This window comes from Crocodylus siamensis, chromosome 8 (genome assembly GCF_052110815.1).
Source record: "Crocodylus siamensis isolate JL-2025a chromosome 8, ASM5211081v1, whole genome shotgun sequence".
NCBI lineage: Eukaryota > Metazoa > Chordata > Crocodylia > Crocodylidae > Crocodylus > Crocodylus siamensis.
Genome location: NC_143402.1, coordinates 33,928,512 through 34,000,600, shown reverse-complemented (window position 1 = coordinate 34,000,600; position 72,089 = coordinate 33,928,512).

Here is a 72,089-nt window from a genome sequence, read left to right as displayed (position 1 = left end):
GTTATTTTGAATAGGTTAGCACAACTCTATTGACTCTGTTTTTCTTCTAAAATACAATTGTTCTTTATAGTGACACATCAAAAAAACTCTAACTAGTTCAAAAGACTTGGATTATAGAAAGGAAGTGGATCAATTTTAAATTTAAATACTATGATAGATTTTATTTTTGTGTATTTCAGTGAAAGTAGAGTAATTAGATTTTCTGTTTCTAATCTGAAAGGAATTTAACAACAATGTATAGCCTTGAACTCCTCCCGATCTCCACACTGTAGCTGCATACAAATCAACAACATATATCACATGAAGGAGTTTATGTCCTTGTCAGCTACAAAATTCTGGTTTCCTCAGGACTGTCTTCCTGAAGGTTAACTTTGCAAATCCTCTGTTAGACTTGCCAAACACTTGTAGAGGAGAAAGATGATAGAAAGGACTGACTAAAGAGTTGCATGTTATTTTCCAGGGAAAAAAATTAGCAGTTTTCATTACATTTTATTTTTTTTCTAGTCCCTTTTCCCTAATCCTTCTCGCTAATATCCAATTCAATAAAGTGTTTGAGGCCTTGTTATACCTTACGCTATGAGGCACACAACCGTTGATTGGTGTTAGTGCTAGTACAAGTTGTGGCAGAAGGCCACTGCTGTTTTTCCTACAAAATTCTGCTTTGTGACAATTTGGTTAGGATCTCTTTAGATAACCTGAGCTGGCTACATTCCTGAGGGAGGGGGGAAACCTGCTTCCTCTGCCTACGTGACTGGTATCACATACCTAGGTGAGGGTCTCGCTCCCTGGGGAGCTAGGAACTGCCAGTCTGCCCAGCAACTAGTGATGCATTTCAAATTGGTTGGCTTACAGCCAACAGGTGCTGGCCTTCATTGGACGAGGTAAATGAGGTCACAAGGGCTATATAAGTTAAGGACTGCCCAGGAGGAGGGGGCAGCAGCCATGAGGAAGACTCGGGGAGAGAGAAGAGCTAAACCATTTGAAACTTGCTCTCTCTCTTAAAAATCATGATCAAGGACCTGCCTGCCTCCAGAGGGAATCTCAGCCTGCCTCTGGATGATACTTATGAGTAAGCTAACTAGATATATGGCTTGCAGTAATTCAGATGTGTGATCAAAGGCTACCCAGCCATGGGAGTTTGCTCTATCTAGGCCACAAGATCACCTCCACCCATCAATCAGAACCCACCAGGGGCCCCAAGGGGCTGTCTTCTGAGTGGGACTTCCAGAAATTCCAGCTGCAGCTAGAAGCTGAGGAGTGAGAGCGCAAGTTCAGGCATGAGCTGGAGTTGAAAAGGATGGAGCTGGAGGCCCAGCACTGGTGTGAGGAGCTGGAGGCCCAACGCTAGCACAAGAGGGAACAGTGTGAGCGTGAGACTAGAGAAGCCCAGCGCCAGCATGAGGCAGAGGCCAAAGAGGCAAGGCTTAAGCGTAAGCACAAGTTTGCAGTACTCCACATGCAGACAAATGCTGAAACCATGGGCACCCAGCCAGCACTAGCTGCATCCCCCAGACTGAACACCACAGTCTTCTCTCACTACAAAGACAGGGATGATCCAGAAGTGTTCCTAAGCAACTTCAAAAACCAAGCGCGCCAATGGAAGTTGCCAAAGGAAGAGTTCATGAAACACATGGCTGCTCTGGTTGAGGGCGACATGTCTGTGGTCCTGAACAGCCTGCCCTCGGAATCAGCAGATAACTATGATGCCTTTAAAAATGCTATGTGTTCAAGGTTCGGATTAGGACTGGATTATTTCTGGGAAAAAATTCCAGAATACCATCCCACAACCGGGGAAGACAATGGCCGAGTTTGCAGCCCTGGTGTGGGGCTCACTCTTTAAATGGGCAGATGGAGCCAAGGCTGACAAGACAGAGAAGGCCACAGACCTCATAGCACTGGACTAATTTTATCACTGCTGTCCGAAGGGGATTAAACCCCTAATTAAAGACAGGGCCTCCCAAACCATCCAAGAGGCTGTTGAAATTGCAGACCAGCTGTTGCTAAATTGTGAGGGGCTGGACAATAAGCCTCTCTACTCTCAAAGGAACAGAAAGGGTTCCAAAGAGGGGGGAAGGAAGGGCCAGGCCCAAAAGGGGAAAGGGGGCTGAGCACAAGGCAACCCCAGATTTGGAGAAACCACCCAATTCAGAAAAGAAGAGGTGCTATAACTGCGGGGAGCCAGGCCACATCAGGCCCAACTGCGCAAAGCTAAGCAAAAAACCCAAGCCAGTCAGACATGCAACAGCTGTACGCAGGGAGGAGGGAGACCCGAGCCACTCTGAGGGATGTACCTGTTGCGACAGGATTACAAATCCAGAGGAGGTGACTGCCATTCACTAGACTAATATAACAGTAAATGGGAGAACGCTTGTTGGGGAACTGGACACAGGGGCCAGTGCATCATTAATCAATGCCAATCTTGTTTCACCTGCAGATATAGTCCCAGGGAGGACCCTTACCATTCAAGGGGTGGGGCCCCAACCATTTGAGGTACCAGTAACCCATCTCCCCATCAAGTGGAGAGGCTGCAGGATGTGCATAGAACTAGTAGTGCTGGAAGGGGCTCTTGTTCCCATCCTGGTGGGATGTGATGGTTTGGAACTAGAATACCTGTAAAAGGAAGAGGACCACCTCCTAAAGCCCTACCGTACTAATGTGGTGACTCGTCAACAGAGCAGACAGGCTAAGGCAGGAGGAGTGGAAACTTCCCAGGCCCTGGTCACCCAATTGGCTACTGAGAAGGGAGAGACTCAGACTCCCTCTAACAGCAACCAGCCATTGAGGAAACTAGCGACCTCAAGGTTGGGTTAAGTGACAGTCCCAGAGAGGAGTCTGGTCAGTCAGTGGCAGAGGAAACTGAGACTCTGGGGAGAAGTTAAAGGACATCCCCGAGGGTGAAAGTGCACTCCTTACAGGAGCACCAGAACTCCCTGCTGATTGCTTAGCTAGGCAAGAGAAGCTCAAGCAGGAGGTTCTAGAGGACCCCAGCTTGGAGGAAGTCTGGCAGATGGCTCAGGAGCAAGAGACAGAATTCACCCCAGCTAAGAGGGAACAGGTGGTCTGGGATAAGGGACTCCTCTATCGGTTGTGGGTACCAAAGAACCATGCCAACTCATAGTACCTTGTAATCTCAGATAACAGTTGCTTTCCATGGCTCATGATTTACCTTGTTCTGGTCACATAGGCAAGGAATGGACATGCCAGCAGCTGCAGGCAAACTTTTATTAGCCCAGAATTACCCAGAATGTGACCGACTACTGCCGATCTTGCGAGACGTGCCAGAGGGTGGGCAAAAGTAGGGATAAGAGAAAGGCTCCCCTACAGCCCCTCCCTATCACTGATCAACCCTTTTAAAGAGTGGGTATAGACATTGTGGGCCCTTTGAGGCGTAAGATTTGTAGAAGGAAGAAATATATCCTGACTCTAGTGGATTTCACAACTCGGTACCCAGAAGCAATTGCCTTGACCTCCACCAAGGCACCTGCAGTTGCTGAAGCCCTAACCAAGATCTTCTTTCAGCTGGGTTTTCCCTCCGAGGTCCTGACTGACAGGGGTTGGAACTTCCTGGAGGAAGTAATGAAGTGCCTGTGGTGTGAAACACCTCAAGACCAGAGCCTACCACCTCAGACAAATGGGTTTGTAGAAAGGTTCAATGGGACCTTGAAAGGTATGCTAAGGGCCTATGTGGACTCTAACCTCAATAACTGGGATAAGAAACTTCCACATTTGCTTTTTGCCTACTGGGAGATGCCCCAGGAGTCCACTGGTCTCACCTTTCAAGTTGATGTTTGGAAAGCAAGTTAGGGGTCCTCTCGATTTGGTAAGAGAAGAGTAGGAAGGGAAAATCTCTTCCACCAAGGCCTCCATGGTAGAATACGTGCTCAGCTTTTAGCAGAAACTAACTGACATGATGAAGGTGGTACAAGACTCCCTGGCCCAGGCCCAAGAGAAGCAAAGTGCCTGGTATGATGAAAGGCTCACTTATCACCTCATTCAAAAGGACATAAGGTCATGGTTTTCCTGCCACTAAAGACAGACAAGCTACAAGCAGCTTGGGAAGGTTCCCATGTCATCCTGGACAGGCTGAATGATGCAACCTATGTAGTGATCAAGAATGGGAAAAAGCAAGAGATCACAGAGGTGAAATGGTTAGGGGTAATCCGGCCTTCAATGAGTCCTTGGGCCAACCTGGTGGTACTCGTCCAAAAGCAGGATAGGTCCATCCAGTTCTGTGTGGACTACTGGAAGCTGAATGCTATTACCACTCCTGATGCTTACCCTATGACCAGGACGAACTCTTTACTTGATCACCTGGGCCCAGCCAAGGTCATCTCTATTCTCGATCTGTCCAAAGGATTCTGGCAAATGGCACTGGATCCAGATGCCATAGCCAAGTCTGCCTTTACCACACCTGTGGGTCTATATGAGTTTACAGTTTTACCTTTCGGTATGCGCAACTCTCCCAAATCTTTTCAAAGACTGATTAATAACCTGTTAGAAGGATGTGAGCAGTTTGCCATGGCTTACATTAATGACATTGCCATCTTCAGTCAGGACTTTGAATCGTACCTGATTCATCTGACCACTGAGTTAGGCAAAATCAAGCAAGCTGGTCTTACTGTGAAAGCCAAAAAGTGCCAGTGGGCACTATCTGAAGTGGTATATTTAGGATAGTGTGTGGGTGAAGGTCATATTGCTTCCTTGTGGGACAAGATTGAAGCCATTAGAGACTGGCCGCCCCCACAAACCAAGAAGCAAGTCAGAGCCTTCCTTGGCCTGGCTGGATATTACAGGTGGTTTGTCCCTAGATTTGGAGCGATGGCAGCTCCCCTACATGAGCTGACCAAGAAGGGCAGCCCCGATCCGGTGGTCTGGAAGCAGGGGTGCCAGGAAGTATTTGACACTCTAAAGGCTGCCCTGATCAAACAACGGATTCTGAAGGCACCAGTCCATGATAAACCCTTCTACGTAGCCACTGATGCCTCCGACTCAGGACTAGGAGCTGTACTCTTACAAGAGCACCAAGAGACACGGCACCCCGTGGTATACTTAAGCTGGAAGTTAATCCCTTGGGAGCGGAACCTGTCATCTATTGAGAAGGAGTGTTTGGCAATCATCTGGGTGCTAAACAAGCTAAGGCCCTATTTGTGGGGGCAGCAGTTCACCATCCTATCTGACCATGCCCCATTGCAATGCTTGCAGACAACGAAAAACACCAATACCAAGCTTCAATGACGGGCCTGGCAGCTTCAGAAGTTCAACTTCACCGTCGAACACATCAAGGGAAGCCAGAATGTGATAGCAAATGCTCTGTCACAAAAGGATTCTGGGTAGTGGGTTGGATGGACTCAGGCCCACTTGAGAGAGCTCTGGCATGGGAGCTCCCCAATGTGCTTCGATGTTCTATGTGTATTATTGTTAAGACCAGTTTTATGTGTTGTGTAATCTCGCTTTAGGTGTGAAAGGTGACCCTTCCAAATGAAACACGCTTGTACCCATAGCTCTGTAAAGCCATGTGTCCAAGCTTTTAAAGGAGGGGGAGGGGAAGTATGGCAGAAGGCCACCTCTGTTTCTCCCCAAAAACTCTGCTTTGTGACAATTTGGGGGGGCCAGTGGACCTGATCTGTGCCAGTGGGGGAAGGGATCCTGGTGGGATGTTTACACTGAGGTATATCCTAAAGTGGCTACACCTTAGTGTAACACTAGCTGGGTACCACAGATCAGAGATAATCCTGCTGTGAAGTTTCAGGTGTTAATATGGAAGACAATCCAAGTGTTAAGAGCTCCAGGAGCCACCTAAAATTACCATGTAACAAGGTTCTTAAAATGTGAGTCTTGTCTGAGGAAAAACTATAGGATATACCTGCAAGAGCATAAACAGTAAAACAGCTTTGAAGTATACTGCACCAGGTCCTAGTAATTCTAATATTCCATTCTGTGATCTTGTTGAGGTAGAGAAAGTGTGGGAAAGAAATTATATGTGATAACCTAATTAATGAGTATGCTAATATATCTGCAAAGGAGACCAAATTAAGGGTTACATGAGCAACATTATTTCAGAATGTCTTTTTTAGTGCGTCTCTTTACAGCCCAACTGTAGGACTTTTTCTTTTCTTTCTTTTTTTTACAATTACCTACATACCTTAATTAAATGAAACAGTATAGACACATAATATATAGGCAGGTGAAAGACATATAGGCTTAGCATAAACCTAACAGTTAAGCTAAAAGAATACATGATTATAGTTAAAGCTTTCTGATTCCACCCCCACTCTCCTGCATCACCAGCAAAGGGTATTTTCTAGGAAAATGTGGTTTTGTGATTTTAATTTTTTTTTAGCTAATTCATAGTGAATTTGTGAATGTTTTGAGCTGCAGAAAAAAATTGGGCTGATTCACAAATCTGGAGGGAAAAACGCAACGTTCCTCTTTTTTTCCTACTTACTTAAAAGTTACAGTAGTCATTCACAATACTGCCTGTTGTTTGGACCCACTCCTTTCCACCAATTGATGGCAAGGGGTGGAGCTTCATGATAGACAGCCAGCCAGTCAGTGGTGAAGAGTAGAGCCATATGACAGGTAGCCCTCAAATATAATTGGTGCGGTGAGGCCATCAGTGCCCTCAGTCAATTGGTGGGGAAGGGGAGGCTCACCATGCTCTATTTATGAAATGGCTTCTGGGCCCGTATTCTGCCCGTGAAATCAGGGGGCAAATGTCTCAAATTCAGTAGGTTCCTAATGATGAGGAAACAGAAACTCTGCCTCACATTTAAACTTGCAGCTTTATTAGTGCCTAGGGCTATGGAATATTCTGAGATAGAGCATACTCATTCTCCCCTGTTACCATTGTTCTTCTTTGTACAAAGTGCTTAAAGAATCACTGATGCAGAGAGCAAGAACAACTCTCTATCTTGGAGGTAACATACTTGTCTGGAAAGTTAGGCAGTTATTCTCATAAATGGTTAGCTCTTTAAACCAAGTGGAAGAGTGTCATCAGGAAAAGTTCTTAGCAAGCTTTTGGGTGCAGTCACTCAGTTGGTCTAATAAAAAACATCACATCTACTCAAAGAACCTTGCCTGCCTATGTTCCTTAGACCAACACTACTATAACCAAAACACAAGGCATCAGGAAAAGTGAGAGAGCAAAATCCACTGAGTAACCTAGAACTTGTGTTGGTGCTGGCACTGTGATAAATGATGGGAGGCTTTGGTTCAAATCCCTGGGCTGAATTAAGAAAACAGCAGATATGAAGATGGGTCTTCTATCTCTTAGGTGAGTCTGCTAACTAGCAGACTAGACAGTTAGTCCCTGATGACTAATTATGTTTATAAAAAGCTATCAGGAGAAAAGGATATTCACCTCAGAACCTTTTATTACATAGTGATTGGGGCATTAAATTGTAGGTATACTCCAATCCTTAAATAGAAAATGGAATAAATATTGACATGCTGCATTCTAAGCATGTGTTTTAAAGACTCTAAAATAAAATTAAAAAGACAGTAGGGAGAAATGATGGCAACTACTCTTTAGAGTCTAGTCTTCCAGTTTGTCTTCTAAATATGTAAAATATTGTATTTTGTAAAAATATTAGTAAATAGAATAGTTCAGTTTTTAACATGGGCAAGATTTCATAGGCTTCATAGACATTAGAGCTGGAAGGGACCTCACAAGATCATTCAGTCCAGCCCTCTGCCCATGGGTCAGGAAGTCAGCTGGGGTCAGATCACTCCACTCCAGCAAGATAAGCATCCAAGCATTTCTTAAAGATATCCAGAGCAGGTGCTTGCACTGTTGCCCTGAGGGGTCAGGCCAATGCTCAGGATCTAAATATTGCGCTGTTAGACAGGAGGGGGTGGTGTACAACTGAACATGCACACATAAAAATCAATTAAGCACACACACACTAGATGCATACACCCCTATTAGGCATACACACTCAAACTACCAGCTCAGGCACATATACTACACACCAGAAAAGTTAGACACAGATAACTAATTCGTATATCATGCACACAAACCCATTCGCACACACATACACACTAGCAACTCAGATACACACACGTTCAAAATAACTAGTCTAGGTTCATGCACACCTATCACTAGTTTAAGCCCATACATGCTACACACACCAAATTTAGACAGAATCAGTTACCAACACCTACACATCCAATACTCATGTAGATTACTAATTCATATACCACACACATACTCAAAGATATATATGTGTGTATTCACTAATTTACACACATACCACCCACCTACACATACACATGGGTGAATTCCTAAGTTGGGTGTTGTGATGTGAATGTACGTATGTGCTTGGTGTACTTGGGATACCTGGGGAAAGGTTAAGGTAAGAAAGTAAAAGTGTAGGGGGTTAAAGTTACCAGGACTGGGATTAGAACTGGTAGACTACAGGAGCTGGGATGAAGAACTGAGGTTCCGGGGTAACTTTAGGTTAATTGATCTTAATTGATTAAAAGACAACACCCAAAGCCTGCAGAACAGGGAAGCATGCTGGCACAGTCTGGGACTGGAGCCAGAGCTACGGGGGAGCTGAAAAGGTAGGTGGGGAGGGGGGGAAATGGGACTACAAGAAAGTGTAGGTGTTAAAGAGGGGCTCTGGGTGTGGGGAGCCAGAGGATGGCTCTGAGGCAGCTAGAGAAGTTGCAGGGAGCGGCAGCAGGTGCTGGAAGCTGAGCGGGGCCTGAAAACAGAGAGAGAGGCAGCAGAAAAATCACAGGAAAAGCAGCAGGCAGCAGGAAAACAAGGAGAGGCTGAGAGGTGGCAGAAAAGGGGAGATGGAATTGGGAGGAGATGGGGAATCTAGCAGAGAGGGTGGGAACTGGAGCTTAGAGAGAATGAGGCTGGAATTTAAGATAGGAAAGGGACTGGGATTCAGTAAGACATGACCCAACTTGGGGTTGCAAATGACAGTGGTTTTATTGAACAGGGCAGATGGTGACACAATGTCTTATTGGTTCCATTGCACACACCTACACCCACAATGGCAGCAGGGGTTTGAGAAGCTTGGAGCAGGAGCTGAAGTCCAGGGAGAGAGAGAGAGTCCAAATTGTAGGAGGAGGTGTGCAGGTAATATATACATATGCGGGCTGGAAAGGGATCGTTGTCCAATAGATGTTGTCCAGAGTGGGGTCGCTGGAAGGGCCTCTGAGTGGAGAGATGTTGTGGCAAGGTGGTAGTTTAGATGGAGAGGGAGTCCCACTGGGTCTGTCTTTACTGCCCCTTTTTATAGGGACAGACCTTGTGTGACAGTGTCACGGAGTCACGTAGGTGCCCCGTGACTGTGAGGGTGATTGGCAGAGCTGCCAATCACCCAGGCAGCTCAGGTGCCGGTTACCAGGGCAACCAGGTGGGTCACATGGCCAGAAGGGGGCAGGGCCAGGCCTTTATAAACAGCTTAGGCCGGAACCTGACTCACAGTTCCCTTCTGGCTGCTGCAGGAGTAGGAGCTCTGCAGCTGAGCTGAGTGGCCTGAGTTAGTGGTCGCAGCCTTACCATACTAACCGGCTGCAATGATGCGGGGAACAAGATCGCCCTGAAGGGAGGTAGGACTGAGAGCCCTGGCGGGGCTTGGAGTTATGGTTAGGCATATGGAGCCTCTGTGTTTATGTTGCAGCCAGATGGCTTGAGTTTAAGTTACAGTTTGCGCTGGAGGACCAGGTGAGGCTGTAGGGGAGCGAGGAGGCCTCAGCAGGGCTCCCCAGCAGCTTGGGGGCTCCGGGTGCCCAGTAGGGGCACAGTGACGGCAGGGCACTACTGCCGGTGCTGAAGAGGCACCGTATTGTGCCAGGGAGGCGCGGTGTACAAGGTTGCAGACCCCAGCCCATAAGGGTGGGGTGTTGCCTAGTGGAGCAACTAGACCCAGATAAGGGTCAAGGAGATAGGCCCAGCGGCGAGCGCCTGTGCCCCTAGCGCGCGGCGCGCGGTGTCGGCCCTAGAGAGGGCAAGGCCCAGCGGCGAGCGCCTGTGCCCCTAGCGCGCGGCGCGCGGTGTCGGCCCTAGAGAGGGCAAGGCCCAGCGGCGAGCGCCTGTGCCCCTAGCGCGCGGCGCGCGGTGTCGGCCCTAGAGAGGGCAAGGCCCAGCGGCGAGCGCCTGTGCCCCTAGCGCGCGGCGCGCGGTGTCGGCCCTAGAGAGGGCAAGGCCCAGCGGCGAGCGCCTGTGCCCCTAGCGCGCGGCGCGCGGTGTCGGCCCTAGAGAGGGCAAGGCCCAGCGGCGAGCGCCTGTGCCCCTAGCGCGCGGCGCGCGGTGTCGGCCCTAGAGAGGGCAAGGCCCAGCGGCGAGCGCCTGTGCCCCTAGCGCGCGGCGCGCGGTGTCGGCCCTAGAGAGGGCAAGGCCCAGCGGCGAGCGCCTGTGCCCCTAGCGCGCGGCGCGCGGTGTCGGCCCTAGAGAGGGCAAGGCCCAGCGGCGAGCGCCTGTGCCCCTAGCGCGCGGCGCGCGGGTGTCGGCCCTAGAGAGGGCAAGGCCCAGCGGCGAGCGCCTGTGCCCCTAGCGCGCGGCGCGCGGTGTCGGCCCTAGAGAGGGCAAGGCCCAGCGGCGAGCGCCTGTGCCCCTAGCGCGCGGCGCGCGGTGTCGGCCCTAGAGAGGGCAAGGCCCAGCGGCGAGCGCCTGTGCCCCTAGCGCGCGGCGCGCGGTGTCGGCCCTAGAGAGGGCAAGGCCCAGCGGCGAGCGCGGCGCGTCGGCCCCAGAGGGGGCGAGGCCCCAGAGGGGGCGAGGCGCAGAGGGCACGGTACAGGCCCCAGAGGGGGCGAGGCCCCAGAGCGGGGCAGAATAAGCGGCGATAGCGCCGGCCCAATGGCGCCAAGACTAGGGCGGCGAAAGCGGAGCCGGCCCCAGGGTGCTGGTAGAGGGGGCGGCAGTAACGCTCTAGACCCAAGCGGGAGCCGGCGATTAGATGGACGCCGGCGAGAACCCGGCCCAGGGGGGCGCCGGTATTAGGCGGCGCTAGCAAGCCGGACCCAGGGGGCGCCAGTGATTAGCTGGAGGCCAGTGAGACAGGCCCAGGGAGCGGGCTGGAGATAAGAGCCCGACCCAAGGGGGCGCCAGGTGGGCGAGGGGCCCAGGGGCCCGAGAGAGAGAGAACGAGGGCACCCGAGGGGCGAGAGACCATACAAACGTCCCCCAGAACAGCTGCGAGGCTTGGGGCGTGCTGAAGGGGAGGTTTGGAGGCACGCATAGCCCTTAAGGCGGGACGCATATAGATACCCCATTCTGGATTAGGGACAGGAACACCAGTACCGTCCACTAGGGAAACAGGCAGCCTCCATACTATATATTAGTCATCCAAGTCGTGGCGGGCAAGATTCTGAGGGTGCTACGTTCACCCTAACGTGACGGTAGGGGGCGCTAGGGAGTTCACGGCCGCCCCTAGGCCCCAGCTCCCTCACAGACAGGAAGTATGCCCAGGCAAGGGTCAGCCCCTGGTGTACTGAGCATGTGTGCTTCATGCAGGGATGTGCAGTTTTGAGTGTCTGTAATGGTGAGAATTGCTGATTCTGCAGGGTCTTTGTCTTTCAAATACTGAGTTCTTGTTTCTGTTCCTGGGCAAGGTCCATGGTTCTTGGATAAATCAATGCAAGGTGATGACCCAGTCATTACAGGCCATTCAGTAGGGGTCTGCTACCACTGTTTTTCAATAATTCCCAATTATTCTCATTCATTGGGGAACGAATTTACTTGGGAGGGGTACAATGAATCATATTGTTTCAACATGGGATGCCAGGCAGAGGACACAAGATGGAGGCTTGACATACAAAATGGAAATCTGACATGACTTTGGTTCACTTACAAACACAGGCCTAAACCATACAATATCCATATGAAACCATACAAAAAATGATGATAATACAATATACAACAGTAAAAATTGATAACAAATATGATCATTATACAATATAAAACAGTGGATATCCAAAACCAAAAACTTGCTACCAAAATAAAAATGTTTAAAGCTTATCCTAAGTTTGAGCTCACTTATACTTATCTATAGGGAATAGAGAGGGAAAGGAAAAAGTCAGAATACATTGAGGAAGGGGAGGGAATGTAATAAATAAAAAAAGAAAAAAGAAACTGAGGGTTTTGCTATAGCACGACTTCTGGAGGGAGACTGTTCCAGACTCTGGAGACTTGGATGCTAAAGAAATTGTTCTTTATATCCAATCTAAAACAGTTTCCCAGTGGTTTGTAACTATTAGACCCTGTCTTGCTGTAAGTGCCCTGGTGAACAGACATTCTCCCAGTTCCTTATGAACACACCTTATATACTTATAGGCCACTACCAGGTCACCCCTGAGCTTTTGCTTCTCTAGTCCCATGCCTCTCAGCCTCTCCTCATAAGGCCTGTTGTCTTGACCTCTGGACACTTAGAGTTAAACAATAAATTCCATTTAATTCAAAACAACACAAAGTTTAAGGCAAAACAATAAACTGTTGTTTTGTGAACTGGCTACTGGAAGAAAAATAAAGGAACTTCCTTTTGCAACAGGGATTAATACCTGTTTGCTAGACAGCAAAGGAATATTGAGGTTGGAATTCTTGTTCAATTTCTGGTGGTGGAGGGAAGGATGTGTTTAGAGGTTGAGTCATCTGTCCCTATTCCCTTTTGGCCCCTCTTGCACCCACACTACTGTCTTGCTTCCATCCTCAGTCTTCCCCCTTTCAGCTTTGTGTGGGGCAGTTTCCCTTTTCTCTGCTGCCTGGTATGAGGTGCTGAGCAGAGAAGTCAGTCTGTTCTGTGTTCTCTGTTTTGGTGCTTACTGCTACTGAAGCTCCAGCAGGCAAAGAAAATAAGGGATGCTCAGCCTTTGCAAGCTTCAGATGTAGCATGCTCAATTCATCTGTGGACACTGGGTTTGCCTTAGGAGTACAGCTATGCCCCTAAAAGGCAAATTCTGGTTTTGGATCACAAACAGGTGGCTGCCAGCAGCAGCATTTTTTTTTGTCTTCTTTCCCTCCCCTTCCCTCAAGTCAGTGCCCCAGGCAGTTGCCCTTATCGCTTCCCTCCTCCAACCCATAGTTATGTCATTGGGAGGTGACACTTTTCACAACCTAGTTGGGTTTGACTGCAAGAAAGATGCTCTATCCCCACGGCTTTCAAAAAATGATTCTGATAGACTCTAACAAGCCAGAAAGGGTGTGAGAGTTTTTTGTTTCCCACCATTCCCCAGAGGTTTAGTAGGATGTTCAGTGAAATGATGATAAGCACATCTCTGTCACTAGGGTAAAAGATACTACCACTTTACATGACATGGCTCTAAGAATGTTTTACCATCTGTAAAGCAATTAGTGTTTCCCCAACCCTCTTCTAGGAAACATTTGACATGTATTTACAGAAATTTTCAAGGGCAGGTAAAGAAAAATTTCAGCCTGAGGCAGACATCTGGTATGGGAAAATTTACCCCAAAAGGTTTAAAGCTTGACAAAAGGTAGAAGTAAACATTGTGTCAGGTAGCCTGAACTGAGTACTGTTAGTGAGCACTGTCAGAACTGCCTAAGGTAATGTAACCCATAAGGATCAACCAAAAACATGGTGCTTCACCTGATCATATAAATAACTGAAAAAACTCTAGAGCTTTCATTTGCTGTCTTGTGTCCCACCGTATCTCCCCACTGGAATATCAGAGGATGGCTGAAGCTTACACTTATTTCAGGAAGCACTTCAAAGATGCTCATCATTTTGCTCCAGCTATTTTGGAAGGACTTCTTGAGCTGTACACATCTCTGCTCTAGCTGTTGGGAGGGCTTCAGGAAGCAATCTATCCCTGATCTTACTTTCTGAAATAAAATGCACCCCTTGAAACAGTATGGCAAGTAAAATACAAACCCAGAAAAATCCCACACTTCTGTTCACTTCAGGGTATTAGAAGATCCACATGGGATAGACTTGTGCAATGGCTGACTTTGGTAGATATAAATAATGCAAAGGAGAAGTTCTAGGTAGTTAGGAAGCAAATAAAATACCATGCCACACACAAGCATTAAAATGAGTTAATATACGGTGAACAGTGAATTATAAATGCTCTCTTGTTCACGCAAATGCTTTTCACAAGCAAATATGAGTATTAGATCAAACATGATTCCCTTAAATATTAATGAGAACAAAACCTATTCCTGCTAACATGATGAATAAAAATGGTCAAACAACCAGCTGCTTGGAATTTGAACTCATGTTTAAAAACCCTTGTTTTGAGCTATTCAACATATTTCTTTAAAATCAGGATATAAAAAAAAAAAGATTCCTAGAGTCCAAGACAAAGTAGTTTCACTGTAAGGGTTGCTAGGCAACAGAACAGGGAATGATTTGAAATAATGTTTCTAGTGATTGTTTCCATTTTTCTGTTTGCAAACACATTACAAACAACAATTTTCATGATTTTGTCTGTTTTTGCAGATCCTCCGAGTTAGTTTACAATGCTTTTTGCACAGAAAATGTTTGTGTCACGGAGCTGATCCACTGGAGTGCTGAGCACCTCCCGCAAGGTGCTAAGCATTCACAAGTGGTGCTGGTTTTTCAATGAGAAAACAAGATATTCAGTACCATATGACATCATAGACCTTCTGTCTTGCTTTTATTTGCTTGGGTTTTTTTCCTTAACACAAAACTATGTTAAAGGAGAAATATTAATGAAAAGTGATGCATTCAAAAGCTAGGAAGTGTCAGAATTAAGTTTGCCAGTGCAAAACCTTACTTTACTCTTCGTGTATATATGAATGATGATACTGCTATTGCAGGATAAGAGTATCTTTTGTTTTTCTGTATGATATCCACTTCACTCTGTGTGGGATAGACTTTTTCTCTGATGAATCAGAATTGTGTAGTAAAGTAGACAATCCATGTGACCCCTATTTGATGCTTTCCAATATCTGCAGCAAGGCAGAAGACTGGGGACTGCAAGGGGGAGAAAAGGATGGTCATACAGTTCTAGCAGCTCAAAAATGTCCTGGAGAACTGGTTTTCTTCCTTGCCCTTGCCACAGAATTCCTATGTGATGTTGGTCAAGTCACTTTAACTAGATTTTTTGGAGACACTAACTGTTCTTTACTTGGCACCAGATACAGGGACAATGGTGGGTTCTGCTTGCTGCCTCAATACTGGTGCGATTTTGCATCTAGGGCAGCAGCCAGTTTATTTCCATTCCCCCAAGTTGAACCCAGGGTGACTGTCCCAGTCACCTAGGTGTAGTTATACCGCTTGGGCTGAGCATTCATAGCTGCAAATGCAGTGAACGGAAACTGTGCTAGAACGTAGAAAGTGCTATGTATAGTACAACATCTGAAAAATCATGTCCTGGGCATCTGAAATTATCAGATACTATGGGTTTTAATCTATCTATGCATCAATTCCTTATGTGTAATATGAGTATAACAACACTTCTTCATCTCCCAGGAATTTTGTGAAAATGAATTTATTAATATTTGTTCAACCCTAATTAGAGTGATGTTACACATTATACCATACTAAATCTGTTGACTATTAAGTGATGTTAAAGTTAGAACATGTAGTGAGCAGTCGCACATTAAGGATTAATACCATTTCTTGCCTGCACAGCTCTGCCATCCCACTATGGCTAGGGACAGACATTATGCATATACAGGTTTAAGTGATCAGAAATTCTTCTAAATCTGTAACAGAAGAGACATTCAGTGCACATAAACCACTTTCAAAAAGGTTTGAGATAAACCTGGTTGACTATAACATCAGACTTAACTGATTTTTCTCAAATCGGTTTATGCAATATCTGTCCCAGACCCCTTCTTGGTTTAACTTAAACCAGAGTCCTCCCACATCCTGGCATGCTCAGTGGGCTGGGCTCTCTGATCCAGTGGAATGGGGCTGGCCCTGCCCCTCTGTTTCAAAGCTGGAGCAAGGACAGAAAGAGACAGGTAGGGGCAGGGGTCTGCCTAGACAGGAGTTTAATTCCCCTCTCCCTGTTCCACTAGCAGGGACTCATGCTGGGTCTGCTGGGCAGTCCCTCCTCACTACTGCAGCAGCAGGCCACCATGGCCCCTGAGGAAGAGGAGGTACAGAGGGGGTTGCTCCCCCCACTGCTTCCAGGGTCTGCCTGCCCTGACTACCACCACACTCAATCCCAGCTTGGGGCAAGGGGTGTAATAAGCCCCATCCTGTCCACTCTATTGGACATCAAAGGGAGGGGCAATAACATCCATTTCCCCCTTCCTTCTGGGGCCCTGCTGTCAGGCACCTGGTTGTCCCCAGCCCAGCCACTGCAGCTGGAGGGGTCAGGGCCTTTGATGGGGGCAGCAGCCCCTGTCATAGTGCTGGGGAGTGTAAGCCCCTTTGTGGTGGTGAGGGCTGCACTGCAGGGCAGGTAGAGCTGCAGTGGACTGTGTGAGGCAACACTGGTGGTTGGAGAGGACCAGAGCTCTCCAAGCTATCCCCAATGCCATGGTCCATAGCAGCTTTATCCACCCCCCAGAGTACCCCACCACAGGGTAGGAAGGGGCTCATGCCCTGGGAAACCATGACAAGTGCTGTTGCCCCCACCACAGCCATTCCTCTCTCACTGTTCCAGTGGCCAAATGGGGGTGGGGGATGGCAGGGCCCCTTGCAGGGGGGTAAGGAATAGGCTTATTCTCTTCTCTGTCCCCAGGGCACCACAGTGGGGTCTGCCTTCCATGGCCACAGCTGACACTCACTCTGTGCCCGGGCCAGTGACAGAATAAGCCCACTCCAGTGGACACCAGAGGGAGGGGTGTAGGAGAAAGCTTATTTCACCACTTGTCCTAAGGACACGGCAAATGGAGGTAGTGGCCAGGGTAGGTAGACCCCTCTGCAGTGACCCAGGGGTAGAGGGAGGTATAACCCCACTAGGAGTGACACTAGCAACAGCCCCTGTCATGGTTTCCCACAGCACAAGCCCCTTCCTGGCAGGGGGCTGCACTGCAAGGTGGAGAAAGCTGCTATGGACCATGGCCCTGGGGGCATGGAGAGGTCTCTCCATGCAGATCTGCCTGCCCCACAGTGCTCCCTTCCCTCCTGGGAAGGGGCTCATGCCCCCCCTGACACCAGGATGGGGGCTTCTGCCCCCATCAAAGGCCCTGTTCCCTCCAGCTGCAGCAGGGATTAGTCCCCCTTCCTCCAGCATCTGGCAGAGGGGACAGGAGGGGGCTTATTCCACTGCCTTCCCCAAGCAAGGATCAAGCATGACAGCAGCTGCAGTTGGGGCAGGCAGACCCGGCTGCAGTCCCCCAGGAGCAGTGGGAGTAGAAGGGGGAGTAACTACTCTCTCTGCTCCTCTGCTTCACAGGCCATGGCAGCCCACTGCTGCAGCAGCGAGTTGGGGGGGGTACCTGGCAGACCCAGCTTGAGTACTTGCTGGTGGGACAGGCAGGGGGGAATTAAACCCCTCTCTGGCCATTTCAGCCTGGACTGGACACAGCTCCCCAGTACAGCTTCCCTGCAGCTAATGACATATTTTAGCTCCCCCTGGCTCCTGGCCTGCAGAACTGCAGGTACGTGCCCACATTGCCTCAGTCTAGATGGAATGTCTGTCCTATTACAAACCAGTTCAACCTAGGCAGGTCAGACTAACCTACAAATGTTAAATCAATTTAGGCTGCAGCTTTTTAAATGTCTGTCCCTAGTTTAGAGGGCTAGTGAGTAAGGCCATGTCTAGGAGCTAGGACACCTCAGTGATATCCCTGTTGTAGGTGGGGAAGGAGCTGGAAGCAGTGCATCTTGGGATGCTGGAGGACTGCAAATCATTTGTTGCATCTCTGTGGAGCAGACTGAAGTTACCCTAACAAAGGTTTAAAAAAGCACCGCCCAAAATTAACCTTCACCTGAAGTACCATAACTTGTTGATGCTCAGAGGACATTTAACATGAGTTAATTAATTTAACATGAAGGTGCTTATGTTTTATTTGCCCTTAATATGGTATAAGTTTAATGTGTAACTTCACCCTAACATGCTATAACAATGAATGCTATAAAATATCACAAATAAATCCATAGTTCTATCTTCAAAAAAGTTTTGAATAGTGTGAATTAAACATGGGGTCCTACCTGGAACAGTGAGGAAAATACAAAAATATTGACTCATTAATTGTGTGCTGAATGAGGCAAGGTTCAGGTTTGTAGGGGAAAATAGTTTTGGATCATATAATCAACTATTGTAATTATAGTTTATTGTAATGTATATGCAACATGGTGGTGCATTGGTACATTTAATTCTGGTATTTTCTAACTATGTGTGTTTTGACCTAATTTCTCTTAACATAATTTTATTTGTGGGCAATAGTCTAAGATTTTTTTAAAAGAGTCATTAAAAAATAAAAATCCTTAATGCATCAAAGTATTGGTTGGAACCTACACTGAGAGAACCTGCTACAAAAGTAGGTATATGTTGTTGTTGTCATTATACGTGACCAGCAGTAGGAGGAAGGGCAACCCATTTGCTAGTTGGTTTCACGGGTATTTGTTGACAGCTCAAGATAAGGAGTCCAGGGAATCCTTGAAGTCCATTACAGGCTCTGTTGGGAAAAGTACTCTACCAGGACAGACTCTCTTCTATTATGAGCCCTCTGACTTATCCTGACATAGCGGGCATCCTTACATGTGTTCCCAGCTGGAGGGAGGGATGCTTTAATTAGAGTGGCTCTTGGGAGCCACTCTAATTAAAGTGCCTGCAGCATCTAATGCATTCAGCATCCTGCGCTTCCAAATGTCAATGGGGGCACTTTAACTGAAGCTTGAGCTTTAGTTAAAGTGCCCCCATTGGCATTTTGGAGTGCAGGGATGCTGAATACACATGACAGAGAGGCTGCCTTGATTAATTGAGTCTGCTCCAATGTGTGCTAATTAGCATGTGCTGGGCACCATGTAGGTGCTTGGCGATTCTCACCTCTGGTTCATCATCCCAATACTATTTGTGTTATCCCCGGCCTCTCCCATTTCTCATTGTGCTTCCATATGAATTTTCTTCTTCTCTTCTTCCCCCAGACCCCTCATCTGGTCAATCTATTGTCTTGTCAGCCCCTGCCCCCTTTCCTGATTTTTCACTGGGCCAAGAAATGGGGACAATCTCTGTTTTCTCCTCAGCTTCTGCATCTCCCAACCCTTGTTCTCCCTCTACCTCCTACAGATTCCAGCCAGGTACATTTTAAATGCACTGAAGACAAAAAAATCAGATGGCTTCATTCTCCACATTTGGCTGGTTAGGGACAGGTAGAAGGAGTGCCTGTTATGTTTTGCGTTGAAAAACTGCAGTTTTTCACACACCTAGTTGAAAATTAAATGAATCTTTTACTATTACATTGAAAGTTTGTCTTTGTCCCTATAGTTCTGGGTTGCAGTGTGATCAGTTGCGCTATAGAGGTCATGCCTGTCTGGTCAGTCTTCAGAGCTGTGAAAAGCTTAAATAAGGATGGACATTTCTGAGTTTTTGCTGTTACTCTCCACTGAAAATGTGAGAAACTGAAAAGGCATCCCCTTCCAAATGTTAAGTTGCTGTACCAAAACTTACAGTGTTAGAGCACTTCAGAGGAAAGCCCTTAGGAGTTTTTAAGCAAAGAAATCAGCTTGAGAATTACTAAAACCATGCATTCTCCCCATAACTTTTCCCCCTCAGTTTTGTTCTTGGAAACAGATTAACTGCTTGAACTGATGTTTTTTTTTTTTTGTTTTTTGTTTTCTCCCCACAGCCATACAAATTAATTTTGAGTCCAATGCTGCCCATGAGGGTGTGTGGAAATCAGCCCAAGTGATTATAGTTTGGCAGCATTATAAGCAATTGAAAACAGTCTTTATAATAGGAGAGGTAGTACAGCCTCAGTGATAATCTTCTCTGCCAGCCCACCAAAAATATCCCCCAACCAGTCATTTCTCAGGGGGAGGAAAAGGGTTGTTAGGTTTTTTTGGTGGGGGAAGAGCTGCACACTGTTGTTACTCCTAGGATTATCTACTGACTTGTTTATGCACAGTTCTGATGTCCATGAGATCTTCAGCTGTACTGAGAGTTTATACCAATCTTTTTTTTAAATAGTTACTTAGTGAACACCTACACAGCTAAGGGAATGGCTGTAGAATGGGTAGGCATACCTGTAAAATTTTAATCTAGCTAGTATGAATGCCACTAGTGTTACTTCTCAGCTCCATGTACTTGGGGGAACCCTGGCACAGGACACAGCCTGTCTGACTCACAAAGAACTCTCCCCCTCTCCACCTTGGTCTGAACAAGAACTCATTAGAAGAAGGACTTACAGAAGACAAAGAAGATGCAGTGGGAAACGCACCTAAAGCCCTCCAGACAAGGATGATAGGAGTGAAGCAAGTCCCCTGGTCTCATTTGCATCTGAGATGGAACCAGATGACAATTTATTTAAATGGGAGATGGGACAGGAATGCACCTTCATTAGCCTTCAGGATGGAGAGCAGAGATTCCAAGGCAAGGACTGCATTGAATTCTGGGATCAGAAAAGCAGGGGAGCACTGCATGATGGGGAATCCTTGCTTCAAATGCTAATCAACCCACATCTACACACACCCAGATCAGCATTTATCAGACCAATTCTAGTAATGACTCCTCTATTGGTATCCAAAACACTGAATCTTCCTGTCTGTATCTTGAGCTCACTCAGAGTAATGCCACCTATAGTCAGCAGTGATCAATTCCTATTATCCACCATATGAACCATTGTTTACCCCTAAACAAACCTAATGTTCTCCTTTGAGACTTTGTTAGCTCCCTACAAAACCCCTTACACAAGCTCAAGTGTCTGCCCTGGTGCTTGGATCCAAAGCTACACTAGTTCCACTCCTTTTCTGCCTAGAATCTCTCCATTGATCATGCTGAGGACTCTGCCTGTCTGCTGGCTCCAACAACACCTTGGAACCTCGACTGGTTCAAGCTTTGCTGGGTGGTGAGATCCCAGTTTTCTCTCCCTCGGACTCCAGGAACCTGAGTTTTATTCTCTTACTCCAGGCACAGCTTTCTAAACCTGATTTTTGCTAATCAAACTCAAGCTAGACTTCCCCAAAACCCTAACTGAAACTATGCAATATTGTAACTGTTTAGTTGTCTCTCTCTTGTATGGCTATTACTACTGGTATCATCATAAGTTCATATACTTGGCAATAAATAACTTTTATGGTCAAGCTGTTGCTATACTTTTTCTACGAACCTCACTTACTCTTTCTTCCCCTCAACCTCCCCATTTGCTCTGCAGCATCTCTTCTTTTACATAAGCCAAAGATTCCTGTGATGCCCCAAACCACAGTGGGGTCTGCTCATCAAGGGGGTTACTACTAAGTTAGGGCAAAAGATTGGGACATGCTGAGTTTGAGACACATAAGGCGATCAGCTTGTACAGGCTGATTGACCCAGTGTGATGCAGATGTGCCCTAATGAACTGAATGCTGGCTCATGAAGGTGTCAACTGGACACCCAGCTGGATTGAGGTATTCTGTTTACCTGTGTGCTAGTGTCTGACTACATTTTTTTTGTTACCTTAATAAACTGATTTCTGGCATATGAGGGTGTCGGCCTGTCCATGCTGATTAACCCAGCTGGCTCAGGCATGTCATGTTAATCTGTGTGTGTGTATATATGTGTGTATTTGACTGATTTGGTGTGTGGAGGAACCCAGTCCCATTGAAACTAAGTCCTTGCAAGATAGCTCCATTGGGGTTGAGGTCTTGCAGAAGGGGAAGATACAGCTCCATGTAGAAACACAAGTAACATAAGCAGCACATTGACAGAATTACAGAGACCCCCCAGAAATGTACCCCTAATAAATGAGCACACCCCAAAGTAACGGGCAAATCTGGTAACACTAGCTGTGAAGACATAGGTATGAATTCAGTACAAGTTGTACAAGCTCACATGGCCCCTCTGTGTTTGGTATCCCTTTTTTACAATAAAAGCATACCCTTATTGATAACCTTATCTGGGGATGTTTTGTTTGCTTTTTGAATGATCCATATTATAGTTCTAAATCATCACTAAACCCTCAGTGATCATTGATGAACTAAACAAATACATTGAATGTCTTCTAACAGAATTGAAAATGTTCATAGTCATAATAGAGAATCATGTGTAGTGTGGGATTTTTAATAGCCTGACTTTTTAAAAAAATCTCCTGTCAGTGTGAAAATACCCCTTGGTTTTAACCACAGTGGGTGCATCTATGCAATACACTACTGTATGGTGGTTACTGTGCATTTTTTTATACTTGTATAAACAAGTACTAAATATATGGTGCAATAACCAGAGTTACTACACCATAGCACAGGCAAAAGCCTTTTAAGTCACACTTTAAGTAGCATCTCAGCATGGTTTTTGCCATGTAATGCTACTGCACGGTAGTATCAGGCTACTGCGGTGTCAGCATCTCATGCAGACACACTCAGTAGGAACAAAATTAGACCCTAAAACAGGTTCCTTTGTCAGTTTACCAGGAACCTGTGACATCTAACTTACGTTTGCATTATAACATGGGGGTGATATAATTTACTTTGCTTATCTCTTTTCTGTGGCTTAAACTTAAATAAAAATGCATTTGTCATTTTTTTAATTGCAACTAGAAGTATTTGACAATGGTTGAAGTTAGCAACAGCTGCAACTGGACATAAATACCCTCAGTGTTTAGATGGTTCTAATATCTATACCTAATTGAATTGCTTTGTGGAGAGTACAACTTATTATAACATAATACCGCTCATCAAAAATGGGCATTAGTACTAATAAAAATGGAAGATCATAAAAATATAACCTATCTAATTTAGGGCAACAAAGAACAACAATATTGACAGATCTCTAAACAGCTGAAAATTTTCCTAAAAACATTTAAGATGGTTACTCACAGGTGAAATAAGAATGTAGAAGCACTATGTTTCTTTAAGCCTTTTGTTATCTCATATGAAACCTTGGGGACAGTGCCCTCAGAAAACCAGTACCATAGCAGAGGTGAATCTTTATCAAAGGGAAAGATGTGATAACAGGATTCATCTACTTTACAGTCCAGAAGGATGGTAGATAATATATTTAATGGGAAAGATAATATTAAATTGTAGCTTGGCTTTCTGTCTGAGAAGTAAACCTGAGAAGCTGAATCTGTTGTAGTAGAAACAAGTTTACAATATTTTTTTTCCCTTCAGTCTCCTTTTATAGCTTTATGAAGCAAATTAAGTCTAATCTGTTTCAGAGTACAAAAACAATAAATGAATTGTTCAAAGATATCCTGAAAGACATGAATTATATCTAGAATCAACAGGAGCTCTTTGATAAAACTGAAGCACAATCATATCTTGGAGCAGAGGTTCCCAAACATTTTCTTATTGCATACCCCATTCCAGATATATCAGATGCCTGCATATCCCATCAGCATATGTTTTATATTTAACCCCTTATATACCAATTATCATTATAATGAAAGTTAAATCCATCATTACACAATATCTCCCGTGCAGACTACCCTCCAAAAGATGCCTTGCATACATCCAGCGGTACATGTACCAGGTTGGGAAGCCCTGTCCTACAGCATCAATTAAATTTTGAACATAAATCAAATCTGGTTATTGCTACTTTATGCATATGCCCTATAAGCATATCTAATAACATTTTTTTGGAAGAAACTTTCAGAACTACATCAATAAAATGGATGGGAAGAAGAACCTATTCTGGGATAGCTCTTTAAATTGACCTTTTTAGAAAGTTTGTAAACTGCAAGGTTTGCTTTTCTCTCACTTAATCTTTCAAAATGATAAACTTGGTGATAATATGTGAAGCAGGCATCTGTTGCATGTCTTAAATGGTGAATTAAATTCAACCCGTTGGTGTCAGCAGTAGAACTAACTGAACAGTGTTTTGAGATTACAGTCCTATTGTGGCCTGTTATATACAGCAAGGTGTCTGTTCTCCAGCAAAATGAAATCTAACCGAGAAAAGGCTGATAACACATCTGTATGAGCAAAGGGAGGAGTTAGTTGAAATAGAACTAGTTTGCACATACTTTACAGTTGTCCTTAAATTAGTGGGTGTGTCCACACATGCAGGCATGTGCACTTGCAACAGTTCAAATAGGAGCAGCACAAATTTGTGCTGGGGATATTTGTTCTCAGTGCATGTGCCTGGACATACACTTTGGCATAGGGCAAAATGACCTTGCCCAGCTCCTCCTGGATCTGTAGTCAGGGGTAGCTAGAGCCTGGGGCCAGCTCAGGGCTACTTGCTCCCTCAGAAGCTCCTGTGAGAAGTCTTGGGAAGAAAGCTGAGCATGCCCCTTCCTGTCCCAGGTGGCTGCTGCTGAATACTTGGTCTCAGCAGCTTCTGGGGAGAAGATAGCCAGGCTGTTTCCTGCCTCTGGCTACTGCTAGCTGCTGTCATGGTCTTGGAGCTTTTGGGAGAATGTTGGCTGCGCCCCTTCCTGCCTTTGGCTGCTGCTACTGCTGCCCTCTCACTGGGGAGTGGGGATCCTCTGCTGCACACAGCTGCCTCCACCTCAGAGAGGGGCACACTGCACTGTATCCCAGGTTCTGCACCCTGATTCCAGTCTGCTGCCCAGCCCACATCCAAGCCATGGTCAGGGGTCATGGTGGGCCTAGGAACCCTTCCCCACCATCATTGCTGGAACCTAAAGATGCCTTGCCTGCCCCAGCTGCCTTGGCAGGCAAACCCCCACCTTCTCCTCCACCCTTACCAGAATCAAACCCTGTGTGGCTGAACTGAATGGCTCCTACCATCACTGGTGCTGTTATTGCTGATGCTGACCCTCTCAGGAGAGAGGGAGATTCCCTGCTGCACCACCTTGCACCACTCAACACTACACCCGCACTGGATTACTCCCTCATTGACTGATTGCTCCAGTCCTCCCCCACAGTTGCCTCACTACATCTGATCCTGCTTTGTTTCTCTGCCTGCTGCTGAGTGTCTAGCTGGAGGCCTGAGAGGCTCTTGACTGATCTCCAAGAAACAAAGTGCCTCTACCACTCCAGCCATCTTTTACATCTGTCTCAGCAACCTTCACTGTGTGTTTTTCCCTTGTGTGGTAAGTCCTTTGGTTCACTCCCCTTACCCTGGTGTTTGTTGTGTGGCTGAGTAAGCCAGCTCAAATCTCCCTAGCCTGTCTGAGTGTGTTCCCCCTCCCCCACATTTCCCAAGCATAGCTCTCCCAGTTTTTTTCTGTGGGGATATAGCTCAATGAGCTTCAGTCCCCTGCCCCTGTTAAATTCAACAGCCCCAATGTACATTTTTTGGTTTCTTTGTTGTTTTCCCCTCCCTGATGTGAAGCAATGGAAGGACAGGAAACTTCTGGGAGGAAAGATGCCCCCACAGAGCTTTCTGCGGTCCCCACTATGGGAGCAGATCCCAGCCAAGTCCCCAAGGAGATGCATGCCCCTGCAGCCCTCACCCCAGAGGCAGAGTCGAAATGACCTCTGCCAGGGATAGAAAAGCCTGAGACCTCTGCTGTGGGGCCAAAGTGAGACTTCAGCAGGGCCAGGGGGGTCTCCCCTGGCCAGGCCGCTCCCAGAGCAGTTCCAAATCTGCCTTCCCCACCACCAAGGACCAAGGGCAAGTGTCCCATCCCCAAGCCTAAACCACCAGTGCCTAAATGGACCAGATTCACCACACCAACTAGCACACCCACTCAGCCTGTCCCTGACACTAGCTCCAGCCCCACCAATGTATCCCCCCAGCAGAGGAACCACAGCTATGCACAAGAGGCTGCAGGGCAACCCACAGCTGAGGGGCCTGGACCCTCCACCACTGGCTTTTCCAGATGGTGAGCAGGGCTCCCTTTCTGGCACTCACCCATAGGCAAGAGACGAGGTGCCAACTGCCCAGGCAGCAGACCCTGCATTCTGACATAGGTGCAAGTCCCAGCTTGGGTAGTGGGGTCCCCCAAGATTGTGGCAGCCTCCTGCTTTCATGGCAAGGAGGTCTTTTTCTTTGCCTTGGAGGCCACTGCACAAAAGGCAGTGGAGAGGCAGCTCATGGTAGAGTGCAAGCATGCCCCCTCAAACCCCTAAAAGATCTGGGGACCAGAGTGGTCCTCAGCTCCATCCCACCTTGTATCCTCAATTGGGCCCTTCTCCCCCATCTCCAAACCCTGGGGAGAATTATCTGCCCAGTGTTGGCTTTCTCTTGGAGTGCCAAGACCCTGACCTCAGCCACATGCACTCATTCCATCATCAGGTCATGATCCAGCTTGCAGTGGAAGAATGGCTGGAGGCTGAGGGCAGCCTTATAATTACTTTTCAGGAGGTTCTGGTGAGGATTTTCTATACAATGGAGGACCTGCAGTGCTTCCAGGGCCATGCCCTGGGGGACTTGCATCATGATTGCCCCATGGGCCAGTCAGGGAGGGCATTCTGTGGCTCCCACTGGCAAGATGGGTGCCTCCACCAGCAGCACCACTTACCCCTCGGGTCCCACTGGTACCCCAGCCACAACTACAAGCCCCCCAATGAGCTGAAGGGACCCCGCCTCCCAACCAAATTTGGCAGAGATCCAGGGAGGGCAATGACAACCAAGGGTGACTACCCTCTGGTGGATGTCTGACGTGCCTGTCAATCTACTAATCCCCCTGCCTTCACTTATGTGATGGTGGGGTAAGAATAGTCATGTCACACCCAGTTGGATCAGGTTTATATCTCTTTGCCGCACTTTGCCTGGGCCCACTCCTCTGACATCTGGCTGACTCCTTTCAGCAATCATCAACTTGTTTGGATCCAGGCCATACTGGGGCCTGGACATCCGGGGTTGGCTTACTCTCATTTCAGTGCCAGTCTACTGAATGATGTGGGCTTCAGGAAGGCTTTCCAGGAGTTTTGGCTAGCTTGGTGGGAGCAACAGGCAGCTTTCCCCTCAACTGGTGAGATGTGGGGAAGGTGCTCATCTGGCTTTTTTGCCATGGCTACACTCAGGGGCACACCCAGCAAAGGCAAGCAGTTGGGGTGCAGCTCTAGTGGGAAGTGCTACAGTTGGAAAGGCACCTAGCCACCAACCCAGCCTATGCATTCCTCTATGGAGAGTAGGAGGAGTGTCAGGAAGAGCTTTGTGTGGACAGCCACTGTGCCCATGATGCATTTGTCCACTTGCATGTCCAGCTCCTTTGGGAGATGGACCGTGGCTCCTGCTGCTTCTATGCCCTGAAGAGGAGGTAAGTGGGCCAAGAAGTACATCAACTACCTTCTGGCAGGTAATGGCACCCCTTCAGAGATCCAGGCAAAATACATCAGTGCATGTGGGCCTTCTATGAAGAGCTCTTGTCCCTGGATCCAACCAACTCCTAAGCTTGTCGGACCCTGTGGGAGAGACTCTCACAGGTCAGTGTGGGTGACTGGGACTGGCTGGAAGCTCCTCTCATTCTGGCTAAATTTTCTGCTGCCTTCTTCCTGATGTCTGGCAACAAGGCAGTGGGTACTGATGGGCTGACCATGGAGTTCTACTTGGCTTTCTTGGATGTCCTCAGCCCAAACCTAGCTGTGGTCTGGGCCAAATCCAAGGGAAGTGGAGAATTCCCCCTCTCATGCCAGAGGCCCATGCTGACCCTCCTTATGAAGAAGGGGGATCCCCAAGATCTGAGGAACTGACGTCCCATGTCCCTCCTCTGCACAGATTACAAGTTTGCAGCAAAGTTCATCTTGCTGCGCCTGCAGTTCTTGCTGGCAAAGCGGACATGATCCATCCCGACCAGATGTACATGATGCCTGGATGTTCCATCTTTAATAACCTGTATCTGGTTCAGGGCTTCCTAAAACTAGAACACCGGGAGGCCCTGTCTTTTGTCCTCCTACCCCTGGACCAGGAGAAGGCATTTGACAGAGTGGATCACAGGTACCTCACAGACATACTTAGGGCCTTTGGCTTTAAGTCCTGCTTTGTGCAGGCTCTCCCAGTGCTGTATGCATCTGCAGAGTGTTTGGTCAAGCTCAACCCTGATGGAGCGCATCCCATTCAGGAGAGGGGTGTGTCAAGGCTGCCTGATGTCAGGCCAGCTGTACACACTGGCCCTGGAGCCCTTGTTCATTCTCCTGCAGAAATGGGTGGTGGAGCTGATGCTCCAGGAGCCATGACTTCCGCTGGTCCTGTCAGCGTATGCTGATGACATACTCCTCATGATCTGCCATCTAGTCATGGATGTGAAATCTGCCCTTCCTCCTGATGCCCTTGCTTTTGTTGACCAGGTCCTGTGTGGTGGCAGTCTCTGCCTTCCCATGTCCTTCAGCCCACCACAGTTTGTCATGACACTGGTGCCTTGCCCAGCCTCATGGTGCTCCCCACTCCACCACCTGAGCTGGCTGGAGGACATGAGACTGGTCCCCTTTTGCACTGACCATTGCTGCTTGTGCATTGAATTATCCATCATGCCATCCTTGCGTCCTGCCCAGACACCAAGTGGTGGGACCTGTTCAGTGGGGGCGTGGCTAGGGCTGAGTGGCTGAGTCAGTACTTCATTCTCATCCCACGAGCCACTGGGGACTTTATCTGGTAGTTCCCACATGAAGCCATTGCCATGGGCATGTATGTGGCAAGCTTCATGTACACAAATGTTTTTGACGCAAGCACACTGAGTAGAGATGCATAGTGAGAAGGACTGTTTGACAGGTGAGGGCTCATCTACATTTACAGTACAATTATGCTTTACACTTGAGAAAAGTGTAGTATGAAAAAGGCACAGCTATGTAAAAAAGCACAAACAAAGCCCTCTGTTTATTCCAACATAAAATGATGCCCAGTCTGCAATATAACGCATCACATACAGTGACTTTAACCCTGATTTAAACCATGGCATGTTATCAAGCTATATCAAAACCTACCTTCTTTTCTCCCTCCTTCCCTTCAAAAGACATAAACATTTTTAGCATGGTAAGTCTGCAGCCTGGCGCACTAGCAGAGTAAGTGCTCTTGCCTGAAAAGATCTATAACAAATTATTTGCTATTTATGAATTGCTGATCTCTCTACATAAAGAGAAGGGAAAGAACTGAAAACTGCCAAAATTTATGTTGAGATGCATCTTAGAATGAGAAAAATACGTATGCTTCTAATGAAGGAAAGCTCATTAATGAAATAGCTCATGTTTTGAAGAGAAAATATTTCAGATTTTCTTTTAACAACTTAAAAAAATAATTTGAGTAAAATAATTTAATCAAGAAGGATAAAAAATATCAAACCTTGGAACTGTACATTTTCAAGACTTGAGAAAATATGGCAAAGTGAACAAATACAAGTTTGGCCAAAAAACAAAACAAACAGAATAAGCAAACCAACCAAACACTTCCCAAATTAATGCTGCCATTAATGTAAATAGAACAGTCACAGGTATAGGCATAGTTCTGAAGTGGACACGCTTAAATAATCAATATACATGTTTTCACAGCAGCATTCTGAGTGCCATCTGACATGGGGTAGACATACCTTCACTTCCAAGTCCAACGGCAATAAAAATTTCAGGAAAAATCTTACATAGCTCACAAACTAGATAAACCACCTTTCAGAACGGATGCTCAAATGTAACAATGTACATTCTTAGGTCATGCACTAATGTATATTCATGCACAATGTACATTCTTAGGTCATGCACTAAAGTCAAGGAGAGCATTAAGGTTATGCAAGCTGAAGGAGCTATGAACATGCTATGTCCCTTTGTTAAATCAGAGAAATCCCTGCTACCCAAGGCAAGAGGACCATCTATGACCCTTGGAACCTTCTAATGGCCTTTTGCCACAGAAACCCAGTAGCAGTTCCCAAGAGATTGAGTTACAATCAGTTTAAATGAAATTGGAACAACTCCCACACTGTCAGATGTTAAAAGGTACATGGTACTGCTAATACTAAAAATTATGTAATAAATGTTAAGGTCAATAGATACAAATATTTGTAATCTTGACTCATGAATATATTTAATTTGTTATTGCAAATTATTTTGAACTCGCGTGTATTAAGGGTTGTGAAATGATTTGTACCTATATTGTATGTTGGAAAATTCTGCCTTTGTTTGAAGGGCAAAACCAGTTTCCCTGCTCCCCAAAGTACTCAAAGCATAGGAAGATCATTCTAAATAAAGTACATTTGATCATTTCCTTCTTGCTTTGCACACCATTTTCCTTTTGTAGGCCCCATGAACCTTAAATTAGTTGCTTCCAAAGCTTCTTGGATATTCTTTCCTCCATTTTGCACTCCACCACAGAGACATATGCAGCAGCATCTCCAAATATAACCATTATGGTGAACTCAGCAGTATACCTCCTTTTGATAGGCTTTTGATACAAGTTTAGTATCAAGCTGGGATGTCGAGGCCAGTACAGTCTGCTTTTATAACATTGAAAGAGCACTTGATGAAAGACACATCAGTTAAGAGAACAACTTTCTAACATACTAGAAGCATGACACAGGGAGAATTGTGTCTGAACAAAATTTCTGTTTCCCTCCCCCCTTTCCCTTTCAGCATTTAGGACCCTAAAATCTAGCATATGATAAAGGAAGCCAATTTGTTCTGCAGATAGCATAATGGCTAATGTTTGAAGGCCCTGCATTTATTTGGATTTGTTGTGAAGTGAAGCACTCAGCAATAGATTTTTTTTTTTTTTTTTGCCAAACCTCCTATTTTAGAAGGAGTTCAAATCATGAAGTGATCTTTTCTGGCTGAAACAGAGAAGTATGATGTGTTTTAGTGAAAATAGTACCCAGTGGCCAGAGACCAAGGGATGCTATGGAAGAGGGAGAGAAATATAAAAGGGAAGCATTTTGCTATGAAAAACAGTTGTATATTTAGGTGGACTATGCAATTTTCCTGGAAAACTTTTCACATTTGCTTTTTCATGATTAAGGCAATTAATATTTAATATACAACTATTTTTAATTCCATAAATAATTACTTCAAATATATTGTATAATGGTTCTGAAGACTCACTGTTGCCCTCTGAAGAACATATATAAGCCTGCGTGCTTGGACATTGTAATTAATTGTCCCACTCTGCCAAATGATGACACCACTCTGTAAGCTAACAGCGATTGTTTGCAGGTAATCTCCTTACCAGAACATGGTAGCAACTCATTGCCAGACAATACCATCCAAAGACTCAAAGAGAAAATGATAGTTAGTTTCTAGCAGGTTATTGTTTTGATTTAATAGTGGTTTGTTTCAAATTTCCAACACAATCAGGAACAGATAAGCAAAACGCAAATCATCTAAGAGTCCTTTAATTTTAGTAGAACAAATGCAGTTAAAATATTTTTCACCTAATCATAAATTGCTTCCAGTTGCTAAAGCAAAGTTCTCAGCTGCCTGTAAATTTACTGACAGTTTGTAAATAACCAGGCTACAAATACTTGTCTATCAAATCTGTAAAAAATGGAGCCATCCATAAAAGCATAAAGCCACTAGAATCAATGGAAGCTCCATGGTAGGAAAGCATTGGAACACATTATTTAAACCCAGTGCATAAAAGCAACTGTTGGTGTCCCAGCAGTGTCTCTAGCACTCTAAAGAGATACTTTCCCAGTGTGTTGTCACTCACAGGACATTCTGGAGCTCTTCACTAGCCCCCAGCAATATGCTGCTGCTGCTTCCTGTCTGTCTGTAATATTGTTGGGCAGCAGTCAGGTAGATAGTGGTTCTTATTTGAGGATCTGTGCTGGGATGGGAGGGAGTAGGGACTGAGGGGGTAAGGATGAGGGGTGGTCTAGGTGGCACAGTGTGGGGTGCAGTCAGGGGTACCAAGGTTTGAGTAGGGGACCCCTGGGAAAGTTATGCAGCCTGTTAAACATGTAAAACCATTTGAACAGTCAAAAAGGATTGCCAACTAAAGATTTTTTTAAACTGATAATCTGCAAACTTTTTACTGACAACCAAACTTTTAACTATGGTTTGAACGAAGCCCTTCTACAGGTTTTGGCAGAAGGATTATATTTAAACAATGTTAAACATATGTCAGTAAAAAGTTTAGTTCTCAGTAAAAGTCTTTGGTTGTCAACCCTGTGCCAAAACCTCATATAGATTCATAGAAGTAGGGTCGGAAGGGACCTTGTAGATCTTCAAGTCCGACCCCCTGCCTGGGCAGGAGAAAAAACTGGGCTCAAATGATTCCAGCCAGGTAGGCATGAAGCCTCCTCTTAAAGACCCCCAGGGTAGGAGCCAGCACTACTTCCCTTAGAAGTTGGTTCTGGATCCTAGCCGCCCTGACTGTGAAGTAGTTCTTACGGATGTCTAATTTACACATAATCTCCAACAATTTATGGCCGTTATTCCTTGTTATGCCAGGGGGCGCTAGGGGAAACAAGGTCTCTCCCAAACCCTTCTGGTCCCCCCTAGTGAGTTTATAGATGGTCACCAAGTCCCCCCTCAGTCTTATCTTGTGAAGGCTGAACAGGTTCAGGTCCTGCAGTCTATCATTGTAGGGTCTGCCCTGTTGTCCCCAGATCATGTGGGTGGCCCTCCTCTGGACCCTCTCAATGTTGTCCACGTCCCTCCTGAAGTGGGGTGCACAGAACTGGACACAGTACTCCAGCTGTGACCTGAGCAGTGTTGCATAAAGGGGGAGGATCACCTCCTTGGCCCTGCTTGAGATGCACCTGTGGATGCACGACAAGGTCCGGTTAGCCTTGCCAACCGTGACCTCGCATTGTCGGCCCTTTCTGCCTCTGTGCTCTGAAAAAGGGAGTTTCCCATCTTATAAGTGTGCTGCTGGTTACTACTGCCCAAGTGCAGCACCCTGCACCTGTCAGTATTGAAGCACATCCTGTTTTTGTTAGCCCACCCCTGTAACTTATCCAGGTCTTGCTGCAGTCTTTCCCTCTCTACTAGCGTGCTCACCTCAACCCATATTTTGGTATCATCAGTGAATTTAAACAGGGTGCTTTTCAGCCCATCATCCAAATTGCTAATAAAGAAATTGAACAGCGTGGGCCCAAGAACCAAGCCCTGGAGGACTCCACTGCCCACTTCTCCCCAGGTCGAATATGACCCATCCACCACCATCCTCTGAGTACCACCCTTCAGCCAATCTGCAGTCCACCTGACTGTGTAGGTATCAATGCCACAGTCACTCAATTTTTTAACGAGGATGGGGTGGGAGACGGTGTCAAAGGCCTTGCTGAAGTCCAGAAAGACTACATCCACGGTGACACCTGCATTCAATGCTTTTGTGACCTGATCATAAAATGTAATCGGGTTGGTCTGACATGACCTGTCTCTAATGAAACTGTGCTGGTTGCCCTTGAGCATTATCCCTGGGGCCGGCCCACTGCAGATGTGCTCTGTGATGATCTTCTCAAAGAGTTTCCCTAGGACTGAGGTAAGACTGACAGGTCTATAGTTGCTTGGGTCCTCCCTCCTCCCTTTTTCAAAGATGGGGACCTGGCCCGAGCACCACAAGTGCTCATAAAGCCATGCCAAGGGCCCTGCAATAACACCTGCTAGCTCCCTCAATACTCTGGGGTGGAGAGCATCTGGACCCGCTGATTTGAACACGTCCAGCCCCTCCAGAAGCTCTCTAACCCAGTCCTCCCTAACCTGAGGTCTGGAGGTGTTCCCCTCAAGTCTGTCTTGCACCATGGTGGGGAAGTGCCGATCCCTACACAAGAAAATGGAGGTGAAGAATTGGTTAAAGAGGTCTTCTTTCTCCTCTGGCACAACCACCAGATTGCCCAGAGGATCTTGCAGGGGACCCACATTTCCCGGTGCTTTCTTCATCCTCCCTATATATTTGAAAAAGGATTTTTTATCATCTTTGATTTTGGATGCAAGTCCTAGCTCTACATCCACCTTAGCTTTCCTGACAGCCCTCCTACAGGCCCAAGCAGAGGAGGTATACTCCTCTTTGGAGATAGCACCCCCCTTCCACCAGTTGTAAGCCACCTTTTTGGGAATCAGGCATTCCCGTACATCCTTGGTGAGCCAAGGGAGCTTTTGGGCACTCCTGCCCTGCTTGCTTTTTGTTGGGATGGTCATCCCTTGGGCCCCGAGTATCGTCTCCTTAAGGAATGACCACTCATCTTGGGCACTAAGCTCCCCTGCTCTCGAGAACCCAAGCACCTCTCCCACTAATCTCATCTCATTGAAGTTGGCCCTCTTGAAGTCTAGGGCTACCACCTTACTGCAAGGCCCTTGACACCCTGCGCTGGATGGTGAATTCCAACAAGTGATGATCGCTATCATCCAGGTGGTCAAGAATCTGGAGTCCCCTTACCAGGTCATCCTCTGTGGCCAGGACCAGGTCCAACAGGGCATTTCCTCTGGTGGGACTGTGCACCTCCTGAATTAAGTGAAGGTCCTGTATCTCAGCCAGGAACCTCCTGGAATAGTCCGACTTGGCTGACTGTTCCTCCCAGCAGATGTCTGAGTAATTTAAATCACCCATGACAACTACATCCTTCGCTTTAAGTGCCTCTGCAAGCTGGCCCAAAAATTCCCAGTTCAGCTCCTCCCCTTGGTTGGAGGGTCTCTAGTAGACCCCCACCATTAGATCCCTCTCTCTATGGCCCCCTTGTATCTTGACCCTTCACTTCACTTCAGCTTGCCCCTCTAACCCCATTTTGCTGGCAGAGGAGGTGTATTACACCTTGACATACAGCGCCACACCCCCAGGTTTCCTTCTTTCTCTATCCCACCTGTAAAGCCTGTAGCCCCTAATGCTAACTGCCCAGTCGTGGGATGAACCCCCCCCCCCAAGTTTCTGTAAGCCCTATATTATGTCTGGGTCTGAACAGGCTATTCTCAGGAATTCCTCCTCTTTATTCCCCATACTATGAGCATTGGTATATAGGCATTTAAGGCCTTGCCTAACTGGGTTCGCCACCCCCCCCCCCCCCCCCAATTTGGGAGACTGTTTGGACCCCTGTTTCTTACCTGGGCACTCCTTGCATTTGTCACCTGTCTTGCTTGGGAGGTGTCTCCTCATCTTCTTGAGGCCCCTTCCCCTGGCAATGCTTGTTTAAAGCTCACCATACTAGATCAGCCAACCTGGAAGAGAAGACATGCTTACCTTTAGGAGAGAGGTGAAGCCCATCCCCACCCGAGAAAATCCCCCACTTGAAAGCATGGGTCATTATCAAGGAACCCAAGGCCTGCCTGGTGGCACCAACTGCATAAACGCCGGTTGACTTCACCAATGCAGGCCTTGTGTCACCGTCACTGCCTACTCACCAGAAGAAGAGAGAATACCACCTGCCCCCTGTCTCCTTAAGCTTGTTTCCCAGAGCCTTGAAATCCTTCATAATGCGGTCAGGGTTGCCTCTGGCCACATCATTTGTCCCCACATGGATGACAACCATGGGGTACTGGTCTGCAGGTCGGATGTAGGCCAGGATCCTCTCCGTGATGTCTCTAACCTGAGCCCCAGGCATGAAGCAGACCTCTCAAGTCATGGGGTCAGGCTGACAAATCAGACCTTCCAGTCCTCATAGGATGGAGTCTCCAATGATGAGGACCCAGTGTTTCTTCCTGCTGGTGTTTGCTCTCTGCCCATTCTTTATCATGTGGGGAGTGGCATCATCCCCGCCGGAGGCAATTTCACTCTCTTTCTCCACTACAGCTTCCAGGGCACTGAACCTGTTCCCCAGGTGGACCTGGGAAGCTTCCACTACCCTACGCCTAGCAGCTCTGGATTTGGACACCTTCTGCCACTCCTGTGTTGGATGCGTCTCCTGTGGGGGCTGTACAGTGGGCGACCAAGCCTGCAGAGAACAGAAATAGGCATCAATTTCATCCTCTGCCTCCCTGATCCCCCTCAGCCTGCTCACCTCGGCCTGGAACTCCCTCACCTGCTCCTCCAGGGTCATAAGTCGTGCACAAGAGGGACAGGGAAGGAGACCACCAGGCCCCACCGCCCTAGGACCTCACTGAGGCCCCCCCACAGACAGGGGGGCAAGGGGCCACTGACCCCACCATGAGCTCCGTCTGGGTGGAGGCCTCAGAAGAGCCCATGGCAGGCAGCCGCGGAGCCCCTGGCAGCTGCACTCTGCATCTGCAAAATGTCTTCAGAGCTGTGCCTGCTGCTTTTGCTCACTGGAGGTGCTGCTCTGGGCAGCTACCTCATGCCCGCCTTACGTGAACGCCGGCGCGCCCTTACAGAGCAAGCCTGTTTGTGCGTGCTGCCTGCACGTGGCTCGGGAGCGTGGCTCCCTGTCGGGCAAGCTAAGAGGGTTCTGGAGGGCTACCCCTCCAGATCCACCTCAGCTGCACTGTACCCTCTGCCCCACTTACCTTAGGGGGAAATCAGCTGTTGCCGCCCATGCCGCTGTCTCGTCTGCAGCTGCTACCCTTGCCACTGAGGTAAGGTGGGTACACATGTGGCACACATGCACCGTGGTCCCTCTGCTCCTGATCCCCATCCTCTCTTCCAGAATTTTATTCAGGGCATAGCAGTAGTCAACCCAATAGCTAAGAATTGAAAATGTGCTTCATCTTGTTCTGACTTTAAAAAAACTATATTTTATCCACTTTTTAATAGTAAACCAGAGTTTCTTTGCTTAGGTTTCATCATTCAGTCAAAAGTTACAGAGACATTAAAACTGCAGGTAAGTGACCATCACTAATATGTTAAAATTAAAATTATCCAATTGCTAGCCTCTGAACAGCTTCAGAGCCACTGGAGAGGGCTATAAGCCCTTGTCAGCATATAGCTTGTGGTTTAGGGCACATTCTGGAATAGACAAGATATGGGTTTGAATCTACTCAGGCAGAGAAGAAATTTAAACCTGGGATTCTTAGTTGCTGGTGGCAAATGTGGGGGTGTGCATGTGTCTAATCAGTAATCACTCAATTATTGCATAGGAGGCAGTGCTACCTATTCCCCTGGTTTTCAAAATACTATATTTGAAAAGAAAAAAAAAATGCAAAACTTCATTTTGAGTGGATCCCAGTCCTGCCTGTGTTTCTGGTATGTCTGTGCCAAGAACATCTTCTAGGTCTTCAGTGGAAGAATGCCTATTCTGAACTGCTGGCACTGAGCTTCAAAGCCCTGTTAAGACTAGAGCTATTTTGGACATGTAATTGTAGGAGGAACTTTAAAGTGAAAAGGTGAGATAGTTTTAGAGTTTCCCTGATATCTGAGTAGGGCTTATCTACTTAAGTCCATTTCTGGATCTTACTTTTGTTCCCTTAGCTCACTTGGTAAAGACTCATGGTCAAAAGCTTGAGTTGAAAAACTGCTGACAAACAAAGTAGCTACCAGTAGTTATGCCACCAAAGTGACTTACATCTATTGCTGGTGGAATATTTCTGCTAATTTTTGTAGATTTTAGTGGATGGGGGTATGGCCATCTCTTGTCTTAAAGATGAGAATCTACATATAAAAATGGAGAAATGAATAGGCCCAGTGATGGTCTAAATTGAGGGAGCTTAAGCATTCAGGATACAGCCTAGTCCACATCTGTATTCTCACCAGCACTGTTGTGTTTGGAACTGAATCCATCAACATTCATTTTTCCTGCTGCAAGACCTTTAATGACTCTTGCTGGTTTCATGTTTAAGGTCTTTGCCATTAATAGTTTTTAAAAGATGACTACTGCATTGTTATTGCTTTACCAAATCTGGGCAATTTTGAACAAAAAAGCATGTACATGGAGGAGGAAAGTGTTTATAAAGAATTGTATTCACAAGGTAATTAGCTAGAGGCTCTCTGTTAAGGACAATACTATACGATGCTTTGAAGCATCAGTTGCTACTACAAATTTCACAGCTGATGTACAAGCCAATGCTAATTTGCATACCCTTTACTCACACTGCAGAAATGCTGGTATTCATGAGTAGCCCCACTAGGCATGTCCAGACAAGCAAGCATGTGCCAGCTTAAGATGCTGCAAGAGGCATGGTGTGAAAGAAAAAAAAAGTTCCCCACACTGGAAATCCAGATATCCAAAAAAAAAAAACCCAAAGGAAAAAACCCTACAGGAGGAAAAGGTGGGGTAGGAGGTAGACCATGCCTGGAGGTAACCCAGAACCTGGTCCTCCAGAAGGATGCTCTGGTTTCTGGCCAGAGCACCTCTATGGTGCTTCTGCTGCCCCAGCACACAGGACATGCACTCTTAGAGTGATGGGGCAAACAGAAGAGTGGGACAAGACTTCAGTGTGAGTGGTACCTGGCCGCTGTCCCAGGTAAGTTAAAGATGTGGGGGTGGGAGGGTTATGGGTGTAGATGGGTATAAGGAAGGGTGGGGGAATGTGGGAGGGTGTGGGGAGGGGCAAGGGCTGTGGGGGGGACTTTGGCTTTGTGGGTGGGTTGTTGGAGTGGCTTGAGCAGGGGCTGCCACACACCTGCCCCCCCACCAATGCCCTGTGGCACAGGCGGCGGCAGCCAGCATGGCCATGGCTTGGCTACAGGCACAGCCTGCAGCAGAATCATGCTGCCTGATGTATGCTCTGTACGTGCTGAATGGACCTGACTCAGCCCACTAGCACACATCTTTGGACAGGACTGGGAAAGCCATCCACTAGTGGGCTGGGCCGAGCTGAGTCCATTCAGCACAGAGCCCACATCATGTAGTACCGCTACTGTGCCCACTGTGCCAGTGCCATGGAGGGCAGGTGGGGGGCAGGCATGTAGCATCCCCCACTTGAGCTCCTTCACAAACCCATTCACAAAGCACACATCACCCCAACACCACACACCCCCAGCACTAACAGCTAGCCAGGCTGTGGAAGCACTATTGGACCATCCCACATCCCCTCACTTTGCCCCTGCAAACTCCACACCACCCCAACACCCTGAAAACTCCACACCCCCCCCACCCACATTCCCCCAAACCTCTTCCCACCCCCATCCTGCAAACCTCATGTCCCCCCCCTTCACACACCCAGAGTACCCAGCTGCCAGACAGGATAACACTCCACATCCTTATTAGTGAAGAGGTCAGGGGGAGCTCTAATTTTTCTATGATAAGAAAGGTAAAAGCAAACATCAAAGCATATAGATATTTAGAATTTACTGTATTATGATTATAGAGATACTGGTAGACTTCCAAATTCCTTAAAATTTGTATATACATCAATAAAATGTTGCCCAACTCTCTCTCATGAGGTAGCTGACCTCCTGGCTAGTTGGAGCCAGGCAGCAACTGGCAAACATGGCAGCAGTGCCACAAAAAGGCCAGCTGTGCAACCATGACCCACTGGCAGCTGGCCCAAATGTATCTTCTGGTTCTTGGGCATCCTCCTCCTGGTCTTGGGGCTGAGTGGGGTCTGCTGGCATCATCTGAACCCCTTGGTCTGCCAAGATCCTGGCCTCTGGTTAGGATTGGAAGAGCTCTTCAGCCCCTTGGGACAGGGGTGGGGCTCCTCCACAAGATGGTAGGGTAGAGCTGGAGCCCTGGCAGGGTCCCTGATAAAATCAGCCTGTTGATTAGGGGACCCCAACACAACCCCCTCTGGAGTGGGGCTATAGGTCAGGTTGAAGGTGAGGTTTTCCTGTAAGGGAGAGGGAAAAGACCTGTCAGGCACCAGGGTGGCTTTGGAGTCTGCCTTAGGGTCCCTCAGGACTCATCAGAGTGAGCCCCAGGGCCTCTATATCCCCCAGATCATCAGAGGGAGGATGCTGCACTGCTGAGCCTTCCTTTGCCTAGGCAGAGGCCTCAGCTTCAGCACCCATGGTCTCAGGGGGTAGGCCTTGGTCAGCAGAATGAGGGGTTCCTCCATGGGTTCCTGTTTGGGACTGTCTAGCAGTCCTGAAACCTTTTTCATGGGGACTTCAGCCTGACAGAGCCAGTCATCTCATGACAGAAGGCAATCAGGTTGGTCTGGCATGACTTGCCCTTGGTGAATCCATGCTGACTATTCCTAATCCCCTTCTCCTCCAAGTGCTTAGAAATGGATTCCTTGAGGATCTGCTCCATGATTTTTCCAGGGACTGAGGTGAGACTGACTGATCTGTAGTTCCCTGGATCCTCCTTTTCCCCTTTCTTAAATATGGGCACTATGTTTGCTCTTCTCCAGTCATCCAGGACCTCTTCTGATAGCTATGAGTTTTCAAAGATGATAACCAGTGGGTCTGCAATCTCATCAGCCAACTCCCTCAGGTGCATCCAATCCATTCCCATTGATTTGTATATGTCCAGTTTTTCTAAATAGACCCTAACCTGCTCTTTCAGAACTGAAGTCTGCTCAGCTCCTCCCCAAACTGTGCTGCCTAGTGCAGTAGTCTGGGAGATGGTCTTGCCTGTGACGATTGCAGCAAAAAGGCATTGAGCACTTCAGCCTTTTCTGCATCCCCTGTCACAAGGTTGCCTCTGCCATTCAGTAAGGGACTCACACTTTCCCTGCTCATCCTTTTGCTACTGACATACTTGTAGAAACCTTTCATGTTACCCTTCACATCCCTTGCTATCTGCAACTCCAGTTCCACTTTGGCCTTCCGGGGCATGTCCACACAGGCAAGCATGCGTGCTTACAGCAGGTCAAATAGAAGTGGTGCAAATTTGAGCTGGGGCTTTTTGCCTCAGTGCATGTGCTCATACATGCACTTATTTGTGTAGCAAATTGTGCAACTTGGTGCAAAATAATCCTGCCTAGCTCCTTCCAGATCTGCAGCCAGGGGGAGCTAGAGCCTGGGGCCAGCACCTGTTCTGACCCTATCAGTACAAACAGCTGCCTTGGCTAGCAGTTTAGGGATACTTGCCCACAGAAGCTTCAAGGAGGAAATTGGCTACATTCTTTCCTGTTCCAGGCTGCTGCTGTTGCTTGTTGTTGAAAGCTTGGTCTCAGGAGCCTCTGGGGAGAAGATGCCCAGGCCCTTTCCTGCCTCTGGCTACTGCTAACTGCTGGCTTGGTCTCAGAGTAAGTTGGCTGCACCCCTTCCTGCTTGGGCTGTTTCTGCCCCACCTATGGGGGTGGTCCTCTGCTGCATGCTGCTGCCCCCTCAGAGAGGGGCCTACTGCACTGCAGCACACCCAGCACCACACCACAGCTCCTGCACCCCTGTTCCAGCCTGCTGCCTAGCCCACTGCCAAACTGCAGTTGGGAGAGAGCCTGAGGAGGGTGCCTGTACCACCTGTGGGTCCCTCCCCCACCATCACTGCCAGAGCCTAAAGGTGCCCTGCCTGTCCCAGCTGCCTTGGCAGGCCATCCCCCAACTTTACCTCCACTTTCACCAGAAGCTCACCCTGAGTGGCTGAACTAGACAGCTCCTACCATTACTGCTGCCCTTGTTCTGCTGCTGTCCCTTCTCAGGAGGGAGGGAGATTTCCTGTGGAACCACCTGACACCACACCTGAACTTGATTACTCCCTAATTGACTAACTGCTCCTACCCTTCCCCATAGCTACCTTACTACATCTGACTCTGCTTTGTCTTCCTGCCTACTGCTTTGCTGCTGAGCACCTGGCTGGAGACCTGAGGGGCTTCCTGGACATATCTTTAACAAACCAAGCCCCTCCACCACTTAAGCCATCTGTTACATCTGCCTTAGCAGCCTTCCCTGTGTGTTCTTGCCCTTGTCTGGTAAATCTTGTGGTCCACTCCCCATGCCCTTGTGTTTGTTGTGTAGCTGAGTAAGCCAGCTAGAGTTTCCCCAGTCCTTGTGTGTGTTTGTATTCCCCCTCCCCCACACTCTGAAAGCATAGCCCTCCCATTTTTTTTCTCTGTGGGGCTGTAGCTCAGTGAGCTTCAGCCCCCTTCCTCCCTACCTCCTCCTCTTCCAGAACCCCAGCCTGCTCTTACTAGATTCACCAGTCCCACTGGATGTTTTTTCTCATGGTGGAGGGTGAGTACATCCCCATTGATCATCTAGAAGAGCTGGGGACCAGGGTGATACTGAGCTCTGTCCCTCCCTATATCCCCAATTGGGCCTTGCTCCCCCAGCTCCAAACCCCAGGAAGAGTTCTCTCTCTGGTGGGGGCCCTCTTGCTGGGGTGCCAAGACCCTGGCCTTCACCATGTGCATTTTTTCCATCACAAGGTTATGTTCCAGCTGATGGTGGAAGTGTGGCTGGAGGCTGAGGGGTGCCTGGCAGTTCCTTTTCAGAGGGTCCTGCTGAGGATTTTCTATACACTGGGGAACCTGATGTGCTTCTGATGCTGTACCCTGGAACACTTACATTATGAATGCCCCATGGGCCAAGTGGGGAGGGCATCCACAGGTCCCACTGGCAAAAGGGGTGCCACTACATACAACACCCCTCCCCACTCAGGTCGTCTGGCACCCCAGCCACAACTGCAAGCCCCTCCATGAGCTCAAGGGGCCCAACCCACCAAACAAGTTTGGCAGAGTCCCAGGGAGGGCAGCAGCAACAGGGGGAGAGAAGGAGCAGGGCCCTCCTGGCCCTAGTCATGCCTCCATCATAGCTGCCCCACCCCCACAACCCTTATCTTCTCCTACTGGAGCCTGTCCACCTCAAGACCACCCCATGGCTGAGTGGGTGCAGGTCCCCTCTGGGAGCAAAGGCAAGAGAAAGGCCCAGGCACAGTTGGAGCCCTCTGAAATGGAGGACTCGGCCCCCTCTCTGAAGACCACCACATGGAGGAAAGGAGAGGCCAAGTTTCCGGGTGCTTCCCCAGCTGTGCCTGACACCTCACTCCAGGGCAAGATCAAATGGGTGATCCCATAGTTTCATAGTTTCACAGTTGGTAGGGTCATAAGGGACCTGAGCAGATCATCAAGTCTGCCCCCCTGTCATGGGCAGGAAAGAATGCTGGGTTCAAATGACCCCGGCTAGGTGATTATCTGGTTTCCTTTTAAGAACCCCCAGGGTAGGATCAAGCACTACTTCCCTTGGAAGTTGGTTCCAGATCCTAGCTGCCCTGACTGTGAAGTATTGCCTTCTAATGTCCAGCCTGAACCTACTCTCAGTCAATTTATGGCCGTTTATTCCTAGTTACTCCTGGTAGTGCTTGGGGGAACAGGGTCTCTCTTATTACCCACTGGTCCTCCTTGGTAAGTTTATTGATGGTCACCAGATCCCCTCTCAGCCTTATCTTGTGAAGGCTGAACAGATTCAGGTCCCATAGCCTCTCCTCATAGGGTCCGCCATGCTGCCCCCTGGTCGTGTGCGTGGCCCTCCTTTGGACTTTCTCGATGCTGTCCACACCCTTCCTAAAGTGCGGTGCCAAGAAATGGATGCAGTAGTCCAACTGTGGCCTGACCAATGTCACAAAGAGGGGGAGGATCACCTCCTTGGCCCTGCTTGTGATACATCTGTGGATGCATGACAAGGTGCAATTGGCACTACTGACCACATCCTCACATTGGCAGATCATGTTCATCTTGGAATCGATAATGACTCCAAGGTCATTTTCTGCCTCTGTGCTGACAAGAAGACAGTTCCCCAGCCTATAGGTATGCTTCTGGTTCTTCATCTCCAGGTGCAGTACCTTGCACTTGTCAGTATTGAAACCCATCCTATTCTCATCTGCCTACCCTTGTAACCTGTCCAGGTCTAGCTGTAGCCTGTCTGTCCCTTCTAACATGCCCACTTCTCCCCACATCTTAGTGTCATCCGTGAACTTGAACAAGGTGCTTTTCACCTCCTTGTCCAAGTCACTGATGAAGATGTTGAAAAGTGCGGGCCCAAGGACCGAGTGCTGGGGAACCCCACTGCCCACACCCCTCCATCTCAGAAATGACCCATCTACCAGCACTGTCTGGATGCAGCCCTCTACCCAATTTGTGACCCATCTGACTGTGTAGGCATCGATACTACAGTCACCTCATTTTTTGATGAGAATGGAGTGAGAGACAGTGTTGAAGGCCTTCTTAAACTCCAGAAAGACTACATCCACTGTGACACCTGTGTCCAAGTATTTTGTGACCTGGTCGTAGAAGGCCACCAGGTTGGTCTGACAGGACCTGCCTCTAATGAACCCATGTTGGTTGTCCCTGAGCATAATCTCCCTCACAGATGTGGTCCTGGATAATTTTTTCAAAGAGCTTCCCCATGAAGGAAGGAAGACTAATGGGCCTATAGTTTCCTGGGTCCTCCTTCCTCCATTTTTGAAAATGGGGACCACATTGGCCCTTTTCTAATCCTTTGGCACCTCTCTAGAGCACCACAAGTGCCCATAGAGCTGTGCCAGGGGGTCCGCAATGTCCTCTGCCAATTCCCTCAGCATCCTTGGGTGGAGATCATATGGATCCACCAATTTGAAGACCTCCAGTCCCACCAGAAGTTCCCTAATCAGGTCCCCTCTGACCCTGGACCCGGCTGTGCCTCTTCTGAGTTCATCTGGGATTCTGGTAGGGGGATGTCCCAGTCCCTGATCAGAAATATGGAGGCAAAGAAGTTTTCCTGCAAGGTGTAGTCACCTCAGTCCCTGGAAAAACCATGGAGCAGATCCTCAAGGAACCCATTTCTAAGAACTTGGAGGAGACGAAGGGGATTAGGAACCATCAGCATGGATTCACCAAGGGCAAGTTATGCCAGGCCAACCTGATTGCCTTCTAGAGGTGGTCTTCTTGTCCATCCTCCTGGTCAGAGGTTGCAGTAGGCATCACAGCGCCTGCATTAGAGAGGTCAACCTGCAGCTCAGGAACTGGTGCCATCATGCAGGATTTGGCTTCCTGGACCATGACCCGCACTTCCTGGCAACAGACTTCTTGGTTCGCGATGGACTTCACCTTGCAGCGAAAGGTAAAAGTCTTTTCTCCAACAGGTTGGCTGCTCTCCCACATTGGGCTTTAAACTAGCTCAGACAGGGGATGGGGAGGCAGAAGAAGGAGAACATCAGGAACCTGCAATCCATTGAACATCCAGCAGTATAGAACAGGTAAGCAATAAGTAGGTAAGCAATAAGGGGCCCATTGGGCATCAGAGCCAGGAGGCAACAAAGATGCCAGTCATAGGGCTCAAGTGCCTATACACTAATACTAGGAGCATGGGGAACAAGCAGGATGAACTAGCACTTACAACTTAGTGGGGTTAACAGAAACCTGGTGGGACTCTACCCATGACTGGGTGGTACACATTGAGGGCTATAAGCTGTACAGAAAGGATAGAGTAGGGAAGAGAGGAGGAGGGATTGCACTCTATTTCAAGGAGCATTATACATTGACCCTTATCAAAATGGAATTGGAAGAAGAGAAAGCATTGTGGGTTAGGATACATGGAGGTCAAGAGGAAAGGGATTTGGTGGTAGGTGTCTGCTACAGACCCCCACACCAAGAGGAAGATCTAGATTTGGAACTCCTTAGGCAGCTCTCAGAGAACATGAAGACTAAAGAAGCGGTAGTCATGGGGGACCTGAACTACCCTGACATCTGCTGGGAGACAGACAGCGAATTCCCACCATTTGCACAGGTTCCTGTCCTGTGTACAGTACCTCCACCTGATGCAGGAGGTACATGGTCCCACTAGGGGGAATGCCATACTGGACCTGGTATTGGCAATGGGGAATGACATGATAGAGGACCTACAGATCAGTGGTCACCTGGGGAACTGTGACTACCAAATAATAGAATTCACCATAAGGCATAGAGTGGGAAAGGTAACTAGTAGGGTGGAAGTGCTAGACTTTAGGAAGGCTTACTTTAGTGAGCTCAGGCATTTAGTCAATGATGCATTGCAGGGTAAGAGAGTTGGCTAGATAGGAGCCCAGGAAGGGTGGCTGTGCCTTAAGGAAACGATCCTTCAGGCACAGAGGGAGATGATCCTGATTCAGAGGAAAAGGGGGAAAGGGGCCAAGAGGCTTCCTTGGCTGACCAGAGAAATCCAGAGCAGCCTAAGGGCAAAAAGGGGGTATAAACAGTGGAAACAGGGAGAAATTATTAAAGAGGAGTATACCTCCTCAGCTCGCAGTTGTAGGGAGGCAGTTAGAAAGGCCAAAGGTACCATAGAGCTGAGGATGGTATCCCAAGTTACGTATAACAAAAAATTGTTTTTCAGATATATAGGGAGTAAAAGGAAGGCCCAGGGTGGTATAGGACCACTACTGAATGGGCAAAAGCAATTGGTGACAGACAGGGGGGACAAGGCTGAACTCCTTAATGAGTTATTTGTCTCAGTGTTCCTAAATGAAGGGCAAAACAAGTCTCACAATGGGTTTGTAGAGAGACAACTGTTGGGTGCCAGACTACCAAGCATTGACCCTGAAATGGTGCAGAGTCACTTGGAAGGACTTGATACATTTAAGTCAGCAGGTCTGGATGAACTCCATCTGAGGGTACTGAAGACACTGGCTGATGTCATTGCACAGCCACTGGCAAGAATATTTGAGCACTCATGTTGCATTGGCCAGGTCCCAGAGGGCTGAAAAAGGGCCAATGTGGTCCCTATTTTCAAGAAAGGGAGGAAGAAGAATCCAGGCAACTACAGGCCAGTCAGTCTCACCTCCATCCTTGGTAAAGTCTTTGAAAAGATCATTAAAGCTCACATATGTGAGATCCCAGAAGGAAAAATTATGCTGAGGGGAAATCAGCACAGGTTCATAGCAGGAAGATCATGCCTGACTAACCTAGTCTCTTTTTATGACCAGGTTACAAAGCACCTGGACGTGGGAGTAAGGGTTGACATCATTTACTTAGACTTCAGGAGGGTCTTTGATATGGTATCCCACCTCATACTGATGAACATATTAAGAGTCTGTGACTTGGATGATTACACAGTCCAGGGGATGGCAAATTGGCTAGAGGGTCATACCCAGAGAGTGGTGGTGGACAAGTCGCTATTGACCTGGAAGAGTGTGAGCAGAGGAGTCCCTCAAGGCTCGGTCCTTGGACCAATACACTTCAATGTCTTCATCAGTGACTTGGACGAGGGAGTGAAGTGTACTCTGTCCAAGTTTGTGGATGGTACAAAATTGTGGGGAGAAGTGGACACACCGGAGGGCTGGGAACAGCTACAGAAAGACCTGGATAGGTTGGACAAATGGGCAGAAAACAATAGAAAGCGATTTAACAAGGAGAAATGCAAAGTGCTCCACCTAGGAAGGAAAAATGTTCAGCACACCTACTGCCTAGGAAATGACTTGCTCAGCAGCACAGAAGCAGAAAGGGATCTAGGAGTCCTAGTGGACTCCAAGATGAATATGAGTCATCAGTGTGATGAAGTCATCAGCAAAGCTAACTGCACTTTATTGTGCATCAGCAGATGCATGACAAACAGAACCAAGGAGGTGATACTTCCCCTCTATCGGGCACTAGTCAGACCACAGTTGGAACACTGTGTGGAGTTTTGGGTGCCACACTTTAAGAAGGATGTGGATAACCTGGAAAGGGTCCAGAGAAGCGTCACTCATATGGTTAAGGGCTCGCAGGCCAAGGCCTACGAGGAGAGACTAGGGCACATGGACCTCTTCAGCTTCTGCAAGAGAAGGTTGAGAGGTGACCTTGTAGCTGCCTATAAATTCATCTTGGGGGCGCAGAAGGGAATTGGTGAGGCTCTACTCACCAAGGCACCCCTGGAGGGTACAAGAAATAATGGCCATAAGCTAGCAGACAGCAGACATTAGGAAGAACTTCTTCACAGTTAGTGACCAAAATCTGGAATGGGCTCCCAAAGGAGGTTGTGCTCTCCCCTACCTTCGTGGTCTTCAAGAGGAGGTTAGATAGACATCTGGCTGGGATCATCTGAACCCAACACTCTTTCCTGCCTATGCAGGGGGTCGGACTTGATGATCTATTGAGGTCCCTTCCACCCCTAATATCTATGAATCTATGATGAGATGACTGGCTCTGTGGATGCGGGGAGACCAGAGGATGCAGTACACCTTGATTTTTAGCAAGACTTTTGATACAGTCTCCCACAACATTCTCACCAGCAAGCTAAGGAAGTACAGGTTGGCTGGATAAATGTACTGTAAGGTGGATAGAAAACTGGTTCGAGCATCAGTCTCACAGGATAGTAATCAATAGTTCAATGTCTAGTTTGCAGCTGGTATCACATGGAGTGCCCCAGGGGTTGGTCCTGGGGCCATTCCTGTTCAATGTCTTCATTAATAACCTGGAAGTTGGCATAGAGTGCATCCTCAGTAAGTTTGCAGATGACACCAAGCTGGGAGGAGTAGTACATTGCACTACCCAACACTGCTGGGTAGGGCTAGGATTCAGAGTGACCTAGACAAATTGGAAGACTGGGCCAAAAGAAATTTTACGAGGTTCAACAAGGACAAGTGCAAAGTCCTGCACTTAGGATGGAGCAATCCCATGCAACAGTACATGCTGGCAGCTGACTCGCTAGGCAGCATCTCTGCAGAAAAGGACCTGGGGGTTACAGTGAACAATAAGCTGAATATGAGTCAACAGTGTACCCTTGATACAAAGAAGCCTAACAGCATATTGGTAGGAATGTTGCTAGCAGGTCAAGGAAAATGACTATTCCCGTCTATTCAGCACTACTGTGGCCACATCTGGAGTACTGTGTTCAATTTTGGGCCGCCCACTACAGAAAGGATGTGGACAAATTGGAGAGAGTCCAGAAGAGGGCAACAAAAATGGTGAGGGGGCTGGGGCACATGACTTTTCAGGAGAGACTGAGGGAACTAGGCTGATTTAGTTTGGAAAAGAGAAGACTGAGAGGGGATTTAATAGTAGCCTTTAACTACCTGAAGGGAATCTCAAAGGAGGATGTAGCTAGGCTGTTCTCAGTGGTAGCAGCTGACAGAACCAGGAGCAACAGTCTCAAGTTGCAGGAAGTAAAGTTTTGGGGTTAGATATTAGGAAGAATTTTGTTACTAAGAAGGTAGAAAAACACTTGGAACACGTTACCCAGAGAGGTTGTGGAATCTCCATCTTTGGAGGTTTACAGGACCTGGCTAGACAAATCTTTGACTGGGATGACCTAGTCAGAGATGGTCCTGCTTTGAGTGGGAGGTTAGACTAGATGGCCTCCACAGGATTACCATATTTCCAGCATCAAAAAAGAGAACACCTGGGAGGGGGATGGATGAGGGGGGAAGAAAGTGGGGAGGGGCACATGATTGTGGGGGGAAGTGATAAGCCAGTGCCCTGCCTCTGCCCCTCACTTCTAAGCCCCTGTTCCCCTGAGCTGCTAGTGCCTCTCAATCCCAACCTGCAGACCCCTACCTCCCCCCAAGTGCCCCTCACTCCCATCCTGCAGCCTCCTGACTCCACCTGGTGCTCCTCACCCCCGACCCACAGCCCACTGCCCCCCGGTACCACTCACTACTGACCCAAAGCCCCCATTCCTCCCCAGTGCCCCTTGCTCCTGACCTACAGCACCCTGCTCCCCAGCCCTGCCAGTGCCCCTCAGTACCAATTCACAGCCCTCTGCCTCCCCCAGTGCCCCTCACTCCTGACCTGCAGCCCTCTTGCCCCTGGTGCCTCTCACTCCTGACCCACATCCGCCTACCTTTCCCCAGTGCCCCTCACTCCCAACCCACAGCCCCTTGCCTCTCCCTGGTGCCCCTTATACCCAACCCAAAGCCCCCTGCCCCCTCATTGCTCCTCACTCCTGACCCAAAGCCCCCTGCCTCCCAGTCCTGCTGGTGCCCCAAACTCTGGACCTGCAGCCCCCTGCCCCTTTCATCCCATCTGCCCAAGCAGCTGTGGTGTTGCCACACACACATGAACGCACACACACTGTCTCTGTCTCTTTCTCTGTGTCTCTTTACTTCACTTGCCGGGGTCGGCACGGGAAGCACATGACCCCCGACAGCCCATCACCTTGCCTGCTGCTCCCAGCCCCAAGCATCCCCAAGGAAACTGGTGGAGGGGAGGCAAGCAGGGCTTTAAACAAGAATCTGTGGTGTTGGGGATGGTAAGGGGGGAAGTGCACCTGATGCTGGGAAATATGTCTGATGTGGGCCAGTTGGGGGTAGGGGGACAGATGGAGTGTTTACACTAAGATGTAACCACCCCAGAATATATGAGGTATGTAACACAGATCAGAGATAATCCTGACTTCGAGTGGTGTAACTTTGAATCACCTAATGGGTGCTTAAAACTAGTTTCAGGTGTTAAAGTTGGATCATCCAAGTGTTGAGAGCTCCAGGAGTGACTGAAATTTACTGTATAACAAGGCTCTTGCAGAGTTCTAGTATAAGGTGTACTTTTACTTTTAGATCTCATTTTTGGGGAAGAAAACCATGTTTCTTCACACTTGTTAATGCAAAGAGTTCCTGTGGTAGCCATCCTAATGCACTGAAGCATTAATGGGCCAAATACAAGCAGGCTAAGCTTTGCTTCAGAGTTTTGCTGGTGAGCTTTGATGCAGTAGAACTTTGTTGTATCAGCATAGCCCTTAGCCATACTCATCCTGCTGACATTGTTTTCTTTTCCTCTGTCTGTATGGGGGTATTCCAGAAGAAAGGGGCAGCAACAAAATGCCACCACACAACAACCCCTTCCTTGCCTGGGCCCACTTCATTCCAGTAAGCCCAGTATCCAAGGTTATGCAAAAGAGATACTTTAATCCTGTCTTGAGTGTAGTTGTATGTGTCTGTTTTAATTGGCTTCATAGTGAATTGGTATTTTAGCTTAGCAAGTGATAGTTATCCATCAAGAAGTAGCTGTAAAAATGCAGGTGATTATTCTAACAGAAATTTATCACAGTTACTTGCTTATTCCACGCTCTTTACTACCATATGGAAACTGGCCAGAAAACACAACAGTCGTCATATTAGAAGAGGTTAAACAATATTTGCATAATAGCCTATTATGGGACAACTTTTTAGTAATTTGCTGGGGAAAAGCTATTTGGAGGGGGAAACATGCCCACTGAACTTCATTTGATTAATTTAAATTGCAAAGGACTTGACATACTGAACACTTTCATTTCTGTGCTCAAATCAAGGGACCAATTCAAATGCAATAACAAGATTGGCTCAAAAACCTAGGGAACAGGGAAAGTGACTGAATGATACAAAGGCATCTTTGCAATTCAAATAGCTTTTAATGATGAATGGGATCATACAGAAGCACTCATTTTGTTTTATTTTCACTTTTAGTATGTTTTTGTAATAAACATGCTCTTTGAATAAATATAGCTGGAGAAATGGTGAAAGATACTGTATGCCACAAAGTGCCTTCCTTCCACTGCACTACAGTAGCTGGAAAATTATGATATAACTACAATGACATCACTCTCATCCCATGGAATATTTTTGCTGTGAGACAAGTTAAAAGTAAGAATAAGATAAAAAGTTTTCATGGTGCCATTGATCTTTGATTACCTAAAAGGAGTGAATATATGTGTCAAAGCTGACAAAGTACCTAACTATTCCAGCCCATACAGGGCTCTATACAAATGGTGAAAAACAACCTTATCAGCTCTTTCTTCCAATCTCTAAGGGAAAAAATGCTGTTCAAACCAATAGGACTGTAAAGACTGTCAGGTATCCAAACAAAATGAACTTTTGGATGACAATTGCAAGTGCAAACCTCATGAAAATTTAAATTCAATTAAAAAAAAAAATGTTCTTGGGCATCAAGTTTACTTGCCAAATATCATCCTAGAGTCAGATTTACCTAGGGAGGAAGTCATAATGAAGAGGTTTTGAAATGAAGGTATTAACACAGAAATGACAATAGAGGCACTAGTAGTGCCATTATAACAATGTGCTTTGAGCTGAGAGCCAAATTGTAAAGGAAAAATGGATCCAGCTGGGTGCAAAGTAAGTCCAGTGTGATACTCCAATTTTTACTAGATTCTGCTATGTTTCTGACCATTATCCTATTGTAAAATAACTTTATATTAATATAAACAAATATATTGAGGGATTTTATTTAATAGGGTTTTTCTTTTGAATAATTAGTAGGGCTGTGTGAAGCCTTGTTTTCTGATTCAATTCAGTAGAGATTCAGCCCAATTTGGTGGCCAAATCTCTGAATCCAAATCAAATCAGAATTAACCTCTCTGAATTGAATTGGAATTCCCCAAATTGATTTGGAAAGATTCAGAAAGATTTGACAATTCAGATATAGATACAGCTTTACATTTTTTTTCTACATACCTCAAGGTACCAGGCAGCAATGGTGGGGTGGATGGAGTGTCCCACAAGAGCATGGGGTGCTCCTCAGCAAGCTCGGCAGCAGACCCAGAAGTGGACCAGAAGCACCTCCAGCTAGGCAACTGGTGCCTCCTTGGTCTGGGGGGGGGGCATCCAGGGTCCCCCTGCAGATGATTGCTGAGCCAGGGGGATAAAGGGGGTCCCCAGAGCTCCTGTGGGACACTCCATCCACCCCAGCATCTCAGCATTCACAAGCCATGCCTGGTGCCTAAAGGTGTGTAGAAAAAACTTTTAAAGCTGTGTCTATGTCGGAATTGCTGATTCTCCAAATCAGCATTGAATCTTCAGATTCAGATGCAGCTGAATCAAATTGGGAACAATGATTCAAAACAACTTATTGAATCACTGTCTCCAATTTGGGCCAAATCCAAATTGAATATGGCCTGTTTCACACACCCCAAAAGGGGTTGGTCTTCTTGTCCTCTTCCTTCACCTCATTTGCTGGGCACTGGTTGCACTCCTTCTTGGCTAATGATAGAGCTACAAAAGGAAAGAAAAATATCTACATGGCTGAGCTACTCTAATTTCCAAAGATTTCTGGTAAAATGGCAAATGTTCCTTTTAACCAGTTCTGCTGCTCCTCGAAACAAAAATAGACTCACAAGATATACTAAAGCCAAACTTAGCATTGCTAGATCTGTACATAAGTCTAGAGGAGAAATGATCCAGTTCATTTTTAAGGAACCTGGTAAATTTCACTCATTTCTTTTTGCAGCTTCTTAGAACATTCATTAATAAGTACTGATCAAAATGAGCTATGGAACTCATGTTTCTGCTGCCTACTTCAATAACTAAAACTTATCCAAAATATTAACAAATAGCTACTGCACTGGCAATAAAAACATCTTGAGGATGTTAATGTTAGCATTTATAATTTTTTTCATAATTCAGAAACAAGGGTCTAGTATCTAGTGAAGTCAGCAGGTGTACTGAAACTCACTTTACAGGATGTTGGATTAGTGGCTGCTCAAATATTTGGGAAACACTGGGAACGTTAACATGAGAGGCTTTACTTGAGATTAAAGCAAATTACTGCAGAGCAAGCATCACTGTCTATATGTCCAGATGCTTGCTGCACAGTAATTTGCTCTAATCCAGAGTAAATTTGCTACCTGGAAATACAAATAGCAAATTTACTTAGGAGTAATTACTGGACAGTGTGGCACATGTAGACAGTCAGCCAGACTGCAGGGGGTGGAAGACTCTTTCCTGCCCTCAAGAGTTTCCTGCTGCCAGGGCATGCTCTGTCACCAGATCTGAGGCAGGGACAATATGCCCCTGCCCCAGCAGCAGAGCGCTCCCAACCCACACTCTGCAGTCATGAAGAAGGGGTTGTGAGATTATCTCCCAGCCTCAATTTTGTGATCATGAAGTGGGAGCTGAGAGATTCACAGAAGTTTGTTCCCAGCCAACACTCTGCAATCACAGAGTGGGGGTTGGGAGATTCTTAAAAACAATCATCTCCCGGGGATGAAGGATAAGAATCTCCCAGGCCCCTGTTTCTGGGGCAGGGGGACATTGTCCCCACCTGGGCTTTGCCACTGGAGACTGCCCAGTCAGCAGGCAACTCCTGAGGGTGGGGAGCAATCTCCCAGCCCCATGGCCCATGCTCCCTGACAGCCCCTACAGCTCCCCCTGGCAGCTCCAGGGGGCTGGTGGGGGTGGGGGTTGGGAGCAGACTGCTGCCATAAGCAACAAATCTTATCCCACTTCCCTGCATGTGTAGATGCCTCCCTGGGGAGAATTTACTCTAGAGTTTACACTTTCAAATGCTCCAGCGTGGGTTTACCCCCAATCATGTGCATGTAGATGCATCCTTTGACACAGTCCTGCAAACTCCAATGGAGTAAGTAGGTGTTATTTGTGAAACTACTCGGGCAAATAATTCTAAACATGATTCTGTGGTCTAGATAGTATTGTTAATGATGTTGTAGTGGTCTAACTTTATCCCAACTATTCAGTTGGTTCAATAAGATATCACCCCCAAAAACTTTACCTCTCTCTATACTAGACACCCCCCACACAAAAAGGAACACTGTCACAGGACCCAACTGAAATGTATGTGTGTGTATGCATATGTGTATGTGTGTGTATGCTTGTATGTATACATGTACATATGTATGTGGGCATGTATGTGTATGTATGCATTTATGTATGTAAGTGTATATGCGTGCGCATGTATGTGTATATGCGTGTGTATGTGTACATATGTATGTGTGTATATATAGTATACGTGTGTGTATGTGTACGTCTGTGTGTGTATGTGTATATATATATGTATGTATATATGTATGTCTGTGTGTGTTTGTGTGTGTATATGTGTATATATATATATATATATATATATATATGCGTGTGTATATATTTGTGCATCTATATGTATATATGCATATGTGTGTATATATGTGTGTGTATGTCTGTCTGTCTGTATATGCATGTGTATATATGTATATATGCGCGCGCGCGCGTGTGTGTGTGTGTGTGTATATATATATATACACACACATATACACACATACATACATACTAGTGTAGGTGTGTGTATATGTGTGTATGTATACACACAATTATTTATGTGTATGTATTTATATGTATGTATGTGTGTGTGTAGGTATGCATATATATGTATATGTGTATGCATGCATGTATACGTGCATGCGCCTGTATACACATGTGTGCGCTTGCGCATGTATACACATGCATGTGTGTATGTACATGTATCTGTGTATCTATTCATGTGTGTGTATATACGTATGTATGTGTATATCTGTATGTATATTTGTATATGTATGTGTATATATGTTTGTATTCATGTGTATATATTTATATGTATTTGTATGTATATGTATGTGTATATATGTATGTATTTGTATATGTGTTTGTATATATGTATAGAGATGTATGTGTGTCTGTGTGTGTATATATGTATGTATATGCGTGTGTGTTTGTGTATATGTGTGTGTGTGTATGTGTCCATGTATATATATGTGTGCACACACACACACACATGCATCCTCCCCCATCATTTGTTTTGCATACCACATATGAATTTACTTGCCACTGTCCACATGCACCAGGGATGGAGGCTGTGGAATTGTCCAGGTTTTGTAATCTACCTATTGGTTTTGTTGATTTCTTTCTAACTTACAGTGCAACAAACAGTCACGATGGATCACCTAAAGAGCTGTGGTAAAGGGGGAGGAAGACACTGAAGAGTACATGGTCATTAAACTGTAACAGCTATGACAGCTATTATTCCATCTAAGATGGGAACATCAGGTTTGATTTCTTCAGTCCAGTTCAATTTTTACACATTCTGTGTTTGTGTTAAGCGAAATGACGGCATTTTTGTGGCAAGAATTCTTGAATGTAGAATCCAAAGTCTGTTGTTCAGAAATAAGTTGGTGACAGGATATAGGATGCTGTCTAAAGCAGAAAAGGAAGATATATAATTCAACAAAGCTTTCCCTTATACTTTTCCACTAGCTTCTGCTGTTTTCTCTGTTATGACCTAAACAAGGGCATTTTATTTATTAAGTTGTTCACAAAAGAAACCTTGCCTTTCCTCACCCATGTGAAGGCATCCCCTCCCCCAATTTACATTAGTACCCTAGCAGAAATCTTATCTTATCCTGCTATTTTGAAAAGGCAGTACTGAGGCTTGCATTGGCAGGAATATTATAAAAAAAGCAGAAATTTTACCTATCTTTTATCCCTTTCTGATGGGCTTATGTGATCCCCCAACACCATCTTGGCTTCCTGTTCCAAAGGGTGCTGTCCTACATGGGTCTTGAGTAGTGTGTGACATCTGTTATTCACAGGGGTCTTCATCTGCTGGTATTTGCAGGTTCAGGAGTCAGTTTGTGATTCTGATTAATTTAACAATGGTATTGTTAAGGGCTACAGGAATAGTCCATAGGGTGGGTGCTCAGTTCCAGGAATCAGTTCCTTGGATTGATTAGCCTAAGATGGCTTGTAGAGTAGAGGTTTTTTAATGGTAAGTTCTTCTGGATAGGCTATTGTCAATTAACAGCCAGAGGCTCTTGCTTTGTCTTCAGTTATCTACTGATTCATGCATATTCACATTCACTCTGGGGGACCAGCCCAATACAGCAATACAGTTCCAGTGATTGTAATTCCAATGTATTCTTTTAATAATAATTATAGTAATACAAGGTATAACTTACTATAAAGAAGAAATATGTGTTAAAAGGTATAAAATATAAAATACAGAATGCCAGGGTAAAGATGGGACAGATGAAATATAAAATTGCACTGTGAGAAATATATTAAAATGCAATGTGAAGTAGTGAGGATCAAAGGCCACTGGGGACAAAAAGTGAGTTAGGTTAGATGCAGCAGTGATTTAGCATAAACTTTAGACAGATATGGGAAGTTTGCTTTGGGAAATCGGTTTTAATCAAAGAGGGGGATGTGTTCACCAGGATATATTTACAGTCAATATACCTTGGCTTTTCCTGTTTCTTACAGGCTTTGCTTTAAAGTGGATATTTTAGTTCTTTTGTTTAGTGACGCTTATCTCAACTGATATGTAGATGTAGTTTGTAGGTTTCTCCTACAGAAAGCCACTTCAGCTTTCTGACTTGCTCTGAGCCTTGCTACACCCAAGCAAAGAGCATTAGCTAGGTCTCTGCCAATACTCAGAAGGAAAAAGAAATGCACAAAATGATGGGGGGGGGTACCAGCAAGAAGGGGATTCTTGTTACAGTAAAACCCATCTGAGGTGTTTTAGTTTACTACATAACAAAGTGCAATGGTGCATGGGGTGCTGGAAGCCCAAGACATGCTTAGGGAAGTTCAAGTTTGACGAGCTTCCAGCACTCTATGCATCATCCCCACTACCTTCTCCCACCACCAACACACCCAGCTGCCCTCCTGCCACCTTGCCACTCTGCCCCAGAAGAAAGCCATCCCATTCCCAGACAGTCCCAGGTAGCAAGAAGGCAGTGGGGATGGTGTGCATGGCCATGTACCCACCTGCCTCACCCACTATATCAAAACCCCAAGTTTTTTTTTTTTTATTGCATTCATTCCCCCTCCCCAACCATTTCTGACTTTTTCTCTCCCTCTCTAATTCCTGTAGATAACTATAAGCAGGCTAAGATGTAGGATAAGGTTTAAACATTTTTATTTTGGTAGCAGGTCTTTGGTTTTGTATCCACTGTTTTATATCATATTATTAGGCTTGTAATGATTTTTATTGTTGTATATTGTATTATTATATTTTTGTATTGATTGTTATTGTTTCAGATGGATATCATATGGTTTAGGCCCATGTTTGTAACTGAACCAAAGTCATGTCAAGTTTCCATTTTATATGTCAAGTCTCCATATTGTGTCGTCTGCCCGGGCATCCCCTGTGTATTGCAACTGTATGAGTCACGTATCCCTCCTGTGTAAATTGGTTACCCAGGAATGAGTGTGATTGGGAATGATTGAAATACAATGGTTGCAGGCCTCTACTGAATGGCCTGTAACAACTGGGCCATCACCTCACATTGATTCATCCCAGAACCATGGACCTCACCCAGGAATAGAGACAAGAACCCAGCATTTGAAAGACAAAAGACCCTGCAGAATCAGCAACTCTCACCATTACAGACACCCAAAACTGCACATCCCTGCATGGAGCACACATGCTCAGTACGCCAGGGGCTGACCCTTGCCTGGGCATGCCTCCTGTCACTAGGATCACACAAAGTCTGTCCCTATAACAAGAGGCAGTTAAGACAGACTCAGCAGGATGCCCTCTCCATCTGGACCCACCATACCACACCACCTATCCACCCAGAGGCCCTGCCGGCACCCCACTTCTGGACAAAGACCCCTTTCCAGCCTGGATAGGTAGATATTATCTGCACACCTCCTCCTACAATTTGGACTCTCTCTCTCTCCTCCTAGACTTCAGTGGACTTCAGCCCCTGCACCAAGCCTCTCTAAACCCTGCTGCCAGTGTGGGTGGGTGGGTGCAAGAGAACCAATAAGACATTGTGTCACCATCTCATCTGTTCAATAAATCCACTATTCTTTGCAACCCCGAGTTGGGTCATGTTTTACTGAATCCCAGTCCCTTCCTTATTTTAAATTCCAGCCTCATTCTTTCTCTCTAAGCTCCAGTCCCCACCCTCGCTGCTAGTTTACCGATCTCCTCCCAATCCATCTCCCCTTTTCTGCCATCTCTCATCCTCCCCTGCTCCTACTGCCTTTTCCCTGTGACTTTTTCTGCTTCCTTTCTTTCCTGTGATTTTTCTGCTGTTCCCCCCCCTTGTAGCTTCCCAACTCCTCTTACCTGTCCTGCAGTTTTCTCCAGCTTCCAGCACCTACTGCCACTCTCTGCAACTTCTCTAGCTGCCCTGGAGCCATCCTCTGGCTCCCCACACCCAGAGCCCCTCTTTAACACCCACATTTTCCCTTAGTCCCATTTTCCCTCCTCTCCCCATCTACATTTTCAGCTCCTCCATAGCTCTGGCTCCCATCCTGGACTCTGTGCTGTCATGCTTCCCTGTTCTGCAGGCTTTGTCTTTTAATCAATTAAGTTCAATTAACCTAAAGTTACCCCTGAGCCTCAGTTCTTCAGCCCAGGCCCCTGTAGTCTCCCAGTTCTAATCCCAGTCCTAGTAACTTTAACTCCCTACACTTCTACTTTCTTACCTTAACCTTTCCCCAGGTATCCCAAGTACACCAAGCACATACATACATACACATCACAACAACCAACTTAGGAACTCACCGTGTGTGTGTAGGTGGGTGGTATGTGTATAAATTAGTGGATACACATATATATACATATATAGATATTGTGTGGGTGTGTGTGTTATATAAATTAGTAATCCATGTATGTGTATTGAATGTGCAGGTATTGGTAACTGGTAACTGATTCTGTCTAAATTTGGTGTGTAGTGTGTATGGGCTTAAACTGGTGATAGGTGTGCACGAACCTAGACTAGTTATTTTGAATGTGTGTGTATCTGAGTTGCTAGTGTAAGTGGTGTGTGTGTATATAATATATATATATAAAATATGGCATTGTGGGCATGATATATGAATTAGTGATCTGTGTCTAACTTCTGGGGTGTATAGTATATGTGCTTGAATTGGTAAGAGGTATGCGTGTGCCAAGGCTGGTTTGGATGTGTACGTGCCTGAGCTGGTAGTGTGCATGTGTATGCACCTGATTGATTTGTGTGTTTGTATACAAGGGAGGTGTGCGAGGGAGGCCGCAGGCAGGGGAAGAGCCAACGGCGGCGGCAGCAGCAGTCGTCTCCAGGTAAGTGAGTGGGGATGAGACCATGGGAGTTGTCATGAAGAGTGCAACCAGGGCTCCTGCGCCAAGGCTGCCTCATGGCACTGGGAACGGTGAGGCTTCCATGCATTTGGGGTCACCTGCCTGTGGGGGCTGCCTGGCTTGGTCCCTGGGGCCAGGGGGGGACACGGGGGCAGGGGCTTTTCTCACCTGTCCCACCCATGCCAGGATTGTGACACTGGAGGGGCAGGTGAGAGAGCTCCAGGTGGAGGTGAGCAGGCTGCAGGAGATCAGGGCCTTGGAGGGTGAGATTGACGGGTACTTTCTCTCTCTTTAGGGCTGTCCCCTCAGGTTGTCACCACCCAGGAGTCTGCAGGAGGCGAATGGAGGACGGTCACTGCTAGGGCCAGGTGGCATCACAGGCGGTGCATAGCTGCATCAACTGTCACCCCAGTACAACTGGGGAACAGGTATGCGGCCCTGGCAGCGCTGGAGGAGACTGGGCATGAGGAAGAAGGTAGGGAGGAAGCCACGCTCTCATCCAGCAAGCTGGCATCCATACGAACTGAGCATCATCCAGTGACCCAGAGCAAGAGACATCAGGTCATCATCTTAGTGGACTCCCTCCTCAGAGGAACGGAGGGACCCATCCACTGCACAGACACCAATGTGAGAGAAGTGTACTGTCTCCCAGGAGCCAAGATTGGGGACATCACAGGGAAGATCACTGACCTCATCCGGCCTTCTGACTACTGTCCTACGGTCCTCATCCATGTGGGAACCAATAACGCGGCCCGGAGTAGTCTGGACCAGATCATGGATGACTACAGGGCTCTGGGGGACAACCTTAGAGAGTCGGTGGCCCAGGTGGTCTTTTCATCCCTCTTCCCAGTTAGTGGAAGCCATCAGTGGCAGAGTGCCTGCATCTGTGAGGTGAACCAGTGCCTCCGGAGTTGGTGTCGTCACGCTGGATTTGGCTTCCTGGACCATGACCTGCACTTCAGAGCAAAGGGCATCCTGGGGCATGATGGTCTCCATCTCTTCCCCGAAGGTAAGAGTTTGTTTTCTTACAGGCTAATTGACCTCCTTCGGCAGGCTTTAAACTAAGTTTGTCAGGGGATGGGGATCCACAGGAGCAAGAGAAAACTCAAGCAGATGTAGGACCTGCCCAGGTAAGAGCTCAGGTATATACCAAGGGACCAGTTGTCTCTCAGGTGGGGGGGTGGCCAGGGCTCCCTCAGGGGGATTAAAGTGTCTCTTCACTAATGCTAGAAGCATTTTGTACAAGCAGGAGGAGCTTGCTCTCCTGCTTGCAAGTAGGAAAATCGACCTGGTTGGCCTCGTGGAGACATGGTGGGATGAAACATTTGACTGCGCATTAAACATAGAGGGCTATAGGTTGTTTAGAAGAGATAGGAAGGGGAAAAAAGCTGGGGGAGTTGCGCTCTGTTAGGGAACAGTATACCAGTTCTATCTTCCAAATGGGACCACAGGAAGGCTTCACTGAGACCCTGTGGGTCAAACTTCAAGGAGGGCAGGGGGAGAGGGATCTGGTGGTAGGGGTTTACTACAGGCCACCACATCAGGAGGAAGAGCTGCATCTGGAATTCTCCAGGCAGTTGGGGGAGGCCAAGCATGCAAAGGATGTTGTGGTCATGGGTGATATGAATTACCCTGACATCAACTGGGAGGAGCAGTTGGCCAGGTCTGGCCACTCATGAAGTTTCCTGATATGCATACAGGACCTACACTCATGCAGGAGGTACTCTACCCCACTAGGGAAAACGTCATACTGGATCTGGTGTTAGACTCTGGGGACGACCTGGTGGGGGATGTGCTAGTACAAGGGAGTCTAGGGGACAGTGATCATAAAATGATCCAGGTTGGTATTCAGAGAAAGATGGGGAGGGTAACTAGCACAGTGCAAATGCTTGACTTTAGGAAAGCCAACTTCGATTTGCTCAGGGCAGTAGTCAGGGAGGCACTCAGAGCCCAGGGTGTAGCTAGTATGGGGGTCCAGGAAAGGTGGTCCTTCCTCAAGGAGGCTATCCTTGGGGCACAGCGGGATGCAATTACTCTGCGCAGGAACGCAGGAAAAGGGTCCAAGAAGACTTCATGGCTGAGAGTGGATATCCAGGCTGACCTGAGAGGAAAGAAAAAAGCATACTGGTGGTGGAAGCAAGGGGCAGGGACAAAGGAGCAGTACAACTCCCTGACCTGAGCTTGTAGGGATTTGGTTAGGGAGGCTAAAGCAGCACTGGAGCTTAGATTAGTTTCTGGGATTAAGGATAACAAAAAGTCCTTCTTCAAGTATATCGGTAGCAAGAAGAAGTCTCGGGGTAACATTGGACCCCTATGAGGCAGGGCAGGGCAGTTGGTGATGGACGCATGAGGGAAAGCAGAACTCTTTAACAAGTTCTTTGCCTCCGTGTTCCTGTCTGCTGACAATGGCATGCTCTCAGGTGATAGCGTAGAGAGGCCCAGGAAGGATGCGAGTTCCCCGACTGTTAGTTCAGACCTAGTTAAGGATTACCTGGAGGGTTTAGATGTATCCAAGTTGGTGAGCCTGGATGACCTTCATCCACGGGTGCTGAGGGAGTTGGCTGGTGTCATTGCAGAGCCATTGGCATGGCTGTTTGAGGACTCCTGTTGCTCAGGCCAAGTCCCTGAGGACTGGAAAAGGGCCATTGTGTTCCCTATTTTCAAGAAGGGGAGGAAGGAAGAGCCTGGGAACTACAGGCCAGTCAGCCTCACTTCTATCCTGGGGACGGTCTTTGAAAAAATTATCAAGGGCCACATTTGTGAGAGCCCTGCAGGGGAAGTAATGTTGAGGGGTAACCAGCATGGGTTCATGCCAGGCCAATCCTGTCTGACTAACCTGGTCTCTTTCAATGACCAGGTAACAAAGAGGTTAGATATGAAGGAGGATGTTGATGTCATCTTCCTGGACTTCCAGAAGGCCTTCAACACAGTGTCCCAGCCAATTCTGGTGGGCAAGCTGAGAGACTGCAGCACTGACAAATGCACAGTCACATGGGTGGCAAACTGGCTCCAGGGGTGCATCCAGAGGGTGGTGGTGGATGGGTTGATCTTGACCTGGGAGGGTGTGGGCAGCGGAGTCCCCCAGGGCTCAGTCCTTGAGCCGGTGCTGTTCAATATCTTCATTAGTGACCTGGACGAGGGTGTGGAGTGCACCCTGTTCAAGTTTGCTGATGACACCAAGCTGTGGAGTAAAGTGAATACACCGGCAGGCAGACCTGGATAGGTGAGAGAAGTGGGCGGATCTGAACAGGATGCGGTTCAACAAGGACAAGTGCAGAGTGCTGCACCTGGGGAGAGGAAACCAGCATTATGGTTATAGGTTAGGGGCTGACCCTCTCAGCAGCACAGAGGCAGAGAGGGATCTTGGAGTCAAGATTGACTCTAGGATAAATATGAGTCGCCCATGCAATGAAGCAATAGGCAGAGCCAACCGCACCCTGTCATGCATCAACAGGGTCACTTAAAGGTCCAGACAGGTCTTGCTCCCCCTCTATGTGGCGCTGGTTAAGCCGCAGCTGGAGTACTGTGTCCAGTTCTGGGTGCCACACTTCGGGAGAGTCGTGGAGAACCTGGAGAGGGGCCAGAGGAGGGCCACTTGTATGGTTGCGGGCCTCCGTGGGCAGCCCTACGAGCAGAGGCTGAGGGACCTGAATCTCTTCAGTCTCCACAAGAGGAGACTGAGGGGGGATCTTGTGGCTGCCTACAACCTTATCAGGGGCCAGCAGCAGGGACTTGGGGAAAGTCTGTTCACCAGGGCCCCCCTTGGAGTCACCAGGAGCAATGGCCACAAGCTGAGGGAGGATAGGTTTAGGTTAGATATTAGGAAGAACTACTTCACTGTAAGGGTGGCCAGAGTCTGGAATAGGCTTCGCAGAGAGGTGGTGCTCTCACCTTTCCTGGAAATCTTCAAGAAGAGACTGGATAGGCACCTGCCTGGGGTCTTATGACACCTCCCACCCCCAGTGCTCCTTCCTCCCCATGGCAGGGGGTCGGACTAGATGATCTGTCTAGGTCCCTTTAAACTTATTGATTCTATGATTCTATATGGGCAATTGTGTTACACCCTCCCATCTAACAGTGCAATATTGAGATCCTGAAAGTTGGCCTGACCCGACAGGGCAATACCATGGCCAGGAGGTGAGTGGTCAGAGGGCCAAGTGGCCCCTGAGCTTTGGAGCCCCCCAGACCTTCTCTCCACAGCAGCATTCACCCACTAGCACCTGGCCTGGGGAGTCCCAGGGGGTGCCACCACTATGGAAGGAAGAACTGGGCCCCACTCATCTCAGGGACAGTATGACCTGGCAGCAGCTCATGCAGGCAGTCACCACTGAGGGGAAAAAAAAGAAAAATGTGGTGAGGAGTCTCCATTTTTTTTTCCTTGGAGAGCCTACCTGCCTGCCTCTTCCATGGTGGGGGGGAAAGCTGCTGGTGGCTTGAGTGGTCCCTGAGCTCCAGGGAGCCCTAGTCCTTCCTTCTATGGCAGCAGTGCCCCCCAGCCAGCACCCACCCACTAGCAGCCAACCCAGGTGGTCCCGTTATGTCCCACTGCCATGGACAGAAGGACCAGGGCTACCTGTGGCTCAGAAACTGCTTGGACCACCAGAAGCTCATCCCCCTTGCTGCACAGGACTCTCCAGGAAAGGGGAAGAAAAAAAAAAAAAAAAGAACCTGTTCCTCACCACTTTTTTCTCTTTTTTTTTCATTGGAGCCTGACTGCATGAGTGGCTGGCAGGCCAAGTGGTTCCTGAGATGCATAAGGCCTGGTGCTTCCCTCAGTGGTAGCAGTGCCCCCTGGGAGCATCCAGGTGGGCTACTAGCAGGTGGGTGCTATCCAGAGGGTGCCACTGCTGCAGAGGGAAGGACCAGGGTCCCCCACAGCTCAAGGACTGCTCAGCTCACTGGTAGCTCAACCCCTGGCTGCAGGAGAGGCAGGCAGGCTCACGGGGGGAGAGGAAGGATTGGACCCCTCAAGGTTTTTTGGGTCTTTTTCTGGTGCAGCCTGTGTGGGGTGAGGGAGGTGGGTGATCTGATGTGGCGGCATGATGCAGTGTGATGTGATGGAAGTCCCTAAATTGAAACAGTGGGGTTTTTAATGACACAATTAAAAACCCACCATTTCAATTTAGGGAAAACTAAATCCTCTGTAATGTATACAAGCACCCTAAGACATTAGATACAGTATGGCTGAAGCTACTCTAACTTTTGTGATATGGATAAGACCGACCCTTATGCTCAGAGAGAGGTAAAGACGATAAGATGATTATAAGCTATCCTTGCCTTACCAGATACTATACTATTCAGCTGACCTGGAGGACACAGCGATCTGACTTTGTATTGATATTAATGATGAATAATGGATGTATTCTAATTTAAGCATAAATAATTAATCCTTCCTGTATTTTGCAGCCATATTCTTAATTAATTTAAAATATTAGGTTTTTCATAAGAAAGCAGTAATTTCTTGTATAGAAGCTTATGAGAATTGACATACAAATAAATTTAATTAATGATTATAAACATACCTTGCCTTTGATGGGGGATTATGAAATGAAAATAAATTAATCTGGGATTAAACCTAAAATGATAATGAAATATTGCACCTTTTCAGTTCCTAGTAGTCCGCTACCAGCTGAGTTAAGCTGCACCCTCATCACCTGCTTCCTGCTGCTGAACAGCAGTTATGGATTACTTCTGACCGTGTGAAAATAAATGAGAGAGTCTAGTTGAAGCCAAGCATTTATCAACCTGGTTGTATTTTATGCAATGCGAGTCTGTTATAATTTAGTAAGATAACAGAAAAGCTAACGCTGTCTTCAGTATGTCAAAATATGGATTTATGCCATGTGCTAACGCTACTATTGTTAACTTGATGAATTCTAAGCAATTTCAGGTTTCAGGTTTAGTGTTCAGAAGTCAGTGGTGTAGTAGAAAATCTGCTTCGATACAGAAATGGGTGCCCTTTGCTGACTGTAGGGAGAGGCAGTTTATATCTGGAGATCAACATGACTATTTACTGTGAATTGCTTGTTATTTATGGTAAGGGGAGTAGAATAACTAAGAGGTACCTTCAGAACTGATCAATTATTTGCTATAAAATGATGGGAAGATGTGGGCATTATTAGGGTTACAGTTCCCCCACAGTTCTCTCTGTTATGCAGCATCATATAATCAGTGCTGTATCCTGAAGAAAGCAATACAAAAAAATTAACAAAAAACTATAAGCATCTGTTGGATGACAGAGATTTCCAAAACAAATTACTTCCCATAGCTTATTAAAGTTGAAATTGAGAATCTTGAATTGAAGAGCCACTTTGTTTATTTTTCCATTTAACTAAATTGAATCACCTTGTGATAACACAATCCAAAATTATTTTTTGTACTGTTCTCACTGTTACAAAACCAAGATCACTTTTTATTGGTTCCGGTAAAGAAATCTATTCAGTAAAGAAATCTTCTGACTAAATATATTCAGAAATAACTGGGTCCTATTATTATTAGCAGCATTGGTTCTCTAAACTATATCTAGGTGGTTAAATACTAGTAGGATGTGTCATTTTCAAGATCCTTTCTCTAATAACATAAGAAAACTTGATCCATATTCAAATCTTACAACACAGCACTATCCTAGTGGAACTTTTTCTGTCCTTCCCCAAAATTATTTTCATCCGTGCCCCGGGGTGATGACTAGTAAACGGGGCCTACCTGCAGAACCAAAGGAGAAACGCACGACGCTGCCGGATCTGTGCGGCGCGTCAGCCGTGTGTTTATGCAGGTGCATCCAATCAGTGACGTCAGGGAAGGATGCCAGCCAGGAAAGTTAAAAGAGGCAGCTGCAGTGGTGGAAGCGGCAGAGCGCCCCAGGATCGGGCAATTGGGAGATCTTCCGGCGGGAGGAGCGGAGAGCCCCAGGGAGGAGCAGCTGCCGGCTCCTCGAAGAGAAAAAGCGGCAGCAGCAGCTGACTGCATGGCTCTGAGGGAACAGAGGCTGACAGTGTGGCTGGAGACTGCACCGCACCAAAGATGAGCAGGGAGCATAGCCACGGAGGGACCAACGGGGCATGAACCCGAAGACAGCTGGACCCACAGGTGGAGTGCCAGGGCAGAGGTGTGGAGATGCAGTGACCCCAAAGGGGAAGAAGACCCAGGAAGGCTTGGAGAGAGAGTGATCGGGGCGGGATTGCCGCCGGACCACTGGGCTAGGAAATTGGAGGGGTCCAAGGGAGACTAGGGGCCAGGGGCTGCCCAGACGGACCAGAAAGGTCAAGATAGGATCCTCAGCTAGCGAAAGGGCTGGGTAGCAAAGCTTTAAGTTTGGTTACAGTATTTTGTTTGGTCTTATATTGGATGCCCTAGCTGGGATAGCTGAGGGAGTGTTTCATACAAATAGGGCCTAGGGGCTGTGAGTGGTCCGAGCCTGTGCTGCGACCCTATACTGGGTCAAACAGAGAAAAGGAAAGTGGGAATAACACCCCACCACCAGAGAATCGGGCCCACAGAAGAAGGACGCACTTGAGGGGGCATGAGGCAGGGGTGCAGGGGTGGCGGAGCCCCGCGGTGCAACCGCCGAGGAACCTGGGCCACGGAGTGCGCCGCAACCCGGCCTTGACACTGAAAAACATCAAGTCGAGGCGGGAGAGAACAAGGTCGGGGCCCCGAGCGAAAGAGAGCTGCTCCGATACCGCAGCGGTCCCAAGAAGATAGTGACATCTGCCTACAGGACTAGAACTACCCGAGGAAGGGGGATTGCAACCTGGCAGTCACAATCCAGTCTAATTCTGTTTTATCTATGCTATTCCTGCTTCTTTTTTCAGTCATTACTCATAATGTACAATGTAAAATACATAATTAATGTACAATGCTGTCTACCACCTTTACCTAAATTTCTATTTTTGCTAAGGAGCCATGTGGCCTTCAATATCTGTATTCTGGCCATGACTGCTATGATTATGCTATCCACATTATATGCTGTTTCATATTCTGCTCTAGTAATTTAGGTTTCTTATTCTGTTGCCCAGATTCCTTGCATTAGAATGTGAACATGTCAGTTTATCTTACTGTACACAGACTTCCCTGGCTGGATTAGACCTACCCTTTCTACTGTTGGTATCACCTACCAGATTGCTGTTCTCATTTACTCGTTAATACTTTCTCTGCATCCTCCCCTCTTCTGATATACTATTATCCTGAATGTTAAATCTAGCTGTGAAAAATTAAATACAAATCTAGCTACCATTTTTTCTTTACCTTCATTGTAATTTAACGTCCTTATCAGTCAGGACAGCTTTGAACCTAGAAGGTTGGTACCTCAGGTACTTCAGTGAATGTAATTCCCTAACAGCAATTCCACGAATGCTTCCTGGTGGTCAAATGTTCCAAAAACTTCCTTCATAGTGCCAATTCACAAGCTTTCTGTTAATGTTCAGTCCCTTGCCACACCTTGCCCCCTTCTCTTCCTGTGATCTAGAAGAAATCCTTGATGATTATCTTAACCTCCATTTCTCTGAGCAGCTACAGGGAATTACCATCCCTTATCTGTTCCAGCAGGAATCTGGCAGAGTCATTTGTCTGAATGCAAAAGATAATTAGTGGATTCTTCTGAGAGATGAGGCTATCATTTCCATCATATTTGAGGAGTACATGTTTTTTCAGCTTTCAGTAACAGTTTTTGTATCTCATCTTGTAGGACCATATTCTGAGCAGATGGTCTCAACAACTCCCCAAATCTGGTCTCTATTAAAATACAGTATATAGAAATTAAGTAGGGCAATTGGGAGCAGATGGGTGACACACCTGAACCCAATCCCCCCATCACTTAAGGAATTAATGGCTACATTTGGTACAGAAAAGCCTGGAAGCACACTTTGTCAGAGAAAAGGAATGGCATTGCCTTGATCTATTTCAGAGATGATCAAAGAACAGATTAAAATTCTTGAAAGCTCTGTTCAACCATAATTCAGCAGAATTCTGCATAAAAATATCATTTCACCAACCTCTTGCCAAATTGTCAAGGACGTTTCTGTGAAGTGAATGTGAATTGTCCACCAACCTAGCCTATTCTCTTGCACTTGACATGCTGTCTTAGTGCCCCCTCCTCACTCCCAACACACAGACACTTCTGTAATACTTCAGGAAATACCATTAAGAGTAATATATCTCAATTAGCAAATGCCATATAGAATGTTTGAGGTTAATATGAAATAGCTGTCAACTAATGTATGCACCTGCCTAATAAACCTTAAGCTTCCCTGAACTGGGAGATCTCTTCTACACATGTGTGGGTTGGAAGGGTGGAGTAGAAGAGGAAATTGCTGTGTAGCCTGGATGTTAACAGAGGTAAAGAGTGGTAAATTCCATGTCCTGTATCACTGTGTAATTGTGCTCTCCTGTAGCAGAGGGTTGGGGATCAGAAAGGAGAATAACTGGGATCTACCATCATGTGGAATCAAGCCAAGTCTAAGGAAGGAACAGCAAGCATACCTACTTGCCATCCTTGCTAGCCATACTAACTAATCCTAATCGTTAGCTTTTGCAATGGTAGTAAAGCCACTGCTCATGATATGCTAATGACAATATGTCATAGCCAGGCTGCTACTAAGAATACCATGCTAACCCAGTCTGACTCCTATACTCCAAAAGCAGATTTGTTCAAGTAAGGCCACTCTAGATTTGGATGAAGCATGCCAGAGAGCTTGAGAGCTGCCAGAGAGGAACACCTGGATCCCTTCTTGATTATTGAAAATAATTTATATCATGAAATGATTTACTAATTTTTTTTTCTTTTTGTTTTTTCCCCCCCCTCCCAATAGTTTTTCTGAATGGGCATGTATATATCTTAATTGCTCTTTGGAATTTGATGTGTGGAAGTTAAATACGGTAAAACCTGTGTGTGACCACTGGGCTTGGATTACCTGTTCTCAGGTGGTTTTAGCCCTGCAGGTAGATGTCAAACACCTGTTGGGATCCACAGCCCCCTTGATTTTCTTCAGTGTAGCTACACCACTTGTCCCTAGAATAGCAGTTCTCAACCTTTTAGACTCAATCTCCCCACAATAGACTTAAAGCTTTCCTCCATAAGTTTTGTGAATTGATCCACACATTCCATTTTAAAAAAACCAAATTAGTTTATTACAGTGCTTACCCATTTGCAAGAAGTGGTTGGGGAATGGCCAGGCAGGGACTGATCTTGAGCCTGTACATATCTACTTATCTCCTCACATTTCTAGGCACCCTTCAAAGGATTTTGCAGCACCTTTGGAACAAGCGTTTGAAACAGAAGGTGTTTTCCCTCAACAGCAAGGTGCAATCTAATTCTTCTGTCTCTGGCTAAGTACAGATATTCAAAAAACCTGAGGTGGAATTTATCCAAGTTATGCAGTTTTCTGCATGTGGCCTAGGTTAGATCAGTGGCAAAAAAAATATACATTCACTCTTTGTGGGGGGAGGCATTCAGGCTGACTGCACCAGCTAAGGCTTGCAGGTTGGTAGCAGTCCTGCATACCTCCCAGCATGCTCCACAGGCTTCCCAGGCTGCCAAAGACTGCCAAGTGCAGCTGAGCACTTGGGCCACCCCTTGATTGACTGCCAGGCATGGACAAGCATGCTTCCCCCCACCCCAGTACTCCACGACCCTATAGTCATGGGGCAAAAAAGTCTTGCACTACCCCAGGTGCCCACAGCCTGAGTACCTGATGACAGTGGCCAAACCATCAAGGTCACAGCATTGCCTCTATGCAGGCTCAGTCCTGATGTACTTCCTCCTGCCACTGCAACCCACCAGAGGCGACCCACCTGTACTAGCTCTCCCTCAGGGTGTGTGGAGTCCATGGTGGGATCTGGGTGACTCTGGATGCCTGACTGACCATTGAGATGTGGTATGTGGGAGTCAGGGTCAGGATCCATGGGGCTATGTCTGAGTACAGTGGCATCAGGTCCCTTGGCTAAGTGTGTGTGAGTAAGGGTCAGGCTCTGTGTTGGACCTAGTGCTGGCCACGGGTGATGGGCCACCTGGGAGACAGTGATCATCGCTTGCTGGAATTCACCATCCAGCGTAAGGTGGCAAAGGGCTGCAGCAAGGCAACAGCCCTAGACTTTAGGAGGGCTGACTTCAACAAGCTAAGGAGGATAGTTGGGGAAGCGCTGAGGACCCAGAGGGGAAGGGAATCAGATGTCGAAGGGGAGTGGTTGCTCCTTAAGGAGACGATCCTCCATGCCCAAAGGGAGGTAATCCCAACAAGGGTCAAAGGGAGCAGGAGGGCACATAAACCCCCATGGCTCACTAAGAGCATCCGGGAATGTCTCCTTGCTAAAAGGGAGGCATATACCCAATGGAGAGATGGGGTCATCGCCAAGAAGGACTATGTTATAGTCGCCCGAGGATGTAGGGGGGCAGTCAGGAGGGCCAAGGCAGAGTTGGAGATAGGACTAGCTTCCCGGATTAAGGACAATAAGAAGTCCTTCTTCAAATACATAGGGGGTAAAAAGAGGGTCCCGGGTAATGTGGGGCCCCTGCAGGACACGATGGGCAACTTAGTCATCACGCCAGATGACAAAGCTAACATATTTAACGATTTCTTTGCCTCTGTCTTCCTAAGTAGGGACCAGTTCAGCCACCTCCCTGCTGGGCCCCCCTCGGGCCCCGAGAGAGACACGCCTGGGCCAAGGGTTAGCGAGGAGTTAGTTAGGGTACTTCTGGAGAGGCTGGACGTGTTCAAGTCCGCTGGTCCGGACGATCTTCACCCTAGGGTTCTACAGGAACTGGCTGAGGTCATTGCAGGACCCCTGGCACGGCTCTATGAGCACTCGTGGTGCTCTGGCGAGGTGCCGGAGGACTGGAAGAGGGCCAATGTGGTCCCTATCTTCAAAAAGGGAAAAAAAGAGGACCTGGGAAATTACAGGCCAGTTAGTCTGACCTCAATCCCAGGTAAGCTCTTTGAAAAAATTATCCTGGCACACATCCAGGAGGGCCTTGCGGGGGAATGCATGCTCAGGGGCAACCAACATGGGTTTATCAGTGGCAGGTCTTGTCAGACCAACCTGGTGGCCTTTTACGATCAGGTCACCAAATCATTAGACGCAGGGGTTGCTGTGGATGTAGTCTTTCTGGACTTCCGGAAGGCTTTCGACACTGTCTCTCACCCTGTCCTCATCAAAAAGCTGGGAGACTGTGGTGTCGATGCCCACACGGTCAAATGGGTCGCCAACTGGTTGGAGGGCCGCACCCAGAGGGTGGTAGTGGATGGGTTCTTCTCGACCTGGAAGGATGTGGGCAGTGGGGTTCCGCAGGGCTAGGTCCTTGGGCCTGCACTGTTCAACATCTTCATCAGTGACTTGGATGAGGGGGTAGAAAGCACCCTGTTCAAGTTTGCTGATGACACTAAGATGTGGGGGGATGTGGGTGCACTAGAAGGGTGCAATAGGCTACAAGCTGACCTTGACAGGTTGCAACGGTGGGCGGATGAGAATAGGATGGGGTTTAACACTGATAAGTGCAAGGTGTTGCACATGGGGAGGAAGAACCGGCACCACACTTACAGGTTGGGGAACTCCCCTCTTGCCAGCACGGAGACGGAAAAGGATCTTGGAGTCGTCATTGACTCCACGATGAACATGGGCCGGCAGTGTGGGGAGGCAGTCAAGAAGGCCAATCGTACCCTGTCATGCATCCACAGATGCATCTCGAGCAGGTCCAGGGAGGTGATCCTCCCCCTCTATGCGGCACTGGTCAGGCCGCAGCTGGAGTACTGCGTCCAGTTCTGGGCGCCACACTTCAAGAGGGACGTGGACAATATGGAAAGAATTCAGAGGAGGGCCACTCGTATGATCAGGGGTCAGCAGGGCAGGCCTTATGAGGAGAGGCTACGGGACCTGAACCTGTTTAGCCTCCACAAGAGAAGGTTAAGGGGGGACCTT